The sequence below is a fragment of the Melospiza georgiana genome, chromosome 1 (assembly GCF_028018845.1).
Source record: "Melospiza georgiana isolate bMelGeo1 chromosome 1, bMelGeo1.pri, whole genome shotgun sequence".
Classification (NCBI taxonomy): domain Eukaryota; kingdom Metazoa; phylum Chordata; class Aves; order Passeriformes; family Passerellidae; genus Melospiza; species Melospiza georgiana.
Window position 1 is genome coordinate 43,079,072 of NC_080430.1, and position 68,807 is coordinate 43,147,878.

At 44.0% G+C, this 68,807-nt stretch overlaps 3 protein-coding genes across 5 annotated transcripts; 2 read left to right on the plus strand and 1 right to left on the minus strand.

Moving 5' to 3' along the window:
• The first annotated feature begins 23,340 nt into the window (after window positions 1-23,340).
• On the plus strand, window positions 23,341-33,448 carry GGCT (gamma-glutamylcyclotransferase). Its single transcript, XM_058029523.1, has 4 exons — window positions 23,341-23,512; window positions 26,699-26,844; window positions 29,930-30,065; window positions 31,946-33,448. Exons 1-4 carry the CDS (start codon window positions 23,390-23,392, stop codon window positions 32,093-32,095), a joined length of 555 nt encoding a protein of 184 aa, XP_057885506.1. The 5' UTR covers window positions 23,341-23,389; the 3' UTR covers window positions 32,096-33,448.
• Window positions 33,449-33,720: 272 nt separating this feature from the next.
• On the minus strand, window positions 33,721-34,389 carry LOC131081104 (uncharacterized). Its single transcript, XM_058020003.1, has one exon. It carries the CDS (start codon window positions 34,387-34,389, stop codon window positions 33,721-33,723), a length of 669 nt encoding a protein of 222 aa, XP_057875986.1.
• On the plus strand, window positions 33,949-59,161 carry NOD1 (nucleotide binding oligomerization domain containing 1). Of its 3 annotated transcripts, none has more exons than XM_058028757.1 (12): window positions 33,949-34,001; window positions 40,447-40,785; window positions 42,637-42,811; window positions 44,016-45,825; window positions 47,851-47,934; window positions 48,924-49,007; window positions 50,558-50,641; window positions 52,260-52,343; window positions 54,372-54,455; window positions 55,072-55,155; window positions 57,209-57,292; window positions 58,702-59,161. In XM_058028757.1, the coding sequence occupies exons 2-12, from the start codon at window positions 40,567-40,569 to the stop codon at window positions 58,772-58,774; spliced, it is 2,865 nt and encodes a 954-aa protein (XP_057884740.1). In that variant the 5' UTR covers window positions 33,949-34,001; window positions 40,447-40,566; the 3' UTR covers window positions 58,775-59,161. The 3 variants fall into 3 exon arrangements, with proteins under 3 accessions (XP_057884740.1, XP_057884759.1, XP_057884749.1); XM_058028766.1 differs by lacking the exon at window positions 33,949-34,001 and adding an exon at window positions 34,020-34,094; XM_058028776.1 differs by lacking the exons at window positions 57,209-57,292; window positions 58,702-59,161 and having other exon boundaries at window positions 54,909-55,147.
• Window positions 59,162-68,807: the final 9,646 nt, after the last annotated feature.

Here is a 68,807-nt window from a genome sequence, read left to right on the forward strand (position 1 = left end):
AAGCATTGGATGCTGGAATATCAAGAGGCCTCCAAATATCCTCTGACGAGACAGCAAAGGGTAAAATGGGGAGAAAACTTTATGTGAAAAATGGAGGTAAAAAGACACAGGTGGCTACAAGAAGAGAAGTTTGCTTTCTTGCATGGTACTTTGCCAGTTCATAGGAGTAAGACCCATCCCTCATTTCTGTGCATTCTTTGCAAGGTCCAGAAACAAGGACATTTCTCCTCTTCATCCTGTGCTTTTTGCACCATTTGCATTGCTTTTTGCACAGCCTTTTCCACCATTTGCTTTGTCAGCAGGCTGGTGTGATGCCCTTCCACTCAGCTCATCACTTCCATCAATCTTCCTGGATACTTTCCTCCTGGGGCTTTTCCTCAGTGTTGACAAAGAGCCTTCATTCACAATTTCTGTTCCCAAAGACTTCCTATCTTCATGTTCACCTCTTCACCTCAGGATCAACCGTGATAAATGGCAATGCAGGCAGAGATGTCTAAAGAATTTGGAGCCCTCTGGGCCAGCATGATTCAGAACATTAAAATTAGGCCTTTTTTGTGACTAACATGTTATTCCAAGGCAAAAAGCACTTCTTCTACTTGGTTCAGACAAACATTCTACATATTATGCATCCAAAGCATTACAACAAAGTTGGTGAAGGGTCTGAAGCACAGGTGCTGTGAGGAGCAGCTGAGGGAGCTGGGATTGTTTAACCTGGAGAAAAAGAGGGTGAGGCCTTATCACTCTCTAGAACTACCTGAAAGGAGGGTATAGCCCTCCTTCTCCTAAGGAACAAGTGATAGGACAAGAGGAAATGATCTCAAGTTGTGCCAGGGCAGGTTTAGATAGGATAACAGGAAAAATTCCTTCATTGAAATGGTTGTCAGGCATTGGAACAGGCTGCACAGGGTTGAGTCATCATCCCTGGAAGTATTTAAAAACCTGTAGATGTGGTGCTTAGGGACATGGTTTAGTGCTGGATGTGCCAGGGCTGGGTTAACAGTAGGACTCAAGATATTAAAGGTGTTTCCAACCTGAGTGATTCTATGATTGTAGCAGCATACCGTGTGAATTGTCAAATTTAGGAAGATAGCTCTCCAGGCTTTCAAGCAAGGAATTCACAAACCATATGTGGACTCTGCATTTAGAAGAATGTTAGATGTGATTCTTTTCAGAGACGGTAAATGCAGTTTTTTTGTTTTACACCATTGCAAAACTGATTTTTAATGGTCTTAAAGCATCTGCTGCCCTACAGTATTCTATCATTACTGACAAACACCACCACCACACCCCCATAAAGACCCCATAAAGTAAATTCATAGCTATGGCATAAGAAATTCAGTTTGTGCAGTGCTCATACATTCTCATACATTGCTCATGAGATATTCTCATTGTTTTGAATAATGGCTGGATACAGACATTGCCTTGTCTCTTTCAATGTTTCACTGATGGCTACTTTGAAATACCTTAGACAGCTATTTGTTGGTTTATGCTTTTATTCCTTTACGGGAGCACTAAAGCTAATCATGCATCTCAGATTTAGTTTCTGCATCTTCTGCCTCATACATATGACTCTGTACTGTAGGAACACTTTTCTGGTCCACATCGTCTTGGGAGGCCTTGGAACAAATAAATACTTTGTTCTGAGGCTGAAGCAAAATATTTTCTAATTTATTTATTTGCCTTCCTGAGGGCTTATAGCTTTATAACCTTGCCTCTTTTGTCCTAAGAAATCAAGAGCTCCTTCAATCAATCAAAACCCCTCAGGAACAGCCTTCATCACATGTTATGAGGCAGCACAAGCTGTAGGCACGTAATTAGGGCAGCAGATTGCTGGGGCAGCAGAAAAAGACAACCCCTTTGTCTATTTTGCTATGCCCGAGTTTTAGCAAGCCAAACGAGCTGCTGCAGCAGGACAGGGTGTGTGCCAGCCCGCTGTGCTGCTGAAAGCATTGGTGCTTTCCAGGAGCAACAGTGCCTGCTCCCATCCCTTTCCTCCCTGCCCCTCAGCTGCAAACCAAGCTCATGGAGCTTTTCAGCAAACTCCTCCCGTTTCTTTTCAGCAACTCCTCCCGTTTCTTTTCAGCCATGCCTGCAAATGCATATGTTATGTCTCAACTGATATATCCCACTGTCAAAAACCAGACACAGGAAGCTGACCAAAACCCACCATTCTCTTGCAAGAAATTCACTATTGGACTCGATGACATGCACCACCTCCAGTGAATGGGGATAAATTTACAGATATTACTCCTTAGGGTTTAATCCTTTAAAAATTGCTGTGTGAAAAACTGCTCAGCACAGGAGATTTCTGTGCAGTTGACAACTCTAAATGAATGTTTCACTTTCCATGGCCCAGAAGTAATTGCTGACAAATTGCTGGTTCAGGAGAAGAGACTCACTCCCTATGTTTTCAAAAAGGATGAAGTAGTCCTTGTAGCAATATTTCTGTCATGTTTTTGTGCTCTTCCAGGAATGGATCAAATCAGCTGAATAATTCTAAAATTCCTACATTAAATCCTTTCCATTGCAGCTCCATACAGGTCAGGTTATCTCTTTGAGGGGATCTGTGGATGAAAACGTTCTATTACAGCTCTTTCCAAGTTCACCTGCCAGTATTGTTATTCACTTGTTGCTTTGTTTCCCTAACTCTGAGCTAATATAACAAGTTATTTTCTCACTTTCCATTCACCAACATTAAACTGCAGTTGTGCAGATTTTCTTCACAGGCTCAGAAATGCAACTATGGCCATTAAAGTCAGTTGTATAGAACAAGAAGCCTGTGGGAGAAAACAAGCAGCACGCAGAAGAGTAGAATGATCCCTATAATAGTGATTCTAACAACCATTCCTAATTTGCAGACTCACCCCTGTGTAGTTCCTGCTCAAAAATAGCCTGCACTGAGCAGCTTGTTTTCTCACTAACTGAACAAATACAGAGACACTAAATTAAATGCCTGGTGTGATTCCAACAGATTGAAAAGCTTTTTCTTATCCAGTATGGGAGAAGAGAACTTCTAGCTAAATGCAGTGCAAGGCTGGGTTTGGTGGAAGGCATGAAGTGCGCATTGATTGGGATATTCCTACAGCCTTGAGTGTGTTTCATTATCTTCATTCACTTTTGCAGCCACAGCTACAGTATCATCTCTCTAGTTCATGGTAGTAATAGTAAATAATGCACCTGACATGAAAAATGCATCCAGGTTTTGGTTTATCTGTGAATTTTCCTTTTTTTTTTTTTTTTTTTCCATTCATTTTCTCTCCATTCTGGTGCCCTGAGTGTTTATGACCTGCAGAAGGGTACATCCCACACACCATTTTAGCATTGACTGACAGCTTTGTGAACCTTCCAGGGAGTGCCTTAGGCAGGTTTGTGCCTTGATGTGGGATCTCAGCACCTCAGGACTGATGTGCAGAGTGACCGAGACCACCCTTGGGGGGCTCGGAGGTCCTGGAACATTGCCAGAAGTGTCTGGTGGCTGGACTTTGATCCTGCACGGGAGACAACACCTGTATGAGGATGGGAGGATTTCACTGGGGTGAATGGTGAAGGGATAAGTTAATTAGAGTGTGAAACACAGGGTTTAAGATTTCTGTACAGGGGGGTCTAAAGAAGTAAGATGGAGGAATTGGGGCGTGTCCCGTCCTTCTTCTTCTTCTTCTTGGCCTCCATCTTCTGTGGTGATGTTGGCACTTTGGGATTGGTTATTACTAAAGGTGTACTGGTCAATAAGGGTAAAAGGTATTGGGGGAAATAGGTAAATATTGTATACGTAATTTTGAGTATAAAGATAAGTGACCGCCCCGGGGGCTCTCAGTGTGCTCATGGCTGGCTGCTGTGCAGACCTCTGTCGGGCCGAGAGAAAATCTTTTAGATAAATGAACACTGAAGACCAAGAAAAAACCTGAAGCCTCTTCTCGTCCTTTGGAGTGCGGGCTGCCCAAGGCCATCCCCGAGCCTTTCCAGGCCACAAAACAGCTGAGAAACCAACACCTTGACTCAGCCCTGGCTGAAAGTGAGTGCCAGAAACAATCTAATATCTATGACAGAGGTCCTGCCTGCAACTCCAGTCTGTTATGGTGGTCCTGAGCATTCAGCCCTGCCTGCCAGGATTTGTTGTGTATGCACAGTAAAGCCAGACACGTTAAAGGCAGCGGCTGTGTTGGCCAGCCCTTCATGAGAGTCCTGTCTCTGTCAAACACTGAAGTTACTTGGCCATATCACTCCTATAAGCACAAAATAAGAAGGGTGATAATTTCATATGGATGCTTTGAAAGTTGGTGTCAGTTTGCCCAGGTGTTTGTTTCTTTGCCTTCCCCAGTCAGGTTCCTAATGGTATCCTGTCCCACCATTCTTCCTCCAAAGTCAAATGCACTGTTTGGCCCCTCAGCATGGCAGTCATCCTGCACATCTTACCTGTCTTGCTTTGCTCCTCACTCAGGCTTCTTCCCACTGGTTGTGCTGTTCTGGTTTTCCTCCTTGAATGACTCACACAAGTAAGACCTCTCTCCAAAGTGTTCCTACCTAGCAGTGGTAGCAGATTCCTTTAAATAAATACAGCACAAAAAAAAATCCTCTCCTTAGAAAAGCATATAATGAATAATCTGAATAATCTGTGCCAACTTCTCTGATCTTCCCCCAGTCATGGTGTGTCCAGAGAGGTCTCTGAGGGAGGGATTATCTCTGAAGTGGCAGAGGCACGGTGCCAAGAACAGTGGAGCCCTCATTTGGCCAGCATACAGGATAGAACTGTGACAAAATGCATCAATCACCCTAAGCCTGAAACGGGGCTCCATGAAACCACACATGCTCTCAGTCCAGCTGACTTCAATTAAGATCCACGAGCACAAAAGCTGATCTCCCTGGGGTCACTTCACATCAGTGCAAACAATTATCACCCACAGGAAAACAAATCACTTCTCTGTGGTTTCCAATCTATTTCATTTGCCAAGAACAGATTAGCTTCATTTTGCACTCTATATATACATCTTCTTTACATAAACCTGTATATGCAAGGTTTTACACGGGAGAGGCTGCTGGACAGGCATTTTCATTTTGACTTCTATCTGCTGAGCAAGGTTAGCTGTGTTTTCGGAGTGTGCCTCTGCATACTTTAATACTGTATTTTTCAGTTTGCTTCTCTTTTTTCACACAGTAATTTAACGCCACTTTCCAAGACTAAAAGAAAAGAACCAACAGATGTTCAAGATCAGACAGAAGGTGGATGTGCCTTCTTTTTAAGCATCAGTAGGAGCAGATGTTGATGAGAAGGCTGTTGAGACAGGACTACCACAAGTGGATAATTCCTCTGAAATACCCTCTCAATTGCTGCCATCTCAAGCCTCAGAGACTCCTTGAGCCAGATGTTATATCTGGTCTAATAACACCTCATAGACCTCTCTGCCTCTGAATGTATTTGATGGCTTTTTGAGCAAATGCTTGCGCAGCAGGCGAATCCACAAGGTGCCTGGCTGTTTCTTAAAGGTTCAAATGGAGCTTGAATGCCAGAAAGGAACTGGTTTAAACAGCCTGGCTCTCTCAGCAAGCTCTAGACTGCATGGAGAAACATGTCCTCAAATTTATTTTTTTAAAATATCTGAGACTTGCTTAATTCTTTCATAAATGTAGATGCTTATCCATTTTTATAACTGTTGGGGGTTTTTTCAAACTTCCCTTCTTTTTAGGAGTCTGACTGTCAGTACACACCTTGGGCCTGGTCTGTGACCCACATGCTACCTCCTGCAGGTCCCTCTGACCACTCCTAGCAGACTTTAATTCACACAAGGTATAACTTTGTGAGACTTTTGGACAATAACACACATGAGAAAACCATGTGAAATAGGGGCTCTCAGGGTCAGAACTTTACAACCAACAAGAGTTAAAATCTCAGCCTATACACTCTGAGAAACAAAAGACTCACATTTGCATTAAATTATATACATTTGCATGACTCTTCACAGACTTCTAGAACAACCTGATCTTATGAGGAAATTGCATCTGTTCCTGAACACAGTTACAAGAAAAATCTAGCAGGAGAACTAGACTGTTAGTGCCACCTCATCCTAGTAACAAACCAAAAAATAAAGTGAAAGAAAGTTCAAACATTCAAGCAAACCCACAATGTTTCCATTCTGGTCTTCAGAAAAGAGGCTTGCTGCTGTCACCTGGGAAGGGTGAAATATTAAGAAACATGACACCTACTGCTGTCATGTGTGCCCGCAGTGATCATCCACATTTATTCCACCATTCACTGAAGGTGACAGACTGGAAACCAAGGAACTGCTCAAATGAGAAGTGCTCTCCTGAATTGCCAGACTCCCGGTGAAATACATTGAGTCAGACTCAGAGGCAGCTTGCAGAAATGAGGCCAGTGGGAGCTCTCCATTTCTGACACAACACACATGGTTATTGAAGAAGCAAGTGGGAATAGAAGTAGTACAGCATGCCCAGGGCAAAGAAAAGCATGTTTGTGCTCAGCACATCAGACAGATCACCAAATAATTGTTCTGTGAAGATCTGACCTCTGTACTGCTGCCAAGGGCATGGAAACATGGTATTACGAGAAGCAGCTCTCATTAAGCACCTCATATTTCTGTAAGACGAAAATGGCAGAAACTGCACAGCAAATTTGCTGCTTTCAGTTCTTTCAGCTGTTTCCACTCCACTTCCCAACACCTGTGTCATCCCTTTTACCTGGAGACATCCCAACACACTTTCCAAGTCACTAGCAATTTTGCCTCATTTTGATATGGGTATATGAAACAGAAAGCCCAGACATGAAAGAATGTCATATTTTCTAAAACTTCTGTTAGAGTTGTTTACAGTTACCCCTGTTTTCCAGAGCAAATGCAGGTGATTTCTAGGAACTGACAGCCCACTGACAAACTGCTCTGTTGAGACCATGGGATATTCCTTCTTTTGAAGCTGAATTCTCTATTGATTCAACTCTACTGATTCTATTGAATTCTGTAGTCATACATTTTACAAAGCTAAACTTCACAGACAAAATTCTCCCATTCTTTGCAGATTGTTTTTCATACACAGAAGGTAACAGTGTGAACTAACTAGCTTATGCAACAAATTCACATAACTCTTTTTCTTTACTGATTTGCTTCTGGATACATTCTCTCCCTAAGGCTGGAAATGAGACACAAAAGAAGAGTCTCATGTATTTGTCTTTTCACTTGTAATAAAAATGACATCGAGGTCTCTTCATAAAATGAAAATTTCATTACTGACTACTGCTTTCTGCAGAGATTTTAAAAATCCTCTTCACCTAAAAGTATTTTTAAAAGTCAGTCTGCTGCTAGGAGGTGAAAATTTGTCAATAGGATTGGCATTTTTTTTCATCAAAATTTTCATTCCAAATCAAAAATATCCTTTTCAGCAAAAATGACATTAAATCAGCCCACAAACACAAGGTGAAAATGCAAGAGTGGGCTGAGTTCAACAGGAAAGACTGAAAGTGCTTCCCCAGCTTGCCCCTCACAATAGTTAGTTGCCTGTTGGTCCCAACATTGTTGTGGGAAATGGAAAGTGTCTATGTCAATCTTCACTGAAAGAGACAATGACTGCGTCTGGGTGGAAGAGAGCTTTTAGCAGACGTTATTTTTGGCAAAAAAAAGGATAAAACACCTGCCTGCTGCTTAGCTTCAAAGGATAATTTTCCTTTGCTGGTTCCCAAAAAATACCTTGGTAACCATTTGGAGGAAAGGAGGACCAGCTGCCATTACATGAATGGAACAAGGTGGCTCCTGTTCCATTCAGGAACAAAGAGAGGCTCTTCCTTCCTGGAGACTAAGACTTCCAGGAACTAAGACTTACTCTCCTCTGTTTTCTGTGGCTGTAATTTCTGAGGAGGATGTAGTGGTGTTGCCTGTTTGGAGGCAGTTCTCTGCCTCCACACACAATCCAGAGAGCCACAGGACTAGCTGATGGCTGTGCTCTTCATCAGGAGATAAATGTGTGGGACTTACCTATTTTCTCTGCTAGGTCTGGACTTCTACCCTCAACCACCGACTGAGTAAGGACAGCAAAGGTTCCACCACAGTATCTTGTCTCTGGATACAGGTAGCAAGGAAATAGCCATGGCAAAACCTCATTTCCTTCCCAGGGTTTGTGGTGAAGGCTCTGGGGTTAGACTGGTTTTGTCAGCTAATCCCACCCTGAAAGGCAATAGAACGTGGTCTGAGCAAAGAGGAAAAAACACCTATTTTAAAAAAAGTGAACAAGATTTTGTCTCCTAAAAAATACAAGAATTTCTTCCCAGAGTCTCTTTATGAATGCATTAGCTTTATATCTAGACCTTCAGTACGAGACTACATGCAGCCAGGACAGAGCTGTGAACACCTGGGGGACAAGTTATTTCATAGTCTTCATGATTCAGAAGAAGAGTTTTAAAATGATAGCTCCAGCTTGCTAAGAATACAGTCAGGCTATCCACAACACTGCCTGCATGGTGACCTGCCAGGCTGGAGATGGAAATGGGGGGGGAAAAAGTTAATGCATTCAAGAGGGGAAGAACAAACACAGGTAGGATGGTGAGCCAAGCTAAGAAACACAAAGATTTTGCTTTTTTCCAGGTAGTTTCCTTGCTGGTTTTAGAATGTTATTTAGACTAAGATGTTTGGGTCAGTTTGAAAAAAACCAAATTTCTTTGCTTATTCCCAACAGATGAAAGATCTGCCACATCTTGCATTGAACCATCAGTGGGCTCTAATTCACCTGGTGAAACCTGCTCTCAGATGCACAAATACTGAGAAACTCATGGGACCATATTCACATACAAAAAGGATCCCAGAACATTTTCCCACAGCTCTTGGAAGCTACTGTTCATTTCATGCCAGTGGCACTTTAAAATACAAAACCTACCCCTTCTAGGAAGAAAGAGAAGATTTAGATCAGAGCAGGGCCTGTTATGCAATACAGCATTGCATTAGCACAGACACAGCCACTTAAGGTTTGGCAGTCCACCTCCCGAGAAAGATATTTTCCACTGCACATGCTGTGGATTGCTCTTCTCATCCTAGGCTCTCAGAAGTAGTAAACAAATAGGAATGAACCCAGAAGGGGAAGAAAGGTCACAATTTTCCCCTATTTTTGCATGGACCAATTCTATGGGATTAGGTAACTTCCTGATATCCTTTAATTTCATGTCTTTTTTACAGTTTTGAGAGTAGCACTGCGACACATTGGAAACATCCATTCTCTCATGCCCAACTGGCTTAGTCACCATAATAACTTTGTTCCACTGAGGTGCAGTAAAAATATATAAAAGCTGCAATTTCTCTGATTACACACCCCTACTGTGAAAATAGCAAAAAGACCAAAATCTTCTGTAGGGGGAAAAAAAAAAAAAGAAAAGCGGCTAAATTTTAAATTTTCTGTATTGCTGCTGTATTGCTACTGAAATTTCCTTCTGACAGCAGTTCAATGGTAACAGAATTGAGCAATGTGCTCCACAGGAAAAGATAACAAAGAATCGATGTCTAAACAATTTCAGGATCATCTCTGAATTTGATGTCCAGCAGATTAGTTTATATCATAATGGTTCCTCAGTCCTATTTTAAGCATCTTAGAGAAGGACACTTTGTAACACAGTTAAAATGTTTCCTTATCGACAGAAATCAATATCCAACAAGGCAGCAATCGCCTCTCCCAAATTTTGTTAATGCTCGCTACGGGAGCACTCAAAATATTAATCCCAGCAAACCCACTGCAAAATTGAGCAAGTTTTAAACAATCCAGCATGGTAAAAGAAGCTTCCAACAATTCATTGAGAGAAAATAAGATTACCTCTTCCTGGGAAGAGCCTGGGAAAAGGAGATTGCTGGTTCTTCTTTCCTTCACACAGACTAACTAGTTCTGGGTGGCTGTGCCTGTTTGACTTGGTCTTGAGACAAGGCAACTCTCAACATCTCTTGGAAATATAAGAGAATAGTTCATATATATCTCATACATATATGCACACATACACACACACATTTAAATATTATATATATATATGTGTGTCTATTCTTCACAGACATATATATGTATATATTCCTGTGTACACTGGGTATCCTCACCTGCATTTTTGGACTAGGGCTCCCAGGACAGTGGTGTGCTTGATTCCATGCATGGCACATAAATCTTCATTGTAGTGGCTGGGCATATTGACACATTAACAGTACAGCTACAGACACCTTAAATGATAGCCAATACCAAGAAGCAGACACTGACAAGCTGAGTATTGCACACAGCTCTCTTGGGTTGAATCATCTTTGGCTTGATTTCATGCTTCATTATACTCATTCTTCTTAACATTTTGCTAAAGTCCACTTTGCTTCTACTTAAAACTTTCTGGTCCTTCCATTAATGACCCTCATCAGCTGGATTTTTTAAATTCAGAGCAGCTCCAGCTACCTCTGTTACACTCTGCAGATCTGCATTCCAACTTACCTCTATTCTCATGTCCCTGGGGTTCATTCAATGCACTTCTCTTGCCCAGCTATCCATAAGGGTAGCTGGACCTACAACACCCTACTGCAGTTGTGTTTCTACCTTCTTTGCATCCTATACCACAAAACACAGTGTGTTTATCTATTTGGAAAAACCCTCCCTCTCTTTTCCTAATGCACCTGAGTGGGGCACCAGCAGACTGTTAGACAGTTTCCCAGACTCAGCAAAAGCCAATACAGGAAAGAAAAATGAAGGCAAACTGGAAGAGAGGGATCTGGTCTGAGCCAAGCATAAAGAAGCTCACAACAGCTTGAAGAAGAATGGAAGAAATTATCTGCTTTGTTGATGTAACAGACCAAAAACTATCCGTCTTACATGGCCTTTGAACAGCAAAGTGTTCACAAGGGGGATGCTTCTCATCCCTCTTCCTCTCTAAACCAGAATGGATGGGGCATTCTCCTGCAAACATTGCAGGAATAAAAATGGGATTCTCCTGTCCTGATCAGCCAAGTACATTTTTATCTGTGGTGGTAGAAAAAATTAAGTGTTGGAAAAAGTATTGCACAAACTGCAACTTAGGGGGCTTCACAATCACTCTTGTTTACTGCAGATTGTTTTAAAGGATCCAGTGGATCACTGGAATCACTGCTGGAATGGGGAATAAAAGAGATGATTGTGTCACATGCTTGAGAGATAAAAGGTACATAGATTTACCTACCTGATGTTCCAGGACAGGCACTGAGAAATTTTGTACTGCCTAATTTAGAAACAGAAAGACTCTGGTCTTTTTTCTCAATTGTAAGGGTGATTAAATTCTGAGCAAATTAGACTGCATAGTAATTACCTTGCTTATTTTAATGTGTCCTCTAAAAATGGTACCATTGCTTTGTCATACTGGTGAGTGTTTATAAAATGCTTCTCTTTTTTGCAGCTGCTGTTCAGAGGGAATTCCTGGGGGCTCCAACACTTGCATCCTTTGCTGCTCAGACCCATTTCTGCTGGGAGCCAGATGACCCTGAGCAACAGAGAAGCCACAAGCACTACTCAGGAATGGAGAAACTCCCAGAAAACCTGAAGAGAAGGAAGTTAGTGACCAAATAAAATTCTCCTGTTCAGTTGGTGAATCTGGAAACAGCAAAAGAAGAGTATTGTCTCCATGAGGAGGCAACTGTGCGTGTCCTGGTGGAAGGTCAGCCTGTGCCCCTGGCTGCCTGGCCCGTGCAGCTGCAGGGCTCATCTGGGGCTGTTTGGATGGCTCCACTGGCTGTCACACCCTGTGCCTGGAGCAAGGTGGCTGAGCAAGGAGGACCATGGCTTGTCCCTGTCCTCCTCCTTGCCATCTTTGGCCCAGCTGATGACCACAGGCCTGGGAGGGCAGAGGGGAAGAACACCAGCCACTTCCAGTGGTCACCTCCTGTCCCCTCTCACAGGGAAGTGAGTAAGAGTGTTTTCACATTCTCCCCTGCTTGTATCTTTGCTTGCATTTCTTCTGCAAGTCATCCCACACAAAACCAACCCTTCCTCGGGCAACACCACCCTGCCTTCAGTGGGAGTTTGAGTGGAAATGGAGTAACAATCCACATTTGGGTTATAGCTGTGGGAAAACAACTTCATCCTCACAAGAGTTTGGTTATAACCACATTTTCATATTGGCAAGCTATTTAAAGCATAAAAGAAAATGTCTCTCTTCTGCTCAGCTGTAGTATCTTAGGCTGTGTTCCAGCCTGATAAAGACTCTGTATTTTTCCATTAATTAAGATGCTTTAATTAACTGGGACAGCTAATTTGAATTAGCTCTAGGAATAGGTATAGCCCTCAAGAGAGAAAAGAACAATGGCTGCAGTTAATTCAGAATAGATGAGGGAAAGCTCTGCTTTAAGAGAGGCATTCAACCCTATAGACCAAGGCATCACTGGATGCACAGCTGGTCATTTAAATGCACTGGGCTTTTTGAGGGTTTTTTGTTTTGGGTTTTTTTTGTTTGGTTGGTTTTGGATTAGTTTTTGTTTGGTTTTTTGCTTGAGTTTCGTTTTTATTTGGTTGTTTGTTTATTTGCTTTGTTTTGTTTTACAGGCAGTGCTGGTTTGTCCTTCAGGAGTTACAGTCACTGGGGTTTTTTCCCATTATGTGATCACAGCTAGGTTTTTGCCTGAATAGTTTTGACAACCCTGTATTGCCTTCATATGACACAAGAACAAGAAAGAATGTCTAGGCTGTGTCTTTCCAGTGCTGGCACACTGCATTTCCCCAACCCTGAGGCATGAGCAGTTCTTTCCATTACTGCCTTTCTTTCACCACACTGAGGGACCTCGTGTGAAAAACCAACACTCTGATGGCACATACTGGGCTCACCCAGCTTGTTAAAGGAGGGAGCAGGAGTGGAAGATGAGATCAGAAGCCTCTGATGGAGCAGGAGATCCAGGGCTAATTCCATAGATGATTCCTGATTCAGAATGGGCAAAGGGCCTTTCCAAAGAGGCATGCAGAAAACAGTCAGAGGTATTTGCTTTCTTGCTTGCACAAGCACACTTCTCTTGGGAACAGAGGTAAGAGGGGAAAACAAACTGCAAATTTTGATCAGCCATTGTGATTATTCGAGCAATAGCTTTGCATTTTAAACTCCCTGGCGTGTTTATCACTGCAGGAAGAACTTGTTCTGCAGAACAGGTAGGTCTGTCTGCAGGTGCAGACAAATCAATAGATGTGTGTTCTCCACACTGAAACACACCAGTAGGCTGGCCTGTAGAAGGGTTTTGATGCTAGATACTAAAAAGAAAGTGTTCACTCTAGAGTGGAATGTTCCAGCTAACCAAAAACTGCCACAGCCAGGATAGAGTCCTTATCACTGGCACAGATGTGCAGATAACAGCGGCCTCCAAGCCCAACAAAAACCACTATTTTAGAAATAGCAGCAACTTCTCCTCCTTGCACAAACAGCTGCAGTTGGACTTTGTTGAAAAGGACACAGCATACTTGCCTTTTTCCCACCCTGACATAAACCCTTCACATCAGATATGATGCAGGATCTCAAGCTAATTACTTGGATTTCTTGAGAACTGTGACTCTTTTTTTCCCTACAAAATACCACTTTGAGCTCAACAAACACATCACCCTGTCCTAACAGAAGCATAGGTTCTGCAGGACACACATGTAAAATGTAAGACAGCAGATTAAAATATTTTTTAAGGCTTCTGCAGATCAGTTTGATCCAGTTTTCTCCAGGGAGCACATCAGAACAAGAACATGAAAATATGCTCACAAAAGTCTCCATGGGGATAACCACTCTAGATTCAAATAAGGGCATGGCATTCCCCACTTTTCACCCTGTAACATATTGTAAACTCCTATTAACCCTAAATGAGGTACCTCACCCACTACCTGAAGGACCCCAAGGAGCTGGCCAGCATCAACATGAGACTGACAGTTTTCAACAGATTTTCCAGTTCATCATTTTTCCAGAAAACCAGGATTTGTTTAGATGTTTCTTTGCTGATAGGGGGTGGCATTTTTAGCTCTTTTGTTTAAAAATAGTAATCTATTTTAAAAACCTGATTGCTACTAAATACACCAGGAAGGCTCCTTCAAGTAAACAACTAAACAATTACAATGGAATATATTAAAATAAGGTCTCTGTGATATGATGGGATTGATTTAAGAGGTTTACAGGAAGCTGGAGCCTGCTGTTCTGTGACAAATGATTTCCCTGAGAAAACTCAGTAAGGGAAACATAATCACATAATGGAATTGATCTTGAAATATCACTAGCTCCTGGGCTTGGAAATCAGCAGCCCCCAGTGACCTTGGATTTAACATCTTTATTCATGAACTAGGAAGAGAAAAGGTAAACACATAAAGGATAAACCAGTAGACAAGAAGGGCAATGTCAGGCTTGTTTAGCCCATGGGGAACTCAAATGGAAAGAGATCTGATTAGGGAAGTGAATTGGGATGTTACAGGCTACCTCAGAAAACAAGTCTAATGAGTCATTTAAGGGCAGGACAGAATGATAGAAAGATAGAAGCACGACAAGCAGAAGGCAAAACAGAACTTATTGAAGTGAACTGGGGTTACTTACTTACAGAAGTACACTTGGCACCCATCTGACCCTAAGAGCTCTACAAGTCCTTTGCTTCTCAAACACTGCTGCCCTCAAACATCTGCCCTGATCACCAAAACAGAAAAATCAAGAGTAAAAGTGCAAACTGTGCTTTCCCACCCCCTTTGTCTTCAAAAATTTTGTTGCTTATGGCACACCATCAAAGGCTGTCCCCTGAAGCACAGGTAACACCAGTTAGCCTTGGGACAACTCTCATGGTGGCAGGCAGGTAGGAAAATCTGCTTCTCTCCATGAAAACCAGTGTACTTGGGGCCCAAGAGACTGGCAGTGGCTGTGGCTCTAGGAGGGGTAGATTTCATTCAGGAGTGAACATGAGGACCAGGAAATGCCAGGACCCTATTCCCTAGGACACAGAAAATTGTGCCCACAAGATGAGCAAAACCAGGAAGTCTACATGGTGGAAACCTCAGGCTTGAAATCCACAGCCAAAACTGAAGGGGCAGCCCTTGCACTCCAAGCAACTACAAAAATCTGTGTTCAAGGCTAAATAAGAGGGTGTTCATCAGGATGTGGGCTGAGGAAGCACCAACTTCTCCCATGTAAAGGAAAAATGAGGAGATGGTCAAAGAGGCTGCAGCCTTCTCAAGCAGCAGCTTTTCAGCTTTCCATCTACATCCCTGCCTCCCTGTGCAAAAGCACCGCTCGCAAACAAATGTAGACCAGGTTTAGTGGTACTCACGGTTTTCCACCATCCTCCTCACTGGAGGATGGGGAGAAGCTGCTGTCCCAGCTATGTACAGCCGGCAGGAAAATGCAGAGACGGACACAAGGAGAGATGGATGCCCGATTTGGCTTTTCCTGCCGACGGTGCCCAGCCTTCAGTCTCCTCGTATTCCCCGTGGAGCGAGAGTGGCACCTGGTGGTCACATCGGCCTCGCACTAGCCAGGCGATAATAATTTTTTATTACTTTTTTTTTTGAGGGCTTGGTAGAGTGAAAATGACAGACGAGCACTTGGTATAAAGCAGTCATGATTAACTAGATCAATGACAACTGCTGGCTGCAATTAGTCCTGTAACTCATTATTTTCCAACGCCCCTTGTCATTCAAGTAATGCCAATTCACAACTGCTTTTGCAACACACCCACTGCACCAGCCTCCCTGCCCACTTATAATGCTCCTGTGAGTGGAAAGGAAGGAATGGGGACCTGTCCTAGCTTGCTGAAAACATGTTTTTCTCTTTTTTTTCCTCTTGAAAAAAAATCAGGGCTTTCTATGCAGGCAGCAATAAAATGAATCTGTTTCTAATCAGCTACCAAATGCACATCCCTAGAGATGCTCAGGGCCACATGTGCCTTGGAAGAAAATATTGTTATTCTCCTTCTGTCTGTCATTGAGACATTCTGTGCCTCGGCAGGACATGACTTCTGTATATCCCTGCACTCTGCAAACCCTGTGAATAATAGATGTGCTCTGAGGCAGAACTTCTGCCAAGGCTGCTCCTGACATCGTTAACTCGTCTGGCAAGCTGAATTTTTGGTGCAGAAGAGCTCTTTCTTAGATATGAACGGAAAAACAAGCCCATACAAAGCACTGAACCTAAGACAACCTGTTTACATTGAATTCAGATCTCGTGGCTGAGTGATTTCTGTATGACTGAAGGGTGAGTGCTTGATTAGAAATCAGATTCTGATGGATTGTCTGTCTCTTTACTTCTGACAAACAAACTCCTTTTAGAAGTTTTTATGTAGCTGGGCCCCTCTCTCTCCTGGGCAGTGTCTTTGCTGTCTAAGAGCAACTTACTCAAACTGCTGCCTCTCCCTGCTTGAGACTTGTTTTTTCCCCAGCTGCACCTTTCCTAGAATTCACAGGAACACATGGTCTCAGAGATTGGTACTGTCTGCAGGTTTGGTAGGAGCTGCCCAATGTGTTCAGCAGTCACCAGGATGGGCAGTGAAGGATGCACACACTGGTGTGGGTACACAGTGTGACAGCATGAGCTGCACTTCCTTAGGAAAACAGACTCCAAGGCCTGGGACTGCAGGAACCAAAATCCATCTCTCCATAGTTGTTCTTCTGCAAAGAAATTATAACAGCAAAGATGAGGCAATTCTACAGCAACTGCCACAGCATGGAAGCTGCCAGGTCTGGCTTTCCTTTGTGCCAGGGTCACCTTCCCAAGCACCAAAACTGCACTCAGAGAGGGATATCCACCTGTCCTTCACTGCTCCAGCACAGGCAGCAACCTGAGAAAAGGTGACTTTATGTGAACACTGCTATCCATTTTAATGAAAAGTGGGACTTGCAGGTACAGCCTGAGGATGGCTTTTTTAACATGAAAGACCCTCAAGGTAACAGAAATGGTACATGATGTATCTCAGATGTATCCCAGAAGGTTCTTCTGGTGAAGAAAACAGCAAAGTGCCAGCACCCTTCCCATCAGCAAGTTTTTTTCTCCTGTTCTACTCCAGGGGTTGCATCCCTGATGCAAGGGCAGAGGTTGTGGAAGAAGGAGAAAATTAGAGGTGAGAGGCAGTAGGCAAAGTCCTCCATCTGTGGGGACAAGGGCTAAGAACACAGTCATTAAAAGGCAACAATGTAGAAGTGCAGGATGAAAAGAAAAACATCTTTGAGAGATAAAGGATTTACTCTTTCTTGTTTCTCCTTGAGATGTGCCCACAGATGGCAGATGAGCATTGGAATTCTTGCCCCGGCATCCCCAGAGATACAGAGCTTGCTGCTCTCTTCCCCTCTTGGTTTTGCATTGTATCATCATCATCATCAAATCATAGAATGGTTTGGGTTGGACAAGACCTAAAAGATCCTCTAGTTCCAATCCCTTGCCATAAGCAGGGACACCTTTCTCTACACCAGGTTGCTCCAAGCCCCATCCAACCTGGCATTGAACAATCCCAGGGATGGGGCATCCACAACTCCTCTAAGCAACCTGTTCCAATGCCTCACCACCCTGGCAAAGAATTTCTTACAAATTTCTGATCTAAACCTAACTCTAACCAACCTAACTCTAACCCCCTCGTGTTGTCACTACATGCCCTTGGTATAAAGTTTCTCTCCATCCTTCTTGTCAACTCTCTTCAGGTACTGGAAGATGACAATAACGTCACCCCAGACTATTCTCATCTCCAGGCTGAACAATCTCAATTCTTTTAGCATTTTCTCATACAAGAGGTGCTTCATTCCTCTAATCATCTTACTGGTCCTTCTCTGGACTTTCTCCAACAAGTGAGGAAGGGAGGAAAATACTCCCAACCCCCTAAGCCCAGTCAAGTTCTGTGCAACTGAGCTGGACCAGGTCTTGTCACTGGTTCAAAGATCTGCTTACACAGAGGAGCAGAGCAATGGCAAGCCACAGCGTGAGCTCAAACTGCTGTTGTCCCACCAATGCAATGCTCAGGGTCAACCTCTTTTTCTGACACACAGGGATTTTTCTGGTTTAGCTTATGTCATGCTAAAATGAGTCTAAAACAAATGAAAAAACAGTGCTGCCTTTATTCCACAACAAAAGCATCCACACAGGCCACCAGCCCAGTGGAAGGACTGAACTGGATTTACCAGTAATTGTTACATTTCTGCCCAGAATCACTCGGTGGGGATCTGTGCTGTGTTTTGTGAGGTCTGTGCAGAACTAGAAGGAACAGTACAACCAGGGCCTCTTTGGACATCCATGTCACATGCTCCTGCAACTGTTCCAGCACTGCTCTTACAAACAGGGAAATACTACTGCCTTTCTCCATCCCAATGTCTCATAGTTGCCCTCAGAGCTCAAGAAACCCAGTGATGTTGCTTCTGGGAAAGGGTGTGGCCATGAGACACATTCCTGCATCGTGGCTGGAGCCATGTGATGTCTTCTGCAGGCTGAAGGCTTGCAGCACAGAAATGGTTACAGATATGGCAGTACAAAAGCAGAAGTATCAACTTTGTGTGAAATACACTGCAGGGTTCAACTGTAAAGACATAGGGTTAATACAGGACTGGAAAACACCATCTGGAAGAGAATAAAAGGAGAAATAAACAAGAGTGCCCTCAACCTACAGAAGGTAAAAGGATGGGAATAAAGTGAATGAACATTAACCTATAAATAATACTAAGTATTATAGATAATTTTAAAAAACCAAAACCATAAGCACATTGTAAAAATAGCAAAGCTGCCAAAAGACAGCAGGATACAGCCTTTTCATCTGCTGGTCTGAATTTGATAGTCATAACTTTCACTGGAGAAAAGGCTCAAGTACTTGACAGACTTGAGAGAAAACCTGTTTGGTATTTGGTGAGAAACAAGTCCCTGCCAGAAGCAGATGGCAATGTGAACTGCTCCTCTGGAAGGAGCAATCACTTCTGTGGTGGGAGAAGATAATGCACCCTGAGACAAGAGGACACAGAAACATCACACTGACAAATCCTCTTGACACAGCAAACCAAGAGATTTCATTATCAAGAGATTGAGAAAATCTCCATTTGTGTCATATCAGTAGAGAACTGCAGTCATCCCGTAGAGCGTTACAATGAGGAAAATTAAACACTAGGTCCTAGGAAAAAAAGACAGGTTTGGAATGTACTTCCACAAAGATGATCAGGGTCAACCTCTTTTTCTGACACACATCTTGTTGTTCCCACTTTTAAGTTGTTCACACTGTACATTCATACACAAGCTAAAAACACTGTGTGCCAGGTACAGTCTCTGCAGCACAGCACAGCATTTTTCCTTTGAAACAAGATGTATTTGGAAAGATTTATTGACCAGTTGCTGAAGTAGACCTCAGATGGCACTGACCACATGGTGACATCTCAGAATCACACTGTGTGTGCAGCAGCCAGGGAGAGCTCAGGGCTGCCCCAGGATGGGCCCAAAACTCCCATTGGCATCAAGCAGAACCAAAAAAAAAAAAGGCAGGTGGATACATGCACAGACCTGGCCATTTTAATGGTTCCTCTCCTGAATGACTGCACTATTTGTGGAACCTTGTGAGAACAGAATTGCAAAATGAATGATGGATATTCCTCCTGGTTGTCAGTGGGGCCAAGCCACAAGTGCCTTGGGTTAGTGGCTATTTTGTCAAGCAGGGAAGGGAAAGAGGCTGAGTTTCTGCAGGACAGCATGGTCCCCATATTGTAGGGAAGGAACAAGCACAGCAACATCATGACACCTTGTAAAATCATTTGCATTCATTTGCATGAACATGAAATCTCTGTAGACCCTCAGACCTTGCACACTGTATTAAGAAGCTACCACCAGCTCTAACCATCTCGCAGCAAAAAGCTATCATTTTGATGAAATACTAATTGCAGAGCACATCCTACTAGGGCTCCTCTGAGAGGAGTGGAAAGCTGTGGGGAGGACTGCACACGCAGCTCATTTGCATCAGTTGTCCTTATTATTCCTCCAGGTTCTCTTTTCTTTCTTCAAAATCAATTATAGCTCATGCTGTGACAACCATGGGGTGTAAAGGGAGTGATGGGGAGGCACGTTGAGTGACTGGAAGACATTTCAGCAGGTTAACTTACCCTACTGCATCTCATTTTTTCCCCTAATTCCTTATTTTTCCCTAATTTTCTTTTTCTCCCCCGTATAACTCAGGATATGCTCAGGAATATATTGCATCTAGGCAAAAGACCTGATGGAAACAAATTGCTGCTTTCTTTGCATAAACAACCCTGTTGATCTCCTCCACAGACAATGCACAAATAGCTGTGGCTGTCCAGAGCTTTCGCCCATGTTTGGGAAGGTCCCGAGCGGGAGGCGTGCTCCTGACTGCTTACTCTGTGCAGGTTTTGTAGCGACATGCAAGGGGAAACAATGCCTCCAAACTGTTTGGGGCTTCACACAGGTTAACACAGGTCTATGTCAGCTGCTCTGGAGAGCACCTAGAACTGACTTAACTCAAAAAAAAACCCCCAGGATTTAATTTCACACACTCCTCTCTCGGAGAGTTAATTTTCACCCGAAAAGGTCACGAAGCAGCGGAAGTGTGAAATTTGGTGGCACCACCAAAGCCTGTCAGGTTTGTACTCAAATTCCTACAGGAAAGGCCCTCCTCCCTGTTTCTGCTCTTGTAAACTTGGTTTCCAAGCAAGGTGTGCACATAGTGCCCAAGTATTTCCCTGTGCACATACAGCCATTTGGTCACAATTTGGACATACATCAGCAGAAAGACTTGCAAAGCTTTCACTCCAGAGCAAATTCACTTCCCTCCCATGCTGCCTTGCCAGCTGGGAAGAAATGGATTTCAGAAGTGCAAACTGATTGAATCCATTTCAGAAAAATAATCACCATAGATGTAAGGTTTACCTAGGTAGTTCAAATAGCACCTGAGTTGGTGTCATGTTGCGTCTAGACACCATGCATACCAAAACCACACTCCTGGAAATACTGGCTCCTGTTTCTTGGTAAGAGAATATGCTTGGCATTCAGTACAGACTGCAGAAAATGGAAACCCCAAAAGATTTTAATTTGAAAAGGCCTTTTTGAAGGATTGAATACTTGGAATTGCAAGTGGCAGTGTTTCACACCGATTATCTTTCCATAAATTGCAGGGTAATTTTTCTAGCTGCCTTTGCTAACAGAGGTTTTCCGGTGTACAAACCCAGCCATGATATCAGGGTCTCCATCTCCTCATTTGTCAATCATCTGACTTAGCTCAAAACATTGAAGTCTTGATTTGAACAGCATGGAAAAGAACAAAAGCTTTAGGAGAAAAGCTTCACCGTGTTCAAAATCTACATGCTTTTTGAATAAAAAATCATCACAATTGTTGTTGAAACTCTGAGTGTTCATAAAAATAATGGCTTTTTTTGAGCATAATGTCAAAGTTAATGAAACTTAAAAAGTGTTACGAAAGGCTGGTTGGGGTTTTTTTAGAAAGTCATTTTGAGATTAAAGAGTAGCAATTGTTACATGCTTCACTGCAACTCCTATGTAAGTTTTTTCTGTTTAGAAAGAAATGTCCACCTCAGCTCACAAGGGACAGCTCATATAAAGCCCAAACGTGTAGGGCAGCAAGCACCCAGGCTGGAAAACCTGCTCACCAGCAGGCTCAGTCCCTTGGGCTTCACAGGCCCCTCTGGAAGCTTCCCTCCTGGGATCACTGCTGTCTCACGGCCATCCTCTTGACTCTTTCCTTGAGATCAGCAGAAACTTAGACATCTTTGAAACCCCTTGCTTTCTGGTTCAAATTAGGCAACAGTCCAGAAGCTGATGGAAGATGAGAGAGACACTTCTCATGGAGTTTGTGTGTCCTTAGGGACACACAAACTAAAAGCATATACCAGAAGCAGGTTTTCAAAAGACAGGCTCAGCTACCAGTTGTTTTAAGGAGTGGGAGTGAGGGAGTTTTGCTATATATTCCTATGACCTGTGTAATCCCTCTCACTTTACAATACTTGGTTCCTATATAAGAAAAATAATCCCTAAAAATAGAAAGGTACTAGTCAGGAAGTATCAGAATCACTTTTATCACTTTATGTGCTTCATGATAAATCTGCCTTTCCCAATGCCTGTGTTGGGAAAACAAAAGCAGGGACTTGACTGGAGTAATGAACACATCATTGAAGGAAGGAGCTGCTTTCCTTCTATATTCCAAGATGGGGATGTGCCCAGAAAGGTCGGGCACTGTGCTGCCAGGATCCTGTGCTAAATCCTGCAGCAGCTGCCTCTGCTCAGGAAGCCAACTTGCTCTGAGGGCTACTTTACCTGCATTAATGAGTGGTATCTCACCGTTCATGGTTACACTATTGCTAATTCCAGTCTTCCATGGCTATATACATATCTATATACTGCTTCAGCAGCCAGCAGTAGGGGCTCCTCCTGTCCCATTCCAGCATTGCTTTTGTCAGGGAAGGAGAGGAGATGTCTCCGTGCATTGGTGTGCAGCTCTGCCTGCCCACACACCAGCATCTTCTCGCCTTTTACCTTTGCACATTCCCATCTTACTCTGCTCTGAGTGCTCCCAGCTGGGAAAAGCTGCTCTGCTTCGCTTCTCATGGAATGTATTTACAAATCATCACTGTTTATCTCAGAGTTGGCCAGGACACTCAGGCCCTGCTCGCTGACAGCCTATTCCTCCCCACAGAGGATGCCCCTCGGGAAGCAGCTGAGATGCTGGAACAGGCAGGTTTTCCAGGTGTTAGTGAGTGCTGTGCCACCTGTTCGGGCTTTCTCTGAGTGCGCCTTGTGAGCTGATCCGGACGTTTCCTTCTAAACAGAAAGATCTTATGTAGGGATTATAATAAAGCAATTTAGCAATACTCTTTTATATCGAAATGTCATTCTTCTAAAAGAGAGCCAACCAGCTTTTCATAACACTTTTTAAATGATTGGAACCTTCGATATTCTACACCAAAACCCCAAAAGAACTAAAACATCAGAAAAACAAACAAATCAAACTCCAGAAGCTGCCCCCCCCCCCCCCAAAAAGGGGGAAAAAAAAAGGTGAGAGTTTTCTCCTAGAACTTGGGTTCTTTTCCATGCTGCTCAAACCGAGACTTCAGTGTTACAAGCTAAGCCAGATGAACGAGGAGACTGAACCCCCGAGCTCAGGGCTTGTGCCCCTCAGCCCCGCTGCCCTGAGAGCCGCGGGGGCTCCGGCCCAGCGCCGCTCCCGGCTCCGGGCTGGATGGACGGATGGATGGCAGGACGGACGGACGGATGGATGGCAGGATGGACGGACGGATGGAGGGGCGGAGCGCTCCTGCCGCGTCACGGCCCCGCCGGGAGCCCGCCTGAGGCCTTGCCCGGGCTCTGCTGCCGCCGCTCTGCGTCACGGCCCCGCTCCGCGCCGGCTCCCGGGTGGCGGCGGAAGCGGCGGGGAAGGCGAGGCGGGAGGGCGGCGTTAAAGCAGCGGCGGGGCCGGGCCGTGCCGGGCCGTACCGGGCCGGGCTGATGGAGCCGGGCGGCGAGAGCGGCTGCTGGTTCCTGTACTACGCGTACGGCAGCAACCTGCTGCGGGAGCGGCTGCTGCTGCGCAACCCCTCGGCCGCGCTCTGCGCCCTGGCGCGCCTGCAGGTGCGTGAGGGGGCGGCTGGCGGGGCCGCGGGGGGGCTGAGGGAGCCCGACATTCCTGCAGGGAGCCCGACATTCCTGCAGGGAGCCCCAGGGCTCCCGAGGAGCCGCACGTCCCCGCGGCTGCCTGCGGTCCGGAGCTGTAGCCCGTCCGTCCCTCCCACGGGGGTGGCCCCAGCACGGATCAGGCAGGGGGTCCTCGTCGAGATGATGGTGACGGGTTGTGTACCGTGACAGGACAAGGAGCGATGGACGTAAACTAAAACGGAAGTTTCGCCTCAGCGTGAGGAGTGACTTCTTTATGTCGAGAGAGGCAGAGCACTGAACAGGCTGCCCAGGGAGGTTCTGGGGTCTCCCTCTCTGGAGACATTCCAAACCCTTCTGGGCGCGTTCCTGTGTCACCTGCTCGAGGTGACCCTGCCTCGGCGGGAGGGCTTGGACAGATGATCTCGGGAGGTCCCTTCCAACCCTGGCTATCCTCTGCTTCTTGACCCAGGGCCTGCTGCAGAAGGAGTGTTTGTGGTAGTCCCAAACATTCGGGGGTTTTCTGACAGGACTTAACCTTCCTGGCTGCCAGCCATGACCCATGGCCCCTGTGTAAAGCACTCCGGACTTTGAAATGTAAAGCAGCAGGAAGCAATTCTTTACTGTGAGGGTGGTGAGGCATTGGAGCAGGTTGCCCAGAGAAGATGTGGATGCCCCATCCCAGGTAATGTTCAGTGCCAGGCTGGATGGGGCTTTGAGCAAACCAGCCTAGGGGGAGATGTCCCTGGTACAGGCGAGGAGCTCTGCCTGCACTGTGTGATGGGAGATGGGAGCTTTCACCAGCTCTGCACATCTGCAGCTTACACCTTCATACACCCTACAGGGCAGTTCTCTCCCTGCCAGGTTTATTAAATACCATTGTATCAGCTTGGCTTTAGTGCAGGCTTGGAAACACCAGCTTGTGATCATTAAAGCTGTTGATGTACAGATCTGTGCAACTAGAAGGATGCTTGGAAGAGCAGAGCATCAATTGACACCACTTAAAGATGACTTGAAGGTCCTCTTGGAGTAACTGGCTGGAAATTACCTATGTTAGAGTGTATGAAGAAGTTCAGAAAACTTGTCAATAATAAACTCCCCATAGTCAGATACTTGGTGTCTCTTGGGACTATCAACCTGGCAGCTGAGGCCTGCTCCTGTGAAGTGTGAGGAACTTACAGCTACCCCTCCACTGAACATGCTGAGATCCCCTCCTGCTGAACCTTGCAGGATCAGACCCTGAAGGCAGGGAGAAAGGCACTAGCAGTGTGTGCTTATCTTGGAATAAAAGCAGGCTTCTTCAGGTCGATTTCCAGGTTAGTCAGTAAGGACCTCTTGCCCCACTGCAGGCTGGCTGCCTTCTCTAGCTGGCCTGTGACCCATTGCTATGTTCCCTGCTGACACCACGTGGCTTCACTCCTTTGCTTCTAGCTGGAAAATCACTGATGCTGGGGAGTGAGGGACTGCAGGAAGGTTGGAGCTGATTTCCTATTAATTGCTTTGTGATAGTGCCACTTGGGCTTAAAAAAAAGGAGAAACAGCCTGTAAACAGAGTGCTTTGGATCTTAAACTAAAGTAAAAATTTCAGTTAAACTTTAGCTAAACTTCCCTCTAATTTTACTTTTCAAAGCTTTGTTAATCTTCAGCCAAAAGCTGTTAAGAATGGCATGTGTAACAAGCACAGAAAGGGTATTACACTGGTATTTAGAAGGACCAAAGACCAATTTCTTGACCCAAAAAAGTATCTATCTACTGTGTTTTTTCCCTCTTCCCAGCAGTGCCTGATGCAGCTGCACACATGGTGTAACTTAAGAGTTTCCTGCTCTCAGAACCAGAGTGAACTGTGCTGTTTCTGTGGGATCTCTGTTGCTGTTTTGGGGTGGTGCCTGATCATTTTATGCAGCTCCTTGCAGCTATTCAGTGCAGGTCCAAGAAAATATAACTGGAGGAATAAAGTAAAAATTGGAGGGGTTTTTTTCCCCTTTTTTTTTTTTTTTTTTTTTTTTTTTTTTTTTTTCAGTGAGACTGTAGTGAGAGTAGTTGATTCTATCCAGGATTTCCTTGGGGCTGCCCTGCAGTTACTTGTCCTCATCTTTAGCTTCAGTCTGTGACTCAGGTGGACTTTTGTGCAAGTAACTTGGTGCATCCAAGTAAACCATTTTCTAGTGAAATTGGTGAAATAGGGGACATTTTATGGGGCAGGAAGATGACTCTGTTGATGGAGTAAACTGTGGCTTTGCCAGGCTGCTGTCACTTATGCACACACACAAATTGATAGGTGCTCTGTGTGTATGCCTCCAAGTGCCTTTTTTTTTTTTTTTGCAACCTTTTTTTTTTTTTTTTGCAACCTTTTTCCTATAGCTATTAGGACATATTACAAGAGAGTGATGTGTCTCAGAGGGAATATGAATGTGTACATGTGTATGTTTCAAAACAAAATCATAGGTTCAACAGGGTGGTTGTAAGAAATACACAAAGCTGTGGGGCTGCATAGGTTTGGGGTTTATTTTTGTTGTTGTTAAGCAGGTAGTCTTCCTTAAAGCTTGGTTTGGATTGTGGGGGGAGGGAGTGTTTCCCTTCTGTACTGCTAGGGAAGGGTCCACAAATTGATTAATAAGTAGGAGAGGATACTGAGTGTATTGAATCAGGTGAGAAATTACATTGATACCATTCAATAATCCATTATTCTCTTTTTCATATATACTGATATTGCATGTAAGAAAAAGTGATATTTGTTTCCTAAAATAATGTTTCTACTTACAAAAACCCGAATAAGCTCACTTATTGAGACATATGCCTTGACTTAAAAATACCCAAGAATCTTCCAGATCAGTGATGAGATGGCACAAAGCATTGTAAAATACACGGGATAGTGTTTTGTAATTGGCCAATCTTATTAGTGCATGAGAACAGGACCCAAACCTTACCATCTTGTGGACTTCTTTACCTTTACTATTTTCCTGGATCATGCATAGTAGCATTTAAGTCTTGTCACAAAAACCTGCAAAGGATTTGGCACCAGGTAGGTGGCACCTGTCTGTTCTTCCTCCTGTGTCTCCAACTGTATGTGTACTACTGTCCTTTGGCTGCCCCTTTCATGTCAAGAATAGCCAACAGCCCTAACTTCCAGGGGAAATTGATTCTCTGCTTTGCTCTGATTTGCAGGATTTTAAGCTCGAGTTTGGCCATCATCAAGGCAGGACAAGTTCTGTCTGGCATGGAGGTACAGCTACTATTGCTCAGAGCCCCGGAGACGAAGTGTGGGGAATAGTGTGGAAAATGAACACTTGCAATCTGAGTTCGCTGGATAAGTAGGTGACTTAACTTTTGCTGTCTTCTACTGCTTTAGAGAGTGATTGAAAATTAGTTAATTTTTGGTGAAGAGCTGTGTGGTAACTGTGCGTTGGAATCAAGAAGATGCTTTCGATTTTAATATGTGAATTCTATTTCACAGTATGTGTATTGACTTCTGACACTTCTGTGATTAAAACAGCTTTGTTTTCAAGCTAAAGCTACTTTTAGGGGTATTTTAACAATCTGTGGACCTTGATTTGAGGTCAACAGGTCATGCTTCTTTTATTTTTTTAACTGTCTTCCCAATTTTCTGTTTCTTTTAAGATTCTAAAATCTGTATTTGTCCTATGGTGTTTTTCCCATTACTTTAGGGAGAATTTCCTTTGAGACTGACACCAATGTCTGTCTGTTTACATCTGTAGACTCCACTTGTAGCAGTAAAGGAAGGGATAAGGACAAGACTGCAGAAGAGAGATCTTTAATTCAGGCATAGGGACCTTTTGAGGAAGTTATCTGACATCTCTTCTCTTCCAAGGATGTAAACTTTTGTGAGCTTGAGGAACATCCCAGCAGAGAGCTGGGGTGTTATAGTTTCCCCCTTTGAATGGGAGAGCCTCCCTACACCTTTACAATGGATGGTGTAGAATGTTCTAGCTGTGCCTGGTCATTCAGAGACCTTCAAGAAGCCCTGAGCAAGTTGCTTCCAGGCTGAAGTCTAAAAGACCACCTGGTTAAACAAAGCAAGGAATAGCATGACTTCTTGCAGGGTCTAAGACAGGGCATAGAATGTAATCTCCAGAAGTTTGCCTGCTGCCACGTGCTTGGTGCAGCTTTTGAGATGTGCCTGCACAGCATGGTGCTTCTGGTACACATGGATTGTTTGTGCAGAGTTCATCACTGACAATTCCAGCAGAAATCTGGGCTAATGAAAATAAGGGAGCAGAGCATAATAAACCCAATGAAAGCACTACCTCAATACTGTTCTCCTGCCTCTGGTACTGCTGCAATGCCAGTGTGTAAATATGTCCTTAAAATCCTGGCAGTGAAACTTGGTTCCAAGGTGCTTTTTGTTGCCTATGGTGAAGCTGAAATACAAGGGAAGCTGTTGCCCAAGTTCTGTTAGCACCTTATGGTAATGGCCACTCTTGTCCTGGCTGGGAGTGTTAGCCTCAAGCAAGAGGGCATGGGCATCCAGTTGGCATGCTTGTGCTTGGGGACAGCTTCACATGTCCCTTCTTCATTATCTCCTGAGTTCCTCTGCTCTTGCTTACAGTAGCACTTAAACATCCTGACCCTTCTGCTGACCTTTACTTAAAGCTCCTGATTGGCCATGCTTTCCTGAAGCATAAACTTCCTAAGTATGATGATCCTGTCTGACAGCATCTGCTTTTGTGTTTCCCCTCCATGGGGACAGTATTTTGTACTCTGACTTCTATAAGTGTTTACACACTGTTTACACTTGACATAGTGTAGGATTGCAGACCCCTGTTTGGCAGGGGATAAATTTCAATGCTTGCTAAGGTGCTAGAGACTTGAGTGCTGTAACACCACCAAAATCTGCAGCATGGATACCACCAGCACCACAGATTACTTTTCCCCACTTGCCTCATTGATGCCATGGAGGAGAACTAGAAATGGGATGTGTTCTTGGCTTTTATAATCATAGTCAACACTGCTCTTCTAAGAATTGCTCCTAACCCACTCAAATGAGCTTGCAGGTGCTCCTGCTGAAGGTCTTGGGATGCTTTGCCTGTGTGCAAGCTGATATATTTGTAGGTTCTCCACCAAGTTATTTCCTGAAATTACCATGTATCCAAAAAGAAAATGCCTCACCTTTTTTTATTTTTACCCCTCTTAATCTGGTTGAAGTAGTCTGTGCTTTGTTATTCAGAAGCAGAGGAGGGAATGTGTAATTGAGGCTGCATGTACCTAGTTAAAACACTAACAAAACAATTTAATATATAGAAAACAAATATGGGAGGGAACCTTTTACCTAGATGGCAGAGCTCTTTGGCTTCAAATTAATTTTCTTTGCTGTCTCAGCCACTCCTATGAGGTTTTTTGTCCTCTGTACTTCACAAATCTGTAAGTTACAGACTAAATAATGACTTTGCCTCATAGAGTCTAGCAATGGATGTTACTAAACAGTTTTCTTGCTCTCACACAACCACTTGACCTATTTTTAGTCTGCTGGCCTTGAATCTGCAGTTAGCTTCCAGTCTGTACTTGCACTTAACCTAGTTACTTGCCTAGCATGGCCCACATTCTGTACATTAAATAACTTGAAATGGTAGCAAGTCTTTGGGAAAAAGATGAGTTGTCAAATTTATATTGGACAAGCAGGGCTAAAAACCATGTTATGACTTGTAGCTAAAGTACATCTGAAGTTAATTGTGCTATACAGTCTCTTGTATTGCTTAAGTTTCTCATCTACTTCTTGTAATTTTTTTTGGTGGCTAAATGCCAGTGGTTGAGGACAATAAGTAGGCTTGGTTTTGAGTCTTTGTTTTTTGAAGCATAATTTTGCTAATAAAAAAAACCCCACCAAATACTTTTTTGTCCCAACCTAGCTCATTACTGCTCTGTATGTCTTGTGCAAGTTAAAAAGTGTCTTGGATTATTCATTGGGAAGTACATTGCACAAGTTGTGCAAGTTTCCCCTTATTAAAAGGTAACGCAATGGACAAGATAAAACTTTGCAATTGTTTCTTTATTTAAGTGGCAGCTAAGGAACATGTGTCTGGCTCATTAATTCTAATAATCTTGCTTGTGTTTCTCTTTCTGACTACCTGTCTTCCACAGTAATTAGTTTAGGAATATTCTCTTTCTGACTTCGCAGCTTAATCACAAGTCATCATTTCTTACAGAGCTGAAATGATAAAAGTGAATGCTGTTTCTGTAAAAACATATTTTCTTATATGGAACAAGTTTGCACAAAAAGCACTGAAGTATGTTTTGCTTCATTTGTTTTTCTTTAAGTATATTAAAGCGTTGACCAGTGTCCTGCCTTGAATTCTGTTGTAATAAATCCATATGTTTATTGCATGGTTGGTTTGAAGTGGATTGGATAATTGACATGAAAGGAATGTATGTGTTTTACAGGCAAGAGGGAGTTGAGGATGGCATTTATGTCCCTATAGAAGTCAATGTCCACACACAAGCAGGAAAGGTACTGACCTGTCGAAGCTACCAGATGAAGGACTATGTCTCTGGTCCCCCTTCTCCACAGTATAAAAAGGTAGGTGTTGCAGCACTTTCATTTTGGAAGAGTATACAGAAGTTTATAATGCTTATAATAGTTTATAATAGTACTTCTGTGCTATTTAATAAGTACTTTGATTACAGTGCATGGAAGGCATGACTACTGTAAAGGTATAGCAGTCCTTGTGCAATGTACTGCTGGAATGATGCTCACAGGACATTGCTAGCTCTTACAGACCTATTAAATCAGCTTGGGGTTTTTGATGTAGTTATACCTTACAGGAATCCCCTATTTAACTTGGGAATTAGCTGTGATTGGCACAAGGTTTTCTGGAGGATGTTGCTCACATATATGCAGCAATTCTCTGTTTGAAAAATTAATGTACTCCACTGAAAGGACAGAGGGAATGTTCTGTGGGGAAAATGCAGCACCTGGCTTGTAGTTTCCAGGAGGTGGATTATCCTTTCCATCTTGGGAAGTACTTGCTATCACTGCAGGATGCAGCTGTCACCTTTTACCAGACACATCACCAGTATATCACAGGGCTGCAGCAGCATTGCAGAGCACTGCAGGGTTCCCCCTTGATGGCTGGTGAGGCACAAGTGTTGCAACACTGTTCTGCAACACTGACTCTGCACAGACACATGATCCAGTCACGCAGCAGGCCTGACCTGCTTAGCCTGTGAGATCTGGGCAGGCCCAGCTGGGCTGGTGTGGCTGTGTGTGATGTGTACAGACTCACTGCAGCTGGCTTTTCCTACCTGAAGTGCAGAAACCAGGAGTGAGCCTGTTAAATCCCAAGTGTGCTGCCTTCTCCAGACTGAGGAACTCACTCCTCTGAGCTGACTTCCAGGAGCACAGCTAAGGCCAGCTGCTGTGGGACTGCTGAAGAGAGGGTTTGCTTAGAAAGCAGGCTTTGCTCTTCCACAAACCTCTTCCCTGCCAACCCACCTCGTGGCAAGGCAGCTCTTTAGGGCTTTTCCGGGAGCTAATACATAGTCTGCTGCTGTGTGTCAGCTCTCATTGGTATGCTGAAAGTGCAGACCTCCACTATTGGCAACTTTATCATTCTCTCCTGCTCCTGTCAGAAGCAGTTGTTATTTCTGTTCTTCTCCTGTGCCCCCAGCTTTTTTTTTTTTTTTTTTTTTTAAGTTAACCAGGCAGAAGAGCTAAAAACTTAAAAGATGACTGCATTAGCACACAGTGATTGAGCTACATCCATCTACTGTTATGTACTTTTTGTGGCAAAATTCATTCTTTCTATATACCTCATCCTTGAAATGCATGCCATTAAATGCATGAAAGCATATTTAGAATATTCATTTCTATATGCAACCTTGCTGGTGTCTCCTTCAAGCTGTGTTCCTACAACTTCCCCTTCTCCTCTCACTGTCAATTTTTCCTCTGCACCAATACTTCAGTTTATTTTATGCATGGAAGGAAAGCTGCAGTAACAAACTAAGGAATCTGTGCTTTTTCACTGAGTTAAGTCTCTGTTTCTCCTATTCCTGTACCCTGTCTAGGTACTCACTGTTGTCCTTTGGACAGCTTAGTTTTAAAAATAACCACTTTTTAAATTCTCAGCCAACTTTAGTGTCACACCTGAGTGAGAAGCAGCATATATTATTGAAGTTATCATCCTGTCTGGAAGAAAGAACTGAATAACAGCTTAATTAGAGAGGCTTGTGCGCTTCAGTAACCCATCAGAATCTCAGGGGTAGTTAAAAGCTTTTTCAGAGTAATTTTGTTCATGCTGTTCTGGTCTCCCAGAAGCCTTTGGCTAACCTTAGGTACAAATAGCTCTATTTGAGATAAATTCTCTGGGTAACTTAAATGGTTCCTCCTGCTCAAGTGATTGTTTGGAGGAGTCTGTCCTTTTTATTACTGAAGGCTTTTTTTTTCTATTTTAATTATAGGTTATCTGCATGGGTGCAAAACAGAATGGCTTGCCCACTGATTATCAGGAGAAATTAGAAGCTATTGAAACTAATAACTATGCAGGACCGGTGCCAATCATGGAAGAGATTGAAGCTGCTGTTAAAGGAGAGAAAATAAATTCTGCATAGAATGCCTCTGCATTTGCTTGGCCTTTCACCTTGATCTAGATACTTCTCCTCACTGTGCTGATCAGCAGTTTCTTTATTTATCAAGAAAAGATGAGTTTGCTCTGCATCTGCAGTAAACCATTAGACATAACTTGCAATTTGAAGACACACTGACATTGGTAACTTCTTTTTGTATGTGTAGCTTGACTACATGCTGAAGTACATGCTGCAAGTACATTGCAGATTTAGAAATTATCTTTCTGTAGTTGTCATGCAGTGCTGCATGTAAATTTGTGCTTCATGTCCAGTTTGCTGACCTTTTTAAAAGAAAAAGGCCATCTTCATGAGTTTTGGCACTTGTTGCCTTCTGAGGAATAAGGGCTGCAGGATCAGGTCATGTGTTTGTAAGAGTTATAGGTGTACATGGCTACATCTGTTAGATGCAAAGTAAACTCAAACCTCTAAGGCTAAACCTTTCTCTCTGCTACTTCTCTTAATGCTTTCAAACCCATCCTATCTGATGCTATAGAGTTCCTGTTCCTGTTTTGTAGTTAATAAAAAAGTAGCATTTTTTAAACTCCTTCCATGTTTTATAGTGTAAGTCCAAAAGGCAGCCTGAGCCTGAAGACAATATTCAGCAAAGCATCTCATTCAAACCATCGTAGCTTCCTTCCTTTCAATGTCTAGTGAAAGTCATAGATGAACTGGTTAGCTATAACCAAGGCATTTTTGAAAGAATTCATTTTAGTGTGATATTTCCAAGGGTTTTTTTTAATTACCTTTTTGACTGGCTTGTTTCCCTATCTAGGCCTTGGTCCAGTGAAATCAGAAAGCCTCCTCTGAGTCCTAGCACATTTATTCTGTGGGGTTTTTTGTCTCTTAAACCCTAAATGAACAGACTTGGCCTCTTGTTTTTTTTTCTGTTGTTGTTGTTGTTGTTTTTCTCCCCACAGTTTGACAATCCAATGCATAACTGGAAGCTTTTGTAACGTATAGAGTATTTATTTTCATGGTACTGTGCAACCCCTGCAATTTGTCTATGGGGGATGAGGAGAAATTGACAACATGGAAGATGTCAAATCACTGAGATTTGGCTTATCTTCTCTACAGTGTATTTTTTTCTCTTGATGTACAGAGAGGTGTAAGATATAATTGATGTCACTGTGTGACTGCTTAGATAAATGATAAAATAACAGACTGCCCATGTCTTCTCTGTATAAAATCTTTTCTATAAACTTCTGCCAGGTATATGTAGCTGCTGTCCTGATGTAATATGCCTGTTTCCAGAGTTGGGCACGGTGACTGCTGTAAAACATGGTACTTTCCATATTAGCACTGTCTAGTTTGAGTAAATAAAATTGTGATTACCAAACCTCTGACACGCCTGTTCAGTCTGCACCCCTCAGGAATATCACAGAACCACAGATTGTTAAGGTTGGAAGGGACCTCTGGAGACATCCAATCCAACACCCTGTCAAGGCAGGGTCACCTCGAGCAGATGCTACAGGAACACGTCCAGGTGGGTTTGGAATGTCTCTGGAGAGGGAGACTCCAGAACCTCCCTGTGCAGAGTGCGTTGCTGATGTAAATAAAAACTGGTGATGTGGGAATGCAGCTGAAGCCTGTTTTAATGGATATACGTACAGTCAGTAGGGAGCGCAAAACTGTGCATGAAGCACTCTGGAGTGTCCTTGCACGGGGGAGCTCGACCGAGGGAAATGGTCGCTGCCGGGGGACGCGGGCACCTCTCGGGGCAGGAGGGATGGCTGCGGAGGGCAATGCGATACCGGCGAGGAGGGAGCCTCGGGCCATTCCTGCGCGGGGAGGAGCCGCTTCCCGCCGGGGAGGAGAGTCCGTGTGTGGGGCGGGAGGGGGTGAGGGAAGCGCCCGTGGGCTCCTCCCCGGCCTCCGTCCCTCCGCCGCCGCGGTGAGTGCCGGGGAAGGGCCGGGGCGCGGGCGGGCCGCTGGGGGAGGGCTGCCGGGTCCCGCTGTCGGCTTTCTGTGAAGCAAAGTTTCTGTGGTACGGCTGAAAGCCTTGCAAGGTGGGAGGGAAAGGGCTGCGCCGCTCCTGAGCTGGAAACTTCGGGGCTCCGTGGTGTTTCCTCAGGAGGGTCCGTCCCGCCCGGCGGCCGGCGCTGCCTGACGGGGAGCGGGGAGCGGGGAGCGGGGACGGGCGGCAGCGCCCGCAGCTCCGCGGCGTGGGGACAGCGCCTCGTTACAAACACAGCGGCGCTGCCCGCCGTAAATGGTGCTCCACATGCTGGCGGGGATGTGGCGCTCCTGAGGGCTGTTGGGGAAGGGCGGCGAGGTCCCATCGCTTCCCATCGCTGCCGTCCCGCCCTGGCGGCCGTGGCGGGGTGCAGTGAGCCTTTTGCTGCCCCGAGAGCCGCGGCGCAGATCCCAATGCAGACATCTCACGGACTCACGGGCCACTCGCTTAGGCCCCGGTGCTTTGCCCGCCTCACCAGAAAGAAGCTGGAAGAGAAGGAGGCGGGAGCGGCTCGCAGGGCAGGATGGTGCCCGTGGCCTGGCCGTGATTCCATCAGTTCCGTGATTCCATCAGCTGCAGCCTTCCGTGTAGGATTCACTGCTTGTTGAATGTGAAAATAGTAAATGGTAATAGAAAAGTTCCATGTTTATAGACCACAGTAAATTGCCCCCTCCTCCTCTGTGTTTTAACAAAAAAAAATTCCCCAAGATTTCTCTGGTTGGAGAAAGATTCTTTGCTTTCTAGTAGTGGCTCATTATTTATTGATCTTTTCCCAACGGGAAGGAGTCACAAGGAAGCCTCATAAAGTCTTCCTGACAGGGGCTTCTTAATGCATCCAAACACTATATATAAAGTTATATTTCTGTACAGAGGATTCTGTTAAGATATGTAGGAACAAAACCTGTGAGGGATGGGAATATTTCTGTCAAAGCCTGTGCCTTTTAAAGAAAAGCTTGTCATTTTACCAGATGGAGGCAGAAATAATTTCTTCTGTGTTCTTTTATATCTGTTGCTCTTCAAATAACTAGGGATGCTTACAAAAGCTTATGATACAGTCAAAAGAGACTGAGAGAAGGGAGAGAGGAAAAACCACTGAAAGATGCTGATTTCTGGGACCCCAGAGCGATGCAAGAGCACGAGTTGTAATGGATTTACAGGAACATGATGTTAACATACGGCTCCCTGGGCATTTATTGACATGTGTAGCATCACTGATGATAGTTAGACATTGTGAAGTGGGGCGTGATGAGTATGCTTTAATTCACACAAACAGAATAATCTGCCCAGAGACTCTGTACAAGCTCTACCAATGCACCATTTTTGTTATAATAATAAAGGGCTATTTTTTAGTACCTTTGGGAATACATTGCATTGCTTCTCATCAAACATGCAGACTTTTTGTGTAGCACACGTGCCCATTTGCCTCTGATCTCTGCATGTTTTTTACTGTTCTTGAACTAAGTAAAATAGCTGAAGTTCTTTTAAATGTGAGAGCTGCTGTGTGGAAATAGGTGTTTTATTCACTGATTATAGTAAATGACTGCTGTTGCATGCATGACATAAGATGTGGAAAATCAGTCCCTTTTCTGTCTCTCCCAATGATAGCAAAAAGTTGAATTTATGCTGGCCTGACAGAGTCCAGATTACCAGGCATACCAAAATTTCCAGTTCTCTTGCTGTAATGACTCTGTAGCGAGTAACTGGCACTGTAAAATAGCTTTTCTCAGGAAACAAATCTGACTTGGAGACACAAAAGGCATAGGGCTCCATTTCATGTGAAATGGGGCATTGTTTTCATACAGCCGCCTCTTGCAGAGTGATTATGTTTTGAATGCTATGGACAGAAGGCTGTGCTAGTGGGGACTCCCCTAGCCCTGGGCTGGCACCCAGGTTTGTGTGCTTCACTGTTGTCCTGCCACAGCTGGCTACCAGGTGCTGTGTCAATCCTGAAGATACTCCAGCTGCTGGCTGCAGGTAATTAGGTAGTGGCAGAGGACTTTTTTTCACGGGCAATTTAGAGGAACACTTCTTGTCAGGATAGCAGGACTGCAGAAGAAGTAGAATTGACTGAGTTTTCAGCTCTTCAGAAATATTCTAGATTGGTCTCAAATTAGTTGCTTTAACAGTTGTTAACTAATTTGCTCCTCGTATTGTCTTTACTGCATCATTCTACACAGTCTCCTTTGGAGCAGCCTGCTCAATAAGGACTCAATTCCCTAGCTGACCCAGAAGGAGAAATGTTTTTTAGCTGTTCTGTAAGATCCTTCAGCCCCTTTATCTACAGCATTTACCTTTGACAAGATCTTGTTGCAATAAACCAGCACACTCTGTGATGCCAGGGGTCTTGCAGCACTGGAAGTGGAACAGGCATCTCAGTTTTGTTAGAAGAAAGAGCTGGGAGATCTTAGTAAAAAGAGGATGTGAGGAGGGCAGGGCCAGGGAAAGTAGAAATGAATATATGCTTGCACAATGCTGAGAGCAGAGGGAACTCAGAGGAGACACGAGATAAAGTGCCAGTGCCTTCACTGCAGCTTATTGACATGGATTGTACAAAACCTTGCTGAAAGTACTGATGCTTTTACTGTACCTCTTACTATGACAAATTTCATTTCCCTGTTTCATTTCCCTCCTTATTCCTGGCCTGATCCCCATCTTGCTTCCTCTTTTTATTCTCAGTGGCACAGGTTTTTGATGGCATTGATTGCCACACTTGCTGTTGCTTCTCATATCGCTTCAGTCCCCATCAGCATTTCATTCGGCCAAGACCCTGTCTTCCCTTTCTTGGCTTTTACAGCTAGCTGGTGGGGAGGTATTCTGCTCTTGGGTTCTTTTTAATTCCTTCTAGTCTGTTTCCTGCCTTTGTCACCTGATGGACTTTGCTGCCCTCAAAATGGCTAACTGCATTTCCTCTCCAACATCATTGGCAGCCTCTTCAGTAAGTAATTGGGTTTTTTAAATTTTTCTTCTTAGGAACCAGAAGTACATTCAGTTCCCAGATAGGAAGCTTTTCCCCATGAGTCTTTCTCCTGTTGTCTCCCCATTCTAGACTCCTGCTTCATTCAGGTGTCATCTGTCTTATCAGTCTCCATTCCTCCTTAGGTGCTCTGCTGTTTCAGCTACTCTGTCAAGCTTGCACGTCTTTCCCTTTTTCTTGCTCATTTCTGCAAATAGATGTGTTCACAAGCTGTTGCTGTTAGAACAGGCGATCTGTTTTGTCCATAACTTTATAAGACCCTTAAGGTGTCTCTCAGAAAAATGATTTTACTCACTTTTTCCCTTTCAGAAATGGAAGGCAGTACCCTGAGGTGTCTCACATTAATGTGTATCTCAGTCTTTTCTAACAGCATCCCCATGACTGATGCAACTGCAGTCACACAAATTACACTGGAATTGAATCCAGCATCTGGAGGGCCCAAGATAAGGCAAGGAACACTGTATGCACTCTAGTAAGGAAGTGCTTTCAATGCCTGTTTATAAGCTGCATAAGCATTTACCTTTAAACATACCAGATGTGTAACCTAGCTTTGTGAAACTGACAGATCCTTCTACAAGAGAGTTAGCAACCTTGTGTTCCCTCACTGAAAAAGTCATATTGAAGCACTATGGAAGCTGGGACTCTGCAGAAAGAGAGATGATGGGCTTGCAGATAAGCTGGAGACCTCATGTTGTTACACACTGGCCTCATGTTTTTAAAAACACTGCCAAAAGAACACCAACAGCACAAAGAAAGCCCTAGTGAAACAGAATCATATATGTCAAGTTTCTTCATATGGCTGATACACTTTGCAATGAATACATGTAGCAGGAAGTCTTTCTGTTCAGCACCATTTAGTGTTCTGCTCTTCATCTGGTGTGGATTTTCTTAGTCTGTGAATTGTGGAAATTGCCATTTTTTTCTGACTTAAAAGGACTGATGAAAAGTACTAAGTACTCCAGTACTGGATGGTGTGGGGTTTTGCACTAAATTTAGTATTTTCATTGAAGGTACCACTGAGTACATCATCATGCACAGAATTCATATTGCCAGTCCTGCCAATACCTGCTTGGCATTTTTGTTCTTTCTCCTTTTAGCCTCAATTTATATATCTTTCTGCTTTGTTTCTTGTTTCTCCATTCTCCTGCAGATCACCCTGTGTGAAAGGGAGCCTGCTCTGTCCTGCAGCATTTGTATGCACACCCCTTCCAATAGCAGCCGTGGTTTGTACTGAAATGGATGTAGTCAGATGCATCTTTGAGACCTTCTGGTCATTCCATATTTTTTGTGTTCTGTCCTGCTGCTGTATTTCTTCTTTCCTTTCTTGTGCTTTTTGTAGGTGGAACTGAAATAGTGAAAAAAATACTTCAATTTGCTTTGTACACTTGACATCATGTTGGTTCGTTCTTATGGTTTTATGAATATTTGTCTCAGTTCTTCTTACAAATTAGGAAGAAAGAAAATACATTAGAACAACGTGGTCCTGGAATAGCCAAAGCAAGCAAGGAATGTTGGGTGGATGCAGTATCTTGAAAGAGTAGGGTTAATATTTTAATTGCACGTTTTAAGATGATGCTATCTCTTTAACTAAAGCCTACAGATATTTAAGGCTAAATTATGTTTTCAACATGCTCAGTCTTCATTTGCAGAATGAGCTTTCTTGAACAAAGAGATGTGCCAGTGTGGCTTCTGGAAAGCTGAGTGACTCAGAAATCAGCCACTTCCTCGGGTGGGTCATCTGAATGGGGTAATGAAAGCTTGATTTGTCTGAGTAGATGCAGTCACTTACTGGTGTGGTAAGAAATTCAGATTCCTTGGTTACATTCCGTTTGTTGGAAACAGTTTTGCCGTTTTGGGAGTTGGCTGTGACCCAGAACAGTTGTGCCAGGTCTCAGCCCTCGGAGAGCCCAACTCTTAATGCAGTTATCTGTGTTCATGCAGGTCAGACCCCCTAAGCTGGGACCTGTTGGGAAATCTGAGGGGCTAAGCTGGTTTGCCCTGCTGGTTTGACTGTAGATAGTTAGTATCACTAAAATGCAGTGGCATAAACTGTGTCTTTCTCCAGCATCAAGCAGGGGAAGCTTCACTGATGCAGACAGCAGCTTCTGATGTAGAAAACCCATAGAAGTGAGATTGTTCCAGTAGCAGGTCATTTAGAATTATCTGTGAACTGGCAAGGCTCAGTTATATCTTGACTGGGGAGTGCTGGGGAGCATTTGAGAAAGTTTGCCATCATTGCAAATGTCTTGGGAAACTGAGAATTTTGTAGCAGCAGTGTTGGCACATTTACAGAATTTTTGAAGGGTTTTGTCTTTTGGTTTTGTTAATATGACTGTAATCAGAATCTAAGAACATTCTTCCAGATATCCCTTGACCTGCTGAAACAACAGTATGTTTTAACTGTTACTGGGCGTTGTCAGTCCTTTGTGTTGATCATGCAGATTCTCACTGTCTGTGTGGAGGTGATTCAGTTGAGATCTTGGCAAAAAATTAGCTTCCTGCATGTGAAATCATATGTGCAATTTGTACCTAAATAGTACCTAAATGAACTTACTGTTGAATTGTAATTTCAGTGTAACTTCATGCCTACTATATGGTGGGCACGCTAACTAAAATTACAGGAAGCCGTGCTTTAGTAATAAAACAGAGAGCAGTCTGATCCTGATTCCTCTTGCTTTATGCCCTGTTGAGAAAAAATAGGAATAAATGGGCATCTAAAAAGAGCTCCCAAGAGGTGGTTTGGAGAACAAGGGCATACACTGTGTATGTATTTGCAGACAAGGAGAGAGCATTCATGTTAAAGAGTATGGTTTCAAAATAGCATCCCTCCTGGTGTTGGTGAACCTTGTATCCTTAGAAGCTAAACTCTTTTTTCTAGTTTAGCTAAAACTGCCTCAGAGTTCACAAGGCCTTGCTTTCAGGGACAGGTACTATATTTTCAGCTCTTCTTACAGTCTCTTGTTGTAGCAAAAAAAACCAGAGTGAATTGCTACTATAAATTAATTCCTCCTACAAAATTAATTGCTATGAAGTATAATTTTATTCTGTTTATTTCCTTGTCCAGATTATGTTTGGACAGATGCCCTGCTTAGTCTACTCAAACATTAAAAACTAATAAAAAATATTAAATTATGCATTAGGAACAGGCAATTAATTAAGCAGATGCCAGTGATGGTGTTTGAGGCAAGCTGGAGTAAAATACTGGTAACAGAAGGGAGACTGCCTGTTGTAGGTATTTTATTTTTCAAAACCTGAACAAATAAATGAAAGTACCTAAGGAAGAAACGTTATTAAGAAGTTGGCCATGATACTACAGAGAGTTTGGGAGTATTCTGTGATGTCTAACTGAAGGATGTATGTGCATAGAGTAAGGTTTAAACTGAGGTTCTGTACAATTACTTTTTGCAGGCTCAGTGATGTGCAGGACATATTTCCTATTTGCCTGAAGTTAAATCTGAGCTGACCTGTCGCTACAAATGGACAGTTTTTCAAAGATGAGGCTTGGTGAAGCAGCTTCTTGGTATCTCAATGATGGAAGGCCAACTTTGTGCTAATGTGGACATTCCTGCGAAAAAGCCTCCAGAAACAAGCCCTCTGTCCTTCATTGCTTTGCTGAAGGTTCACCGAGAGCTCCTGGTCAGTAGGATCCGAAACACACAGTGCTTGATTGATAACTTGATTAAGAACGACTACTTCTCCACTGAAGATGCAGAGATTGTTGTCCAGTTTCCTACTCAACCAGATAAGGTAAAATTGTTTTTTTCTCTAGCCAGTGAAGCTCTTGGTTACTTTCAGTTTATCACCAGATTTTAAGGGTTCATCTGACAATTTTACATCTAGTGTGTTTTCTAACCTTTGTTGTTTTTGAGTTTTCCCACCCTGTTCTTCCTGGATGAGTATCTCCAGCACATCCCTTTCCAGCTCAGCTGGCACTGCTGGTTATGCCCGTTGGCAGCTGTAGGAATTTAGCAGGGTGATAATTGCTGTTCTGTCCCTCCCAGCTGTGGCTTTGTCCTCTGATAAAGATGTGGCCACATGGTTGTTAGAGTATAGCAAGGAAAATCTGCTTTAGGATGCTGTGGGATAGATCATCCTGCTGTAGGAGAGACAGAAATGAAATGTTGTTTTAGAAGTTAATGATTGTTTGTTGTCTGTGTGAACACCTTCCTTTCTATTTAAAGACCTATGTACCTTGTAAATGTTTCTGTGGAAAATTGATGTATCCTGGCATATTTGGGGTTTTAATTCATCTTTGGACATCAGTAGCAAGAATTATTTCCCTTCATTAGGAGAAAATTACCATTTACACAGTTGGTCTTTGCATGGTAGCTTGAAACAGCTGAGGAGATTGTTTCCCAGACCAACCAATGAGGCAGCTTCAGAGCCCTGCCACAGTTAGGGGCAGGCAAACCATAAAAAATTCAAAGACCTTGGACTTCACCAACAGTGCAGATTTTCATAAAATAATCATTCTTGCTGGCATATTGAAATGGTAACACAGTGCTCACACTGTGTGTAGGGTCAAAGCTGAATAAATGCACACTGTATGATTATCTCAACTTCTTATTGTTCAGCATAATATGCATGGTTGTATGCAAAGCTGAGGGGGAGGCCATGCATCAGGAGTCTAAGCAGAGACAGAGAGCAGGTCACAGTAGTGTAAGTGAAGTGGACTCTGTGGGAGCTTCTCTGGAAGGCATAAAACTGCTTTTTAGAGCATACAAGTTATCAGAAAGTGTTCCATGCTTTGCTGTGCTGCATGTACATCACCCTGATTTAAGCTCACAAGAGACCACAGTCTCTGGAAACCCTTTGTGTGGTTTAGAACTGCATTCTTCATTCATTTCTAGCAAGGGGATCCTGACATTCAAAATGTGCCTCCAGATGACTTCTCTGTCTTGCAGAGGGTTTTGTACTAGGACTGCCTTGTACTGGTGCACAGAGATCACCCTCTGCCTTGCCCGTGGAGGGGACACTTTGTGCTGAGCTGCTCCAGCCACTGCCTGGTAGCCATTGGTTTTGGTAATAACTGCAGGCAGAGGGGCCATTGTACAGAGGGAGCCTGGAGAATTGAGTTGCTGTGTTGGAAGGAAAAGTTGTAGGGTTTTGGCTCAGCGTTAAGATCCAGGGAGGGATTCAGCCTATCCTGCTCTGAACCTGGCTGGATCCTGAGGTAAATCCAAATGTGACTAGAGTATTTACAAAACAGAGGGTGAATTCAGGGCACTGAGAAACCATCTCTATTTTCATTTTAAACAGCACAGGGTTTAAAATACATTGTGTAGTCAAGCTGAGGAAATCCTTTGGTTTCCCCATTGAGGACTGGCATTTATCCATTTTGTTTCTGGTTAGTGTGATTGAGCTACAAGTTCAGACCTTAACTTGCAGAACCAACTCTCTCACAGCACTCAAACACAAATGGCACTTGGGTTTTGTGGTGGCTCCAATTCAGAGCTGGATTTTGATTTCACCTTTCTGAAGCACTAGTTTTGATTCTGGACCCCTGGTCCAGCCCAGAAAGGATCCTAAAGCAGCTGACAGGTAAAATTGTGATAAAAATGCTGTGTATCAATGATCCTTCCTGTGGTGTTTCTTCAGGTTCGCAAAATTCTAGACTTGGTTCAAAGCAAGGGAGAAGAAGTTTCGGAATATTTCGTCTATGTCCTGCAGAAAGTCACTGATGCTTACTATGAGCTTGAGCCTTGGCTGGATGAAATAGGGTACAAGCCTTCAGAGAATATTTGTAGTAAACCTGTGGTAAATACAGATCCAGGTAAGGCCATGCATCTCTATCCCTTCCCTTAGAAGTGCCCTGCTATGTAGGAAGCTCCAACCAAGTGACAGGAGAGTAAAAGTTTAGGCAGGCACAGCCAGGGAAAATTAAAAGGCAAAATTAATTAGCCAAATTATAAGGCACACTGTATAACACAAGGGTGATTTTGATAAATTACATCCTGTTTTGTTAAACTTGGGCTCTTTCTGCATTTGGTTGTAGGTATGTAACACAATGGCAGAACCACCTTGTGCCAGCTGTAGTATTTTCTAGGCCTCTACTACAATTTATTAGCAATATTGTGATGTTTTGGCCATGGACTAGACAATATTTCATGATGAGGACAGTCAAGCAATGAGGCAGGTTGCCCAGGGAGGCTGTGCAGTCTCCATGGGGGTTTTCAAGATCCAATTAGACAAAGCCCAGAGTAACCTCATCTGATGTCAGAAATTATCCTGTTCTCAGCAGGGGGTAGGACTAGACCTTCTGAAGTCCCTTCCAACCTAAATGATGATTATTGTCATCCTAAATGATGATTTTTAGCAACCCTAAAAATCAGACTTTAAGTATGCAGAAATTATTTCCTCTAGAGAGGTTTTTCCATACTACATAAATATAAGAATTACTTTGTCCTCATCTGAAGCAAAGTTTCTGTTGAAAACCACAGGCCAACGTTGTGCAATAACTGAGATTCTCTTGTGGGGTTTTTGTCATCTTAAAAAAATCTTTGAGATGCCTGGTACTAGGTTTCTAAAATGCATGGCTTCTGTTTGCAATAATATGAATGGCTAAAGAAGTTAGGAAAGAATAGCCACCTACCTGATACAACTGCAGTTAGTATATAAGTACTGTGAAATCAGTGACCAACAACTCCAACAAGCCTTTGCAGAGAGTTAAGCAGCCTTTGACAAATGATCAGGGGTTTGGCTTTGAGTCTCAGCTGCAGGATAGTAACCCCTTAAACCAATGCAGCATCACTACTGGCTTCCAGGAAGTGGTGGCTCACATGTGACCTTTCTTTAGCACCTGAATTTCCCAAGTGGGTGATGATGGCAGCACAAATAGAATTAATCTGCCAAAGAACCCTTTCCACATTAGAATTACTTTTGTTTATAACCCCCTCTGAGTTCCCAAAGAGGTGGGTCAGTGTATACATAGGTTTTTAAATAATAGTCTCTTTAATAATAGTTCACTGTCTTTTTAGTTAGCAGGTATTGCCAGAAACTCAGACATGAACTGGGACGGGACTCCAAGTTTTTTATGCTGTACGCTCAGAAGGAGGAGATGCTGCTTGAAGAAATCTACTCCAACAGTATTATGGAGCTGGTCAGTTTTACCAATGAGAGTCTTGGCCAGGTGGGACAATTAGAAGCCCTTTTTGATGATGCAGTTGGGCTAATTAATGAAGATGGAGAGACTGTTTATGTCTACGGTGATGCAGGAATTGGAAAATCCATCTTGCTGCAAAAGATACAAAGCCTTTGGGCCAGGAAGGAGTTGGACATAGGGGCCAAGTTTTTCTTCTGTTTTCGGTGTAGGATGTTTAGCTGCTTCAAGGAAGATGAAGCCATATGTTTGAAAGACCTGCTCTTCAAATATAATTGCTACCCAGACCAGGACCCCGCAGAAGTGTTCCATCACATCTTGCAGTTCCCTCATACAGTTCTTTTCACTTTTGATGGCTTTGATGAGATCTATTCCAGCTTTGATCTCAGCAGCGTACCTGAGGTATGCTCACCCAATGAACCCATCCACCCCCTGGCACTGCTCGTAAGCCTTCTCAGAGGAAAGCTTCTTAAGGGATCCAAGAAAATTCTTACTGCCAGGACAGGAACTGAGATCCAAAAAAACATCATTAGGAAGAAGGTGTTGCTCCGTGGTTTCTCCAGGAATAACCTGAAGGAATACACAGCTATGTTTTTCAAAGATGAGCAGCGACGAGCACTGGTGTCAAACCAGTTGGAAGCTAACCCAAATCTCTGCAGTTTGTGTTCAGTGCCTTTATTTTGCTGGATTATCTTTAAATGCTTTGAGCACTTCCACTCCAGCCAGTGGTTTGACGGCCACGAGCTCCCAGACAGTTCTGTTACATTAACAGATGTATTTCTGCTCATGATTGAAGTACACCTGAACCGAGCAGTGAAAACAAGTTTGCTGAAGGGCAATATCAGGAGCCAAGCAGAGATGTTCAAGTCAAGAAAGGAAAGTCTTCTAGCTTTGGGTAAAATGGCATACAAAGGGATGGAGAACTCTTCCTTTATCTTTGAGCAGGAGGAAGTCTCATCGGCAAATATCTCTGAAGAAGATTTGCAATTGGGCTTTCTCAGGACAGTTAAAGGTTACAGTGGCTGTGACAGTCAGGCCACTTATGAGTTCTTGCACTTAACCCTTCAGTCTTTTTTCACAGCTTTATTTTTGGTTATGGAGGAGAAGGTGGGTAACAAGGAGTTACTTGAGTTTTTCAGTGAATGTTCTTCCATGGAGACTGCCCAGCCTACTTGCCTTCGTATCCCCTGGCTGAAGAAACAACTAGCAGGGGAGGATCCTTTCCAAAATAAAGAACACTTTAATTTTACCAACATGTTTCTTTGTGGCCTGCTTTCTGGACCCAGGCAGAAGCTCTTCAGACATTTAGTTTCACCTGCGGTCATTAAGAGGAAGAGAAAAACACTCATCACATACCTTGGGGAGAGCATGAAATCCCGCCTGAAAGGCTACACTCGGTCCAGGCTGAAAAGCTACAACCAGGTGCAGGTGCAGCCCAACTTTGTGTGGATGCTGAGGTGCCTGTACGAGACGCAGAGTGAGAAGGTGGGGAGGATGGCAGCCCGCCGCATGCACGCCAACTACATCAAGCTGGCCTACTGCAACGCCTGCTCTGCCGACTGCAGCGCCATTTCCTTCCTTCTGCACCACTTCCGAAAGCGCCTGGCTCTGGATCTGGACAACAACAACATCAATGACTATGGAATTAAGCAGCTGCAACCTTGTTTCAGCAAGCTTGCAGTCATCAGGTAGGGGTCTCTGTATGTAAGCAGGTTGTTATGTATTCTTCGTTTATTCCACAAACCGGTGGGCTGAAGGAATTGATCTCGCAAGTGGAGAAAGAGGAGGATCAGTGCTGCTGCAAATTAATGTTTCAGATCTTCTGAAATCTTTGTTCATTTAGTCATAGGAGCAGAGATAAGCTGTGGATTTGGAAACCAAAATGGAAAGGGTGGAAAGAAGTTCTTAGAAGCACAGACTGTTTAAACCTGTACATTTAGTTAGCTCCATCTCAAATTGTTTTGTCTCAGAAGAGAATTTTTATGAGAGAAGGTGCTTAAAGGAAAAAGGAAACAAAACAATCTTCCATTATCTGAAGATTGCCTGAGGCCATCTCTGCCCTTGATCATAAGGGGTAAGGGAGGACCTCCTAATCACAATAACCCTTGATCAGAAGCTCTGAATTTCTTGCTTTTGCATCTTGTCCAAATGTCTGGCTTTCATAGGACAAAAACTATCATATACATCCATGAATGAATGTAGTTGATGCCTTCAGATGTGGTGTTTCCCCTGAGGTGTTGTGAAGGGAGGACATGGCTTTGTGTGAACAGGGAGAACTAACTCCACCTCTGACATCACAGGCCAGATTGTTTCACCTCCAGCCATTTGAGGTTGTACCATGTAGATATATCTTATTTGTCCAAACATTTAGGTGCAGTAAATCAGGATCTCTTTAAAAGCTCCTTCAGCCCCATGAGAATATTTTTTAACAACTGGTTTTATTCTTCCTGTTTGGCTGTGCCTTGCCTTGTTTTCCTCTAGGAATAAATCAAAGCCAGTGACTCCTGTTTTTTTCCCCAGTGATTTGCAAATTGACTGACCTCCCAGGAGAAAGCAATAAGGAAACTCCTGGAGAAAATGCATAAGTATGTAAGACAAAACAAAGAAGCAAAGGCCAGCCTTTCATTCTTCATGCCTATCATGTGATCATGCCATACACAGTGTGATCCTAACACCAAAACAGTCTTTTAGGTTGCCCTTTTAGGATCCCTTTATGGATCTTCAGATGTTGGAACTTTTATTTCTAATGAGCAATTTCTGCAGGTCAGGAAATGTTGTTTCCAAGAGCTTAACTATCCCTTTCAAAGAAGCAGGCTGCTGTCCTGATCTGTAGAAACTGGCTGATTTCTCCTGTGTGCTGCTGCATTCCAAAGGGACCAGGTTGCTAACTAGCAAAGGCTAGGGTGGCTGTTGGTGATAAGGGACTCTCAGCAGGACATCCTCAGGTACAGAGTTTGTGTGCAAACTAAATGTGGTCAAAATGTTTTCATAGGGACAGCTTTACCCAGAAAATGTGCTGGATGGCAACTGGAGTGCTTCATTGAACCTGTCCATAAGGTGAAAAAGCTTGAGAAGTTTCCAAAAAAACCCCCCTAAACAACAACAACAACAAAAACCCCACCCCAAACAATTGTGAGACGAAGCATTTTTGTTCTGTGAATGACTGATACTGATTTGCTTCGTGTCTGGCTGGGGCAATAAAATTAGAAACATCTAGCACACCCATGGGAGCACAGTTCTGTTTTCTGGCCAGGGCTTTTCACAACCTTTATTTGGTGAAGCCTGAATGTGTTGTGACTTTCAAGATGCCTGGCTTTCACTATGTACTCAGAGAGAAGATTGCAAGATTAGTAGTTTGGACAGCTTGCTTTTGCTAGGGTGTTAAGCAGACTTTCTTCCTGGAATCACAGTAAGCACAGAAGGAGGGTGAGATGTTTATCTGGAGTCTGACTTCCTACATTTTATTGTTCTCAGTTCTGTGGACAGCTTCCAGAGCATTACCTAGGAGATCTGGGGCTTTCTGATTTTTATCAGTTTTGGAGTGAGCCACATGAATGTGAGCTCACATTTCCCTTAACAGCTTTTAATATATGGCATAAGGACCTGTTAGAATATCAGAGGAAAATGCATAGGCCTCCAGACATTTGTTAACTCACAGGTGATGAACGTTTCTAGTATGTATTGATTCAGACTTTTCATTCCCTTCTTTCCAGGCTGAGTGTAAATCAGGTCACAGATCACGGCGTGAGGATCTTGTATGAAGAACTCTCCAAGTACCAAATTGTGTCTTTCTTGGGGTATGTAGCCAGCTGGGAGCAAAACACTGAGCAGTGATACTGGAAAATAAAACTCTAAAGCTGTCAGCACTGACACAGCAGAGGTGGGGTGGAAAGTACTGTTTCAGCAAAGCAGCTTTTTGTGTCAGAAATGATTCTGTGACAGTTCACTGGGACAAGGACCTCAGCCTCCTCTCCCTCACAGCCTCCTGCTGGCATCAAAGCCTTCTGTGGCACAGTGTGCACCACCAGTTAACCTGCTTGCTAATTTTTATACTGAAAGCCTTCTGCTGTGGAAGGGATAGACTGCAAGCAAGAGAGCATGTGTAGTTATAGCCTGCTGTTTTCTCCACTGTAAACTGATTTATTTCAACTATGCAAAGCAGATACAGCTTGGTAGAGACTGCTGTCAGCAACATGCAGTTTCCAGTGTCATGTTCATGATACCAATTTCTTTCAAGGGCTTAATTAGTTCTTAATGAAGCTGAAGCTGGAAGGCACGTTAGCTCTGACTTCCTGCTCTTGGTTAAGTAGCTACATAAAAATGACTTTTTGAAAGGTAAACATGAATACCAAGAATAGCTTTTTTCCTCCAGTGCCCTAATGTAAGTACAACTGCTCAGGTATCTGCTCTTCAGTAATATTTGCAAGGGGATTTTATGACTTTTAAAAGACTAAAAGTACATTATGGTGTTTTGTCTTTTGACTTATCTTCTGGCAATATTATTTCTGTACTAGCACAGGAATAAAGGGAAACTTTGTTTGCTTGTGGAGACCATTTATTTAAAAAATATATGTAAATATTCATGATTTGCAGTCTGGTCTCCTTATATTTTATATCTAGCCCATCACAATATGAATTATATATCAAAATAGAAACACAAGCAACTGTGAATATGTACAAAGCTGCACAGAAAAGATAGATGCTATGTGTGCATCATAAAACATTCAGGTTGTAAATATTTAACAGCAGTAATAACCTATTTTTACCAATGTGATTTTTCTTTAAGCTTATACAACAACCAAATCACTGATGTTGGAGCCAAATATGTTGCAAAATTAATTGAAGAGTGTTCAAGCCTGGAATATGTTAAGTATGTTGGATTTTTTTTCCTTTCTACACTATCCTAATTAAGCAGCTTGAAAGGAGAGGAAGAGTAGAAAAAAAGAAAAAATTGTATTTGAAATAAAATATCATTTAGGTTGTTGTTGTATATTTGCTTTGCAGTAGTCTAGCAGTGGATGGCAGCAGGTGAAACTCTTGAATCCATAGTCTTTTCTGGAATACAGTACTGAGTTAAAGGAGTGCATGAAACTTGTTCTTTACCTAAATCCAATCTGAGCACCTGAGCGAGGCTTAAGCTGTGCATGGACCTTGCTGCTGCTTCCAGCAGGCAAATTCCCTTGGATTCAGTACCAAGCTTTTTAGTGTCTGACCTTTTATGGGCCACTGGGGTCGGTCTGTGCTGGTGTCATACCTCAACTCTGGAATTCCCCAAATTCACCTGGTGACTTGTTCCCTTTAATTCCTGGAACTTCCCCAGATAAGAGTGTCTGGCCATGCACATTGGTTGGACATAAAGGTAGATCATTAACCAATGGTTTAATTGTGACCATAGCAGAAACCAGAGGGAACTGCAGCAATGTCAGCTTTGGGAGGGAATGTAGGAACAGGCAGCCAGGGAATCCTGGGTTCTAGTCCTTGTTCTACCACTGACTTGGTCTGAAACCCCACTCTGGCCATATCCTTCTTACTTGAAATTTTTGCAGAATTTTGAAACCCAGGAGCACTTAGTTTTTTCAGTGCTTTGACAGTGCTTTGCTTATTTAATGTAGCTTTCACAAAAAAAAAAAAAACTGTTGAAGGATGGTTGCATTCACGCTACATAGTAACCCTAGAGGTTATTTTGAGATAGAGTGCACATTCATGTGCCCAAAGTCAGCCAAACAAGACAGTTTTATGTAAATGTAGTGGCTTGGGGCTGGGGGGGAGGGTTGGGGGTTTGGTCCGTTCTTTAAATTAATCTATATGCAATTATCTCTCCCTTGAACTCCAGCCATTTGATATCCATGTAGGCCAAAAATAGAAGAGGCCTTGTGTAAAAGTCCAGCCTGGGACTGACTGCTGCACTGACCTGTGCCACTGCCTAGAGCCTGTGCTTACAACAGAAAGACTTGAAATTATTGCAGTCTGTGCCTATCAGCTGCAGTCTGCTCTGGAAACACACAGTCAAGAAATATTCTGTTCCCTGTGGCATCATGAAACATGCTGCATGTAATTCATGAGCTCTCTAGCAATTGCTGATTGTATGAATTATATTAAAAACAAGGCCAGTGTCCTTGCCCTGAGGTTCAGTTCCTAAAGCTCGTTTCTATCATACTGAGCACCAAACCCAAGACGCTACTGCAGTACTTCTGATTTAGAGGGCTGACATGCAAAACATGCAAAAGACAACATAAAATTATGTCTTTTAGTCAAAGGTCAAGTGCCTGAGTATTTTTTCACTCTGGGTTAATCTTTGATAACTGCAGGTAACCCGCAGAGTTAATTAGCCTTAAGTACTTGTGTGGCTTTCTGAGCTGGTGTTCTGATAGCTGCACAGTTGTAAGTGATGCACCTCATCAATTTCTGTACTTTGTGCAGAATAGGAGCAAACAAAATAACGAGCGAAGGAGGGAAGTGCCTTGCCCAGGCCATCCAGAAGAGCAAGACAATGTTTGAAATTGGGTAAGTTCAGTGCTAAAGAGCAGAAGTTAGGGCTTGGTCTTGGCCAGGCACCTGTAAATCCCCTTATTGGGGATTTACAATATTTTCATGCTTGCCTTCTCTCCTCCTTCTATTCTTTCCCTCCTCAGCAACAGCATTAGAACAAACAAGTGTAGAGGCATAGCCATATTTTTCATGGAAGAAAATGCTGCTTTGTTGTTCTTCGGTTCACTCAATGTTGGCTTGGATTTTGGCATCTGTTTTTTTCTTTTTCACTGTTCTGACAGAATCCAAACAAACAAGAGGACAGTATATAGAGCTAGCCACTTCCTTTATGGCAGCACAACTTCTTTAGAGATACTTGGTTATTTTTAAGTCTGTGTGGTTTTATGACAGTTGGCACTGCATCTAGTTATTGAGTGTCACTGTTACACCTGTCAAACCTTCTGCATCACATGCTGATAAAGTTGTGAGCTGGGACAATAAAAGGGTATTCACATCGTCCTTTTCCCTTAGGCTGTCCCTAATTGCAAAGTGCTATTACTGGAGAGAGCTCTGCATGTACTCCAAACCTTTAGTTCCTGCCCTTTTTCTCAGGAAAGGTGCTAGGTTTGATTTATTTTATTTATTTTTTCCTCTTCTGGCAAATCCCAGTTTCTCTCTTCACTCTACAGGAGAGCACATTTCTTAAAATTTAGTACTTGAATACATGGAATTAAAACCTCTGCTTGGCCATTGTGAAAATCACAGTAGCTGTGAGACATAGAAACTGGATGTGTACAATCAGATTTTTGGCCTTTAATTTTGTTGTTCTACAACATTTCACAAATACAGTGAGCAACCTGCACACTTCCATATAGCTGGGTCTGGTGTGCTGTACTTGCTCTAATTTCAGTGAAGGACTCCTGTTTTCTCCTGTGGAGGAAATGATTACTCCAAGTGGACTTAGGGTAGCTTGAACAGAAATGTTGAAATAGCAAACTGCACTGGCTCTGGAGGACAAGGAAATTCTGGGGAACTTACTGGAAGTCCATATGTTTAGATACCACAGAGCTCAATTGATTTTAAAAGAGCTGCCAACTAATTACCCATAAGCTGAGTGTGGCTCTGAGTCATCAAGCCAGGATCCCTGTAAAAAACCCAACAGCACAGACCTCAGCAGAGGTGCGTTTCAAACCTTTTAATACAGAGTGAATTTTCAAAGTGCTTACTCTGCATGGAAAGGATTTGACCAGGTACTCCTAGTTTCTGATCAAATCTCTCCAGCTTGTACCATGTTACCTTCTCTCCCATGATAACCCTTTGTGTAATCAAGGATGGTTTTGCCTTTGGAAATACTATTTCTTACCAGTGTGCAGCAAGGTGATCCCTAAAGATTCCTGCCGCACAGGCTGTCTCCTAGAGCTGCCTCTGTGCTGTGGCCTGAGGGTGCTGGTGAGTCAGCAGAGGTTACTGGTGCCATGTGCAGGCAGTGGAACACACCTGCCTCGCTGGGGAGGGTACCTGCCAGGTTCCCCACGAGCCTGAAAGGCTGGGAAGTAACCAGGAAGGAGGGGAGGGGAGAGAAACAGGGAGAATGCATTGCCAAGAGTCAATAGGGCAGCACAACTGATACCTCATGTTCTCCTCTCTTCACTAGGATGTGGGGTAATCAAGTTGGAGATGAAGGAGCAAAGGCATTTGCAGAGGCCCTGAGGAACCACCCCAGGTTAACAAACGTGAGGTAAAACATCAGCAGAGCCAGACAGCTTGGTGCAGTGCTGCCTTTTCCATCCTGCTGTGAAGCAATGACACTCTTCCCACCAAGGGTTGGCTTGGAATGCCATCTGGTATTGCAGCCTTTGCTGTGCAGCCAAGAGGTTCCCTGGTGCAAGCGAGAGGCCAGACTCTGTCAAAAAGCCCTGTGCAGCTTTTGGGCAAGTTAAAATACCACATGACTGGCATCCTTTCCTCTGTGTGCACCTCCTGCCCTCATGCTGCACAGAGGTCTGGCATTTGTGAAGGCACATGGTCAGTGGATGCCATTTTGATCTGGGAGCATTAGCAGGAGGAGGCACCAGCTGTCACAGAATTGGGTTCCCAGTGAGCTCAGTATTAACAGCATCTATTGAAAAAGTGCAGCAGCTCTTACCAAAGTGCTTGGTAGGCCATAATATGAGGGGCTGGGACATTCTTACATTTGGGCTCATCCTGTGCTCCAGTGGAGCTACACCACCACACATTCAGTGCTAGTGATATGTCATCCTCACTGGAGTTCAGGGATGGATCTCAAACCAGCCTTCTGGAAGCCATAACACAGGTGAGATGGGAAGCACAGCAGAAACCAGCGTGTTAAACAGCCCATTCCCTGCTAAACTTTCAAATGCTGGCTGGGGATTTAAAGATTTGAAGATGTTTTGGAGTCCCTCCACACAGCTGGAGCACTGGGTTCATGGTTACCCTTTCTGTTTGTCTCCCAGTTCCACTGGCCTCCAGGGTGAGGGGAGCAGGCAAGGCTCCTTAGTTTCCCCACAAGGTGGCATATGGCACTAGTTTCTTCAGAAATACTCTGGGAGTTTGGGGATCTCTGGAGAGTTTATTGCTGCCACTTCAGATCCAGGGATTTCAGAGCTGGTGCCTTGTCCTCTTTTCTGCAAGCAGCTAGTCAAGCTTAAAAATTAAAAGCTGAACAGGTGCAGTGACCTAGATATATTTAAACTTAAAAGCCATCTGAAATAGCCATCTTCCCATAATTGCACAATCCTTCCAGATGCATCAGACTTGAAAGAAAACATTTTGAACTTGAATCAGAGCTCAGGGATTCTCAGATGAGAGCAAATATGCTGATGAATGTATTTGCAGAAATAAAGAGGAGTAACTGTGTTCTCTCGAGCTTGGGTTTGCTGGCATTTGTGCAAGGTGAATCCTCTGCTCTGCAGTGTACTTGCTTGTGGCTAATCTTGCTCCATGATTAGCATTCATAGTAAGCACCTGTGGTAGCTTTATGTGAAGACCAAGGGAAGATAATCCCTACTACATCAGTTTACTTTATTTGCCATTTTTAGGCCCAGGCATGATGGACTGAGAATATCCAGTTTAAGATGAAGCTAGGAGGGGCTCATGCCAATACATACTTGTGTTATTGCTCTACTGGGTTCCCCTTTCTACAGTTTTTGAGGCCTTGCATTATTTTAAGGGGGGAGATGCTTTCTGAACTCCTAAAGCCCAGAACATAACTTTGACTGGATGATTTTGCCAATGTCTCTTCAAAGAATGGAGGGCAGACTAAGGAATGTTTGTGGTTTGTAATGGAAAGCATTTACAAGCTCATCTCTCCATACACAAAGAAGGTGTTGTATGTAGAAGAATGAAGTATTTGGATGCCTGAAGGACTTAAAAGGACAAAGTTTCCACTTTGTACAGGGATGACAAAAACATGTGAAAACCTGTGTGCTGCTAAGCACAACTCTTTGTCCTTGTTAAGAGCCTCAACTCTCAAAATTACTGAGTGCAACTCTGCTGTCAGTCCCAAGAGCACAACTCACTGACAGCAAACCTCGTGGATTGTTTGATAGACCTCACTCAGGCTGCAGACTGTGAACTGCTCTCACTTGTAAAAGTTGTAAGTGGTTTGTGAAGTATGTGAGCCTTTAAAACACACAAATGGTGAGCTATACATCTGGGAAGCAGATCATCCAGGATATTCCCTGGTATTTGCAGTGGGAGAGCCAAGTGGTTCTGCTTCTTAGACATTTGTATCTTTACTTCACAGTCTTGCATTCAATGGCATCACAACAGAGGGAGGCAAGAGTATTGCTGAGGCCATGCAGCACAACAACTCCGTGAGGATATTCTGGTAATTGACAGTGTGGTCTCTTTCTCCCTTGCTTCCTTTTCCAGAGCAAAATGCTGGTTTATGTCCTCCAATCCCATTGCCCTTCCTACTCTCCCTGCTCCTTCTCCCTGCCCTCATCCCCTCTGCTTTCCCTAACAGCAAGCTATAAGGTATCCCTTTGGAAGAGTGTGGGCGTGAGTAATGGATCAGAAGCACGTGTCCTTTGGGACACATTCCAGTGACCAGTGTCATGCCTCACTCTGCTCCCTCCATCTTGCTTTCCCCACCTTCTCTCCTTTCCATCGTATGAAGTCAAGTTCTCTGTCCTCAGTTTTTGCACCTCTTCAGTGTTGTCTGTACCTTTTCCCACCACACCTCATTCACCTTTTAGACACTAAAGCATCATGAGAAAGTATCACTAGAGCATTGCTCAGAGAAATAAAGATCTGATACTCTTGTCTCTTTTACCTCCAGGGCTTCTCTTCAATATCTCTTTGTGTCCAGCCTTTACAAATTGCTCAGGGCAGGAACAGCACATCCCCCTTTGGCTGTCTAAAGCTAAGTCACAGAAAGCTGCAAAAAAGGGGGCTGAAAAATAATGTCAACATCCTAAGTGGACATTTTCTCTCCCACTTAGGTTGACTAAAAACGAGCTGGATGATGAGGCAGCAATGAGTTTTGCAGAGATGCTGAAGGTCAACAAGAAACTGGTGCATTTATGGTGAGTTACATTCCACAGTGGCACAGGCTCTTTGGCAGTCACTACATTAAAGCTTCACCTTCCAAGTCTATGTAGGTCACAGTAACAGCTTCTGTGCATGGTCTGGATGCAGCTGACTGCTTGTAGACAGTTCTAACGGGAAGTCAATAAAGCTGCTGTCTAGCATTTGGAACCTGCTTCCATACAGGGAAAAGTTCAAGCTGTTTCTGGTAACTTTCAAACTAATGATTGATTTCGTCTCTCATTAGGGGAACAGTACTGGCCTCAAAATCAAAAGTTTCAAAAAAACAAAAACCCAAACCCCCAAGCAGACAGCTAGAATAGAATAAGGTTATTACAATTCTTTCTGTTTATTATCATGCTATGAAAGTAACTCTTCAACCAAGAACCTAGGTGACAGACAGATACATGTCACATTTGCCTGATGCTTGCTTTTCAAGCTAGCAATACACTGATGCATGACACTCATCTCCAAGGCATCAATCCCCAGGAAACCAGGGATTATTTCTAGCAATCACAGTAAGACTTCTTACACTTCTAAGAAAACACAGCATTGGCTTTTCTAATCCAGAGGTTGCCAATGGATGGGGTTGGGCAGATGGGAGCTGTAAAAAAAAAATAGCCATCCATTCATCTCAAGTGATCAAGGGAACACCAGACATGGAGTCCCTTTGTATGCTTTACAAAGACTTGGCTGACCACACTCCAGCACACTCCCTGTATTATTCCTAGTTCCAGCCCCTTAGGAATCATGCTGGCTGTCATGGGTGCCAAGTACTCACAGCCTCTTTTGAAAGCAGCAGAAGCTATGGTGCCCATCACCCTGAAAAGGAAAAGACAGTGGGGGAAGTGCTTGATTTCTTTGTGCACAGCTGCAGATATAATTCACTGAGCAGTTTGGGTTGAATTCATAATAAAACTTACCCCAGCCAAAGCAGGCATAGTAATCGAGATGAATGTCTTTGTCATGGCTCAGTGTTGTCCAAGGGTGTCTGCCAGTGGACAAATTGATATCCTGCTTTGTTGATTGCACCAGTGGATACCTCCAAAAGTGGTAATCTATATAGATAGTTGAACTTGAGGCTGAATTAAAGTCTTTCTCCAGTAGCAGAAAGACTGTACTGGATCCCTTTGCATTTTGATTCCAAGTGCAGAAACTCCTTTAATGGGAATGCCTCCTTCCCTCCCTCCCTCAGAGATTGTTCAATACACTCCAATTTTCAACCTCATCCTGAATCCCGAGGGATTCATGCAACCAGTCACATGGAATAGTACAGCTGTGGGGCTCACCATGGTAGACTGAAAGGTGAGTACTGAATTAAGCTAGGCTGATGAGTATTTTTATACTCATGCAGATGAGTGGCCTTTGTTCATCTTTAGCTAATGGGATGGTCTACAGTGGTTGATAAGAGTTACCTACTGTTTCATCAGTTTCACTGCTTGAGGATCTTAGGTATGTTCTTTTTCCTTTCCTAAGCTCAGATGAGACATAATTTATAGCTGGTAAGTTGGCTTCACTGGGACTTGCACCTGCTCATACCAGAGTCAGAATCAGTGCTTTATTTTTCGAAGATCTTGTTGGTCTGATAAACAAGACTGGAATATTTGGCAGCTTCTGGATCATAACTGCTAAAACACTAGGCCTACACAGGGTCTGTACTCAGAATTTTCTGTACATCACTTAAAAATACCTCACAGTCTTCTTAGTAAGAAAGCAGAGCTGAGAAGTTTGTCTGTCTCAGTCTAAATACCACAATCTCATACCACTAGTGAACATAGCAGAAATTTGTCAGCTGTGTAATTAAAATTGCTCAGAATCTCCAGAATGGAACCACATGCAAGATTGAAAGGAAAAGATTAATGCTCTGAGCTCTGTTTCTGAAAGTGCATGTGGGACATTTGACCAATACTGTGTACCATTCTCACAGATAAAATCACAGTCATTTTCTTGTGGCAGACAGCTTTGCTCCTTAACGTCAAGCTGAGCACAGGTTGTGCATGTGCTGCAAATTAGTTTGCATGTTAGATTGACATGAAATGCTTTTTTTTTCAGGCTTATCCAGAATCAAATTACAGCCAAAGGGGTGAAGTGCCTCAGCGAAGCTCTCAAGGAGAACACGACTATTCAAGAAATCTGGTAAATGTCCCTTTCTCAAAGGGTCACTTTGTAAACTTCCTTTCCCTTTAAAACCCTACTGGCCTTACTACTTCCCAGCCTAAAACATTCAGAGCAAGTTTATGTGAGGCAGGGGTTGTAGTTCCAGCTGTGGATTTCAGACATGTAAAAAGCCACTGCCATTGAAACATTTCCTTGTGTGTTATGAATGTCAGGCAGTTTTCTTGGTTCACATCTGTCTGTACCACTGATTTGCAGAATCAGGGCCTGAATTTGTAGACCCAGCTTTGCTTGTTGTTTATATTTTTTAACTTCTGAACATGTCCATGCTTTTCAGGACCTAAATGCCAAATAAGCAGGAGATGATTACCTTTAGTGAGCATTACTAGTCTGGTTCACAGCATTTGTGCTTGGATTTTTTTGGGCGGTGCTCCAAACATACTGAAAGTGCTAAGCTACAAGAAGATTAACTTTTTGTAGGATTTGTTTGTTGTAGATTAGGTGGGCATCACATAGTCACACGTGTACATTTAAGGCAGAAAGCCAAATACCACGTTCCTTCCCTCACCTCAGGGAGCTCAGGAGTCAATAGAACTGAGCTGGTTTTAGCACTGCTGTTTTATTATTGAACATGAAATTTATTTTTAAATATATGTATTTGTTTTAGTGAAAGGACACTGAATTCTTGCTTAGAAAGACAATGACTCACTGTCTGACTAGTGTGTTCCCTGGAGATGTGGAAGAGGTACTTTTTCCAAAAGCCACTGTCAGCTTTTGTCTACAGAAGAGGCATCAACTTCCCCTCAGATCATTCTGAATCTTCAGACTGAAATCTGTCTTTCGGTTCTGGCCTGAATGTTCGGAGGCATTCATTAACCCAAGTAATTTCATAAATCTGCATGGTTTAATGGATTTCAACATTTCAAGAGCAGCACTTAACCAGGCTGCTCATTTTCAGGGGTATAAGTATCAATGTAGATTATCTTTATGTAGCCAGAATTGAAAATTTTGCCATCAGTCATTTCACATTAATAATGCTTGAGTACTTCACAGAATTTTCTTACCATGTTGTCATGGAAGACACAAAATGCTCTGGAGACTTTAAATATCTTTAAACCAGCCCACTGCACAGTAAGAACCTTTGTCAACTCTGTGCTGCTTGCTGAAATGCAAACAGCTGGTTTCCAATGCCAAGTTCAGTTACTGGAGTTCAGGTGTGTGTTCAGGTTTTATTTCTGAGGGAGGAGCCTTGATCCTTGGATGTGCAGTGGGAACAGCAGTGCTGGATCCAGCCTAACACCCATTCCCAGTTGATAAGCATGCAGCCCACGTGACATTTCAAACCTCTGCACCAAAGATGATGCACACAGATGATGGGAAATGGTCACTACCTTACTTTCACTCACATGCCTTTTGTTGTACTCCTCCAGCTTGAATGGGAACCTGATAAGCCAAGAAGAGGCCAAAGCTTTTGAAAATGAAGAGCGGATCATTTGCTTTTGAATGAGGATTTTCCCATTTTGCCAAGTTGGTGTTAACAAAGGCTACTCCTACACTTGGACTGCAGAGTTTATAAAGGCATCAGTCTACAGTGCTCGTGGCAGGAGAGAGATACACAATAAGCTGTCTTTTTATGAGCACACTGCACTCCCTCAGCTCCATCCCTTACCCTGCCTGTTATTTTTAATCCTTTTGGTGAGTGGGAAGCTGTCTGGGTAAATAATTAATGTTTGTTTGGTGCTTTGAAGATGAAATGCAAAGTGTTAACAGACTAAATCCACTGGCAGGTGTATCCATTTTGATAACTGAGTTTAGATCTATTCTGTACAGTGATGTAAATAATCTGTTAACTTATTTATATTCATAAATAAAGACATACAAGTATGCATATACAAGAAAGGGTGCAAGATGCACAAACTCCACCAGCTCTGAGAATTACCTGCCTCAGAACTGAAACTGAATATATACACAGCTTTACCAGAAACAGTATCTATAGTAGTTGCTTGGTGTTTTGAACATTAATTCCTTCTTCCTGCCTAGAAATTAGGTCCCTCTTTCTCCACTGACTACAGGCAACATCACAGACACTACTTTTTTTTGTTGTTGGGATTTTTTGGATGGGTAGGAACGGATGCATCAGGCTCAGATTATTTTCAGTAATCTTTTTGTCCCATATCCAAGCCAGTCCATTTTCTTTCATGCAACCAGAAGCCCTTGCTGCCATCACATTTTTTTATGGTAAAGCCATAACACGGGCAGTAAAGCACTTCTGCTTCACATTTCCAGAGGGCTGCATAGAAACAGCTGCCTCCTGTTTCCACAGAGTTTGTTCTGGGAGGGGGTCTGGAGAGAAATGTGAACAATTAATTAGCAGGCTGTTCATTGCCTTGGCTCCTGGCCTAGGCTCCGTGCTGGTGGCACTACACCAATGTCACGTTGCCCAGCATCAGTGGGGAGAAAGGACGATTGAAAATCAACTGTGTCAAGTAGAAATCCCTTCTCCCAGCAACAGGCAAGCACACAGGAGGATTGAGATTGGCCTGGAAAGCTTTTAGTCTGTGCTTGAATCAGTGGACACAGCAAGGCAAGGGGCAGTAGTGATAACAAGGACGAGCAAGAAAACATTATCCTCCCCCACATGATTATTGCTTAGCGAGTGTAACTTTAAAGGCTTTAAAAGAAATCAGTTAGCAAAGGAGTGGGATATTTGATTGTTTTTTGTGGGAGCTTTATAAACTCAAACTCTACCCCACAGTGTAGGGGGTAGAGTTTGAGTTTATAAACCTAAAATGGAAAAGTGTGAGCCATTTTTCTTCCTTCTCCCATGTTACCATTCCCCACCCCCCGCCCCCAAACTTTGAGAAACAATTCTCCAGTTGCTGACAAATCCACAAAACCTTGGTAGGTTGGAAGAAGAATCTCCAGTTAAAATCCCAGACCAACAAACCCTCACCTCCTCATCTCCCAAATCTGCCCCATGAAGCAAAGAAAGTGCTTGCTTTGTAGGTCAGAGCTTCTCCCTTTCCTATGTGGTAGCAAACCTTTCCTAGCCCTCAATTCTGTCTACACCCTTCAGCTCCCTAACACATTTTCAAATATTCACTGGGCTTCTCACAAAACCTGCAGTTATAAAGGATAAAAAGGAAGAAAACCAACTTAGTTATTTTTCAGTGGCTTTTCCTCTGTGCCTGTGGTATCAACACTGATTTTTCCCAGGGAGACAGATGAGGTTTTTCAACCATGCCAGAGGGAACTCAGCTAACTTGAATGATTTCTGCACCTGAGCCATTTGTTTACTGAAGCAAAAGGGCACACAGTTACAGATGAGCTGGATTTCAATTGCTAAAACATCTGCCAAAGCAAAGCCTTTAAAGACTTCTCAGTGACTTTAACAAATCAGAGACTCATGCACCTTGTCAGAGTGTGTTTTGCCAGCCTGCTCTGATGGAAGGGAGAAGATACTGGTGGCAAGGAACAGCCTTCACCAGAGGTGTAATTTGCCTATGTTTAAGGAAGTGTGCTCCTACTTTGCTCTAATCACAGAATTATTTGCTCATTTACTAGGTAGAAAATACGTTTAAAACTACAGTTCCTGTCCTTGTTTCACTAATTGACTAAAATAGCATCCCTCAAACTTTCCAGTGCAGTCACATTTGCCCCTTTTTTGGGCTAGAGCAGCCTTTGGCATTGTTTGTAGTGACAAGCTCAGCCCTGTTGCAAATCTTGTTCCATACCTGGCTGTTACAAGCTGGGCATCCAGGGGGTGTTTTCAGAGACAGCAGCATTTACAGGGCTGCAGCAGCAGCTAAATGCAGCCTCAGGATAAGTGTGGCAGGATCAAGCCCAGCTCCATGTAGGACAGAGTTTGGCACTGAACAAGATTACAGTGCCAGAGACAGTGCAAGTCACAGCCACTCCTTCCAGAGGTGATTTTGGGCAGCAAACATTTGTTTGGACTGGACTGAAGGTCTGAGCACAGCTCACTCTGGGTTTAACAAAACCAAGGGGTTTCACAGCATCCCGCTCCCAGCTCCCCCAGAGCAGGGGGTCTGCTTCACAGGGCACATCCCAGCTCTGGGAGCCATGCAGGGCAAACTGGTTGCTGCTCTGGGAGCAGCAGGACATCCCTTGTTTATCTGCACAGCATTTCTGGCTGAGGCTCTTCCTAGTCTTACCAACCTGTCTGTAAGGGGCACTGGAGCAACACTTGTGCAGCTTGCAGGGAGAGCCTTGTTTACTCAGAGACAACTGTAACTTTTTTCAGACTTGTTTGTAATTTGCTGAAGCCTTCTCTGTACACTGTGTCGTGTTTTTCCACTTGTCCACTGTGATAATAAACAGCTTTTTAAAGAACAAGCTGCCTGCAAGTGCTCGGGCTTTGCTGAAGCCCTGTGGAGCAGACACTCGGCTGCATCAAGATGGGACAGTGACACCCCAACTAATTCTGGCTGCATACAAGAGAGAGGAGCTGCCACAGCTGGAGGAGGCCTTTCACAGCTGCCACTGCCCATGAGGGCCCTTCCAGCAGAAGGTGCCAGTTCATTTAGGGGCAGCATGGGAAAGCACAGTGGTGCCTCAGGGATGTGCTGCAGCCGTGCTGCACCCTGGAGTCCTCCTGCCCCACTGACTGCAGGAGCTCTTCTCATTTCCACCTCCTGCTGCTGGGGGCAAGGCTTGCTGGCTGGAGGTGTCACCACTTGTATTGGGCTGGTGCAAGCTGTGTGTGTTTACTGGTGCCAGGTGATGCTGCAGCCCTCAAGGAAGCCGTGCTGTGACACAGTGCAGTCCTGCTCCAGTCGAACACTGCCAGGTCCTGAGGACAGGGTGTTTGTCTGAGCCTGGTGTGGCTCACTGTTGTCACACGTGTCTCCAGGTGCCAGGCCTCAGTTTATGACTTGCAGGGTGGTGCAAGGCCATGCAGCCTTTGCTCTTCAACCACAGCCAGGGCAGGATCCCAGTCCCACTGTTCCATGCCAAGGGAGTGGTATTGATGCCCAAAATACAGCAAGACACCTGTTGCTGTTGACCTCATTTCAGAGAGATGAGACACACTCTTTTCAGGAGTGAAAAAAGGTTTATTTTTGACATCCCTTTGTGTAAAGCTTTATAAACCTTTCTGTGTCTATCTCCAATTGGTCAGTAACAAGTTGTTACCCCATGGTAATTGGTCAGTCTTAGACAAGGTGTCTACGTGCAAGAAAGGGTTGTTTGTGAGATACTGTTGTCTTTCTTAAAGCTGAGATGGTTGGGATTGTTGAAACAGATGCAGGAAAATAGACCTAATCTGTAGATTCTTTTGCAGGGAAACAAGTTATTTTTTGCTGTTGCAGGCTTCTGTTTTCATGAAGAGATGTTGGCTTTCTCAGGGCTGTGTCAGGCCAAGTCAGGATCCAGTCTGCAAGGCCTTATACACACACACCTGCTGCTTGCCACCACAGATACCCATGCCTGCTTTTCTGGAGCTTCATTCTGCTCCCTTACCCTGTGTGAGCAGACAAAACCAGGAGCCCACTGCAGAGCTGTACAAATGGCTGCAATCAGGCTGCATCAGAGCCAGGTGAACAGCAGCAAGGGATGGGTTTGCCCCGAGGAAGGGGAGGTCACTGCAGAAACTACTCTGTTTTCAGCTGATGGAACGAGTAATTTCAAGCTGCAGCTGTACACAAAGGTCTCAACTGCTGCTTTAGTAGGTAGAAACAGAACAGCAGGATTGTGCTAGATGAAAATGGAGGCCAGGCTGGGAACTGCCAGCTGCACTCAGGGACTCCAAATTTACTCACAGGAGGAGGTTTCTCCTTGCTTGCTGGAGGCTCTCAGTTGCTCTGTGGGATAGGTCAGCCTTCTGAAAACACAGCAGAGCTACTGGGGCGAGTCCTTCCTCACTTGCCAGAGTGGGAAGAAAAGGTGAGAGGATGCAGGGAGTGTCACAAGTGCTAGGGGAGTCCCTCTTCAATCCTGGGAAATTGCTGATGGAATCCCCTGTGAATCTCGACAGGGCTGAGGTCAGCCAGTATTCATTCTCCACACCCAGAAGTAAATGAGAGCTGCAGAGTTTGAAATAGCTGCCCTCAGGTACACAGGAGGATGTGAAAACAGGGATGATGCTTCAGAGAAAACAGCAGCCTCAGCTTCAGGAGCATCAAGGCATGAGAGGTCACAGCAGGTGGGTTAAGGGATAAAAACTGGCCTTAGCCAGGGGCAAAAACTACAGTCATTGCTTTATACTGGGAAAGCAGGAAATGTCCTGTGCCTGTTGCAGGCAGGGAGCCTCTGGGTGATGCACTGGAAAACAGCAGGCTTTGGGCAGTGCTGATGCCACCTCACCCACTCGAGGTCAGCACCTGCAGGACTCAAGCAGCCCTTTAGGGTGGCAGTACATAAATCCTGCCACACACGGGGGGCTCCCCACAGAGCCCCATTGTGCAGTGCTGGTCTGAGAGAGGTGCCACGCTTGCCCATGCCAGCCCCGCGCAGGCAGCTGGCTCGGGAGGTGGCGGCTGGTGACACGGCTGAGGGGACACTTCCATCGCTGAAGGGACACTTCCGTCGCTGCACAAGTGTCCGCCTTGCTCCTGTGGGGCAGGGAGCCAGAGCTCCAGCTGCAGCAAACCCCTTCAAAGAACTAAATTATGCCCAGCCTCTCCTGTCTGGGGATTCCCCTTGTACACTGAAGGCAGAGACTTAATTAGCTGCTAAAGCCTCGCAAGCCGGGAGAGTTGGACCTCACGGACTGGAGCAAATGAAGCCGTCAAGCTTCCATGCTCCCATTACCTGCCAGACGCTTTAATCCTGACTTTAGCAGATGTTAATCCCGGCCCGGGTGACTTGTGAGGAGGAAGGCTGCTCCCTTGAGGAGTCACCCGGGTCCGCAGGGGAAGGGAGCGGCCCCGCGGCGCTCACGGCCCTCAGCGACAGGGCCCGATGGGCTCGGGGAGAGGCCTGGCAGCTTCCTCTTCTCCTGTTTGAAGCCGGCTTACAGAAACAGCTAGGAGGGAAGGGAGGGGGGAGGCTTTGTTAAAATGTAAACGCGTGTTCAAACAAAGCAATCTGTAAACAGGAAGAAAGGAAAGTAGGGCAGGAGCTCAACACAAAGCATGACTCCGAAGACAAGGGGCCAAATGCGGAGGCACAGAGCACCTGCCATTTCCAGCGGGCTCGGCTGGGCCCGCGTCCCTGCGCCTCAGATCTGCCTCCTCTGTGCTCCTGCCTTTACGAGGAGTGAGTCATCTTGCGTCAGCTGAGGATGGGCTTTATGCAATTATTTATTTATGTCAAACCCTCCTCCCTGCCACCATGCATCCCTGATCTCATCCCCCTCCGAAAACAGATGCTTTATTACATGAGGGCTGGAAAACTCCATCTCACTTGGCTTTTGCTGAGGCTCCTTGTTTCCCAGTGGCTGGCTAGCAAGGAGACAGCAGGAATGAGCTGCACAGCACCTCAAGGGCAGTGTGCTCTCCTTGCTTTGCTTTTTGGACACCAGCATCCCTGTCCCTGCAGGGTGGGATGGAGCAGGGAGCCTCCTCTAGTGAACAAACATGCTGAGGGATGTTTGCAGACACCAGCAGGCTCCAGCCTACACTCCCCCCAGGCACAGACATTGCTCAGGTGTCATAGCCTCAGAAGGAGAATGAGACCTTACAGAACAAGGCACTAAAACACCAGGGGAGGAATTTCCCTGTTTAGCTCCTGCTGCTGCAGGAGACTCTTCCCACCTTCCCACTCTCTTTGCTACCAGGTGTGTGTTGTTCCCCTCTTTCTGCTAAAAACAACACAGCATCCTGAAGTGGACATAGACCACTGGCTGTACCAAACAACAGTGTGTGGTGGCAGGGCCAGACACACACAGACACACACAACATCACTATCTATTGCTGACAATTCCCAGGAACACCCTGGGCCCAGCACAGCATCCCAGTTCATCCTACAGGACAAGCAACTTGGGGCAAAGGTGGCATGTCTCATGTCCCAGCCACAGGAAGGTAGGATGTGATACCAACAGATGCCACTAATTTAAATTTCACACATGAAATCCTTCACCTACTGAACTGGAATGATTTCCTGCAGATTTTTCTGATGCAAAGCCAAACTCGGCTCTAACTAGTTATCGATTGCTTCCATAACACAGCTCAGGACTGAGCAGGAAAACACAGAAATGATCGGCAGCTAAGGAATTCAGGCTTTCCAGAAGACAACTGGGCTGGGGAAGTGGGAGGGGTGGTGGAAAGAAAGTTACTCTAAGAAATGATAGGAACATGTTCCTCAGTTATGGCATCCAACTATTTCTGGGTGCAGGCTTGAATAATTTATGCATTAGAACTCTCATCTCCCACAGAGAGAATTGTGATGATCCAAAAGTCACTGTGCTTTAGCAGTGGGTTCAGCTTCCCCCAGCCACACCAAAAGGCTTATCTCAAAAGTGGAGCAAGGATGTGAACACAGCCGTGGGGGAATCTGTGCCATCAGTCCGTGGATCACATTCCATCAGCCTGCACAAGTCACCCTGGCTGGGAGCACCACCCAAGAAGCATCTCCTGCCTGGAGAGTGGACTCCTTTCGTTTTCTCCCACATCATCCACATAACCTTGGTGAAATGCACTTGGTTTTACTCAGAGCTCCCACAGCTCCACTCCCAACTGGTGTAGGGGGAGAGGTGTAAAATCACACCTTCCCCGCAGCAGACTTACCCCGTACACTGTCTGAAACCACACGGCTCAGCTGTGCTCCTGTCCTCATCTCACTTTACATTCAGCACAAGGGCTACAGCTCCCCAGCTGCTGCAGGCCAGGCAGGAAGGTTTGGAGGGGTAACTCAGCCAGCCAAGTCTCTCACATGCACAGCTACCTGCTGCAGGTGACCTGACTTACAGGGCTGCAGCCACTAGCCCCGGGAGAAAGTGCTCTGCCCTTGTCAGGATGCTCCACTGGGGAAAAATTTAACACCCACAGTGGCTCTGGGCAGAAATTCCCTCCTCCAGCAACCTGTCTCTGAAGGAGGTTGTTATAGTAGCCTCCTTCCAGCTGTTCTGTTTAAGAACAGACCAGAGTGCTGGGAACCATCCAGGACAAAGAAATCCATGCACTGCCCAGCCACAGGTATGCTGTCATGGAACCAGTTTTTAAGAGGCAACCATGAAGTGTTTTGGGAGGAAGCTGAAGTGGAATTTGGGTTTGAGGAAACTGTAGGAAAGAGCAGCTATTAAGTTACCTTGATCCTCTGATGGGGGTTCCCAGACTCCAGGTGATGAGAAAGGCTGTTTGCCACCATCTTTGCCCCATATTCCTTTTTTTTTTTTTCATTTGGAAACCACCTATGAGTTTCCCTACCTACTGACCTGGCAGCTCTAACTTATGCTACCCTTGAAGGCCATTATGTTTGCTGAAGACCTACAGAGGATGCATTAACCAGAGACATCTCACCTCCAGCCTCCAGCCACCCCCACAAAACAGCAGCTACATCAGCTCTTGTCTGCTGAGACCTTCCCTGCCCAGAGGGATACAAGCCTGTCACATCACTGCTTGTGGGACAGGTGAAGAGTGAGAGGGACTCAGAGGGGCCAGAGGGGGCCTGAGGATTGCACTCCCACCTGCAGGACTGCAGAGACGTGAGATGCCAAGCTGCTTTTCTGGCTGTGGCTCTAAACCATGCACTGCTTTTCCTTCCTCTGCTCCAGCTCAGACATACAGAAGTTCTGTCCCACAGCAATGCCTCTTTCACCAATACTTTAAAAAAAAAATCACCTGGAAGTGTGAGGAAAACTGTGCTTCAAAAGATTTATTACATATATTTGTACATATTTTACATGAATGGAATGTTAAACATACAACCTAAAAATCAATAAAAAAATATTTTCATTCGTGATTATGTACTGGCAAACCACTGAAAAGAGTACCTTAGAACAACTTAAGTCAACTTGCAATCATACTGCTCAATTAAAAAAAAAACCAACAAAACAAACAAATATATTTTACATTTACATTAGACATTGCAAATTACATTCCAATTTCTGCTCTGGGTAATGAAGGAAGGTATCTTGTCCATTACCACTGCACATACAGGTGGCATTTCAGAAGCAAGCATGGACTTCCCTCTAACTCACCGTGGGCAAGGTTAGGTCTGTAGGAAGAGGCATACAAAAAAAAGGGAGTACACACTCTGCTCCCTCCCAGCAGGTATCTGCCAAAGGGTGGGAAGAGCCAGAATGAGATTTGTAATCAAGGGATAAAGGTTAACGCTGGATCACCACTCATTCAGTGCCACACTGCAGCTCTTAAAATTTGTTACAAGTAGTTTTTATGTAGCTCACTAAAGCATCCCCTCTACAGCTAAGCCACCTCCCTTCTTCCTTGAAAGTTATAGTGCTTTGGCAATATCAGCTAGGGGAGAATTCTTCACTGTATGGTAACAAATATTCCAGCTTCATCTTAATATATACAAGAGCATAGAATCAAGCTTTGATGTCTCTTTCTCTTAGAATTTCACACCTTGAGAGCTTGTGACCAGTCGTGTTGAGAAGTGTTTACTATGAAATATAACATATCAGCATTAAAAGGGACAGATTTGAAAGAAAACAAGAGGAACAGGATTCAGCAACAGATTATGTTCTTGCAACGTCGGGTTACTTACACTTGAAACTCTGCCAAAATCGAGCAAATCCTATTTATCGTTGCAAAATCTTTGCCAAAGCACACCCAAGGGCAAAAGTCTCTCAAACAAACACACATAGATTAAAAGCTGCCAGAAAGATCAGTGAGTGGGCTGGCTGCCTTCTACTTCTTTACACTGGCAACTTATTAAATCCAAGACAGAACCAAGTCCAGCCTTTTTCAGGTGCAGGATATTCTTATGGTGCAGGATATTCCTTTTTCAGGTGCAGGTTACTCCTATGGTGGTTTACCTGAGCAAGTCTTCAACAACTAATAATGCCCCACAGTGAGGTCATTTTACAGCTTATCCCATCATCAGCTCTGATGTACTAATTGAGACATGACTTTACAGAACACAAGCAGCTTGGAAAGCCAGCCTATAATTGTGGAGTAAGATAACCAAATGTAATTTGAGAGTATGGACTGGATTAGTTTTTTTTACCCCCAACAAGCTAAACCATCTCCAACTTGATTTTAGAAGCAGCTTACTTATGTGGAGAAACAGAAAACATCACAGATTTTTCATTCAGGAAAACAAATCCTGGACATAGTTCTGTCACGGGTTTCTCACACAGAGTGTTTTGAATGACAAAAAGTTAAGTGGTAGGAACTGCATGAAAAAAACCACATTTGGTTGGATTGTAGGAAATCCATAAGAAGCCTTCTCTTACAGTCACAATCTCTTAGATCACTTTTGCTGATGCCAATGGAAAGCCTATTCATATAGGAATATGGCCTAACATATATCTCATCTTCAGCTAGGCAGAGAAGAAACGGATACTATAATGACTTTAAAGCTCGGAAGGGTGGCAAGTGAATAATCAAATTTAGCACTCATCAAAAAAATAGAGAATCCTCCACTACCAAAGGTGAGCTGGAAGATCCCATAG

What these genes read in the sequence shown, in the direction of transcription:
- GGCT (XM_058029523.1), top strand. Translation starts at nt 23,390, where the DNA reads ATGGAGCCGGGCGGCGAGAGCGGCTGCTGGTTCCTGTACTACGCGTAC. An exon ending in GCGCCCTGGCGCGCCTGCAG is followed by an intron (nt 23,513 to 26,698) that starts GTGCGTGAGGGG and finishes TCTGATTTGCAG; the next exon opens with GATTTTAAGCTCGAGTTTGG. An exon ending in CTTCTCCACAGTATAAAAAG is followed by an intron (nt 30,066 to 31,945) that starts GTAGGTGTTGCA and finishes TTTTAATTATAG; the next exon opens with GTTATCTGCATGGGTGCAAA.
- LOC131081104 (XM_058020003.1), bottom strand. Translation starts at nt 34,389, where the DNA reads ATGGGACCTCGCCGCCCTTCCCCAACAGCCCTCAGGAGCGCCACATCC.
- NOD1 (XM_058028757.1), top strand. Translation starts at nt 40,567, where the DNA reads ATGATGGAAGGCCAACTTTGTGCTAATGTGGACATTCCTGCGAAAAAG. An exon ending in TTCCTACTCAACCAGATAAG is followed by an intron (nt 40,786 to 42,636) that starts GTAAAATTGTTT and finishes GTGTTTCTTCAG; the next exon opens with GTTCGCAAAATTCTAGACTT. An exon ending in ACGACTATTCAAGAAATCTG is followed by an intron (nt 57,293 to 58,701) that starts GTAAATGTCCCT and finishes GTACTCCTCCAG; the next exon opens with CTTGAATGGGAACCTGATAA.